At 48.2% G+C, this 72,089-nt stretch overlaps 1 protein-coding gene across 2 annotated transcripts; it reads left to right on the forward strand.

Annotated features, from left to right (window-relative positions):
• Positions 1-10,491: 10,491 nt before the first annotated feature.
• Positions 10,492-51,674, forward strand: LOC137377994 (androgen-induced gene 1 protein-like). 2 transcript variants are annotated; one of them, XM_068048018.1, is made up of 6 exons: positions 10,492-11,117; positions 12,053-12,202; positions 12,294-12,395; positions 12,830-12,945; positions 13,373-13,524; positions 45,629-46,333. In XM_068048018.1, exons 1-6 carry the CDS (start codon positions 10,959-10,961, stop codon positions 46,243-46,245), a joined length of 1,296 nt encoding a protein of 431 aa, XP_067904119.1. In that variant the 5' UTR covers positions 10,492-10,958; the 3' UTR covers positions 46,246-46,333. The 2 variants fall into 2 exon arrangements, with proteins under 2 accessions (XP_067904119.1, XP_067904120.1); XM_068048019.1 differs by lacking the exon at positions 45,629-46,333 and adding an exon at positions 50,526-51,674 and having other exon boundaries at positions 10,553-11,117.
• The last annotated feature ends 20,415 nt before the right edge of the window (positions 51,675-72,089 follow it).

The following is a 72,089-nucleotide window of genomic DNA, read 5'->3' on the forward strand; positions in this document are numbered from 1 at the left end:
TGGCTATGCCGAGAGTAGATAAGTCACCTGGTCCAGATGGCTTGCAACCCACGTTGCTAAAGGAAGTGGGGATGAAAATAATGGAAGGACTTGCCATAGTATTCCAAGCTTACGTAGTTACGGGGGATGTGCCAGAGGATTAGAGAGTGCCAAATTAGTTTTTAGTTTGAGAGATACAAACACTGAAACAGGCCCTTCAGCCCACCGAGTCTGTGCGGACCATCAACCACCCATTTATACTAATCCTACTGTAATTCCATATTCCTACCACATCCCCACCTGTCCCTATATTTCCCTACCACCTACCTATACTAGGGGCAATTGCTAATGGCCAATTTACCTATCAACCTGCAAGTCTTTGGCATGTGGGAGGAAACCGGAGCACCTGGAGGAAACCCACGCAGACACAGGGAGAACTTGCAAACTCCACACAGGCAGTACCCAGAATTGAACCCGGATCGCTGGAGCTGTGAGGCTGTGGGGCTAACCACAGCGCCACTGTGCCTCCCTTGTTCAAGGAAGGGTGTAAGGACGTTCCTACTAACTATAGGCCAGTTAGTTTAACATCGGTGGTGGATAAGGTTTTAGAAACAATAATCAGGGGAAAAAAATTAAAGGCACTTGGAGAGGTTTGAGTTAACTAAGGAGAGGCTGCACAGATTTGTAAAAGGCAGATTGTGTTTGACGGATCTAATTGAATTTTCTGATGAAATAACAGAGAAGTTTGATGAAGGGAATTCCACTGGATGTTGTCCATATGGATTTTAAGAAAACATTTGACAAAGTACCACATTTCTAAACAATTCTTTCATGGGATGTGGGTGTCACTGGCACAGCCAATATTTGTTGCCTATCCCTAGTTTCCCTTCACAATTGAGTGGCTTGCTAGGCCATTTCAGAGGGCAGTTAAGAGTGAACCACATTGCTGTGGGTCTGGAGTCACATGTAGGCTAGACTAGGTAAGGACAGCAGATTTATCTCCCTAAAGGACATGACTGAACCAGATGGGTTTTTCCGACAATCGATAATATTTTCGTGGATACCATTACTGAGCTTCCAATTCAAGATTTTTTTATTAATTGGATTTAAATTCCACCAGCTGCCATGGTGGGATTTGAACCTGTGTCCCCATGGCATTAGCATGTGCCTCTGGATTACTAATCCAGTGACATTATCACCTCATAAAAGGCTGGTTAACAAAATTGAGGCTAATTGAGGGTCAGTGTCAGCTTGAACAAAAAATTGCTTAAGAACAGAAAACACTGAGTTGTGGTAAATGGTTGTTTCTCAGAGTGGAGAATGGTAGACATTGGTGTTCCTCAAGGGTCAGTGCTAGAACAGGTTAATTGGCCATTATAAGTTGCCCCTAGTATAGGTAGGTGGTAGGGAAATATAGGGACAGGTGGGGATGTGGTAGGAATATGGAATTAGTGTAGGATTAGTATAAATGGGTGGTTGATGGTCGGCACAGACTCGGTGTGCCGAAGGGCCTGTTTCAGTGCTGTATCTCCAAACCATTGCTATTTTGATATATAAATAAGTTGGGATGTTGGAACACAGATTAAAATGTCAAAATTTGCTAATGATACCAAATTTGGAGGTGGGGCAAACAGTGAGGATGATAGCAATCGATTGCAACAAGATAGACTAGCAGAATGGCAGACAAGTGGCAGATGGAATTTACTACCGACAAATGTGTTTTTTGGCAGAAGGGATAGGGGGAGGTAATGGCACAGTTTTCAAGAGTGTGCAGGAACAGAGGGACCTGGGGGTGCATGTGCATCGATCTTTGAAGGTAATGGGATATATTGAGAGAGTGGTTAGTAAAGCATGTGGGATCTTGGGATTCATAAATAGAGGCATTGAGTACAATAGCAGGGAAGTTATGCTGAACCATTATAAGATCTGGTTAGGTGCCAACTGGAGTATTGCATCCAGTTCTGGTCACTGCACTTCAGGAAGGATGTGAGGGTCCTTGAGAAGGCAAGGAGGATATTTACCAGAATGATTTCAGGGAAATGGGATTTTAGCTATAAGGTTAGCTTGGAGAAGCTGAGGTTGTTCTCCTTGGAGCAAAGGAGAATGAGGGGAGATTTGATAGAGGTGTAGAAGATTATAAGATCAGCAGAAAATCTGGTAAGCCCGATGATTGGGAGCAATTTAGAATCTAACAAAGGAGGACCAAGAAACTGATAAAGAAGAGAAAAGAGGTTATGAATGCAAGTTATCTAGAAACACAAAGGCAGATCGTAAAAGCTTCTTTAGGTATGTGAAAAGGAAAATATTGGCAAGGACGAATGTGGGTCCATTGCAGGCAGAGATAGGAGAGTTTGTGGTGAAGAATGAGGAAATGGCAGAGAGTCTAAACAATTACTTTGTGTCTGTCTTCACGGAGGAAGACATAGAAAATCTCTCAGAAATACTAGGGAACCAAGGGACTTGTAAAAATGAGAAACTGAAAGAAATTAGTATCAATAAAAAGGTAGTACTCAAAAATTTAGTTGAATTGGGACCAGATGAGCTACATCCCTGAGTATTGAAGGAGGTGGCTATATAGTAGATGCATTGGTGGTTATCTTTCAAAATTCTATAGATTCTGGAAGGATCCTGCAGACTGGAAAGTAGCAAATGTAACCCCACTATTTAAGAAGGAATCAAGAAAGAAAATGGAGAACTGCAGACCTGTTAGTTTGAAGTCAGTAGTAGGGGAAATGTTAGAATCGATTATAAGCAATGTGATAACTAGACACTTAGAAAATAATGATACGATTGGGCAGAGTCAACATGGATTTGTGAAAGGGAAATCATGTTTAACAAACCCGTTGGAGTTTTTTGAGGATGTTACTTGTAGCATAGATAATGGAGAACCAGTGGATGTGGTGTATTTGGATTTTCAGAAGGCTTTTGATAAGGTCCCACACAGGAGGTTAGTAAACAAAATTAGAGCACATGGGACTGGGGGTAATATCGTGGTATGGATTGAGAATTGATTAACAGACAGAAAACAGAGAGTAGAAATAAAGGGGTAATTCACAAGATGGCAGGCTGTGACTAGTGGGGAACTGTTTACAATCTATAAAAATGATTTGGATGTGGGGACCAAATGTAATAGATCCAAATTTACTGATGACACAAAACTATGTACGAAGGTAAGCTGTGAGGAAGATGCAAGGAGGCTTCAAGCAGACTTGGACAAGCTAAGTGAATGTGCAAGAACATGGCAGATGGAATATAATGTGAACAAGTGTGAAGTGATCCATTTTGGTAGAAAAAACAAAAGGCAGCGTATTTCTTAAATGATGAGAGGTTGGGAAGTGTTGATGTCCAAAGAGACCTGGGTGTCCTTGTTCATGAGTCACTAAAAGCTAGTATGCAGGCGCAGCAAGGAATTAGGAAGGCAAATGGAATGTTGACCTTCATTCCAAGGGATTTGAGTACCGGAGTAAAGATGTATTGCTTCAATTGTATAATGCATTGGTGAAACCGCACCTGGAGTATTGTGTACAGTTTTATTCTCCTTATCTAAGGAAGGATATACTTGCCATAGAGGCAGTGCAAAGGATGTTCACCAGACTAATCCCTGGGATGGCGGGATTATCTTATGAGGAGAGTTCGCAGAAACTGGGCTTGTATTCTCTAGAGTTTCAAAGAATGAGAGGTGATCTCATTGAAACTTACAAAATACTTACAGCAGCAGAGCACATTGGGAGAGGAGTTTAAAAAGAGCACGGGAACCACCTGCAGACACACAGCAGCAGAGCACATTGGGAGAGGAGTTTAAAAAGAGCACGGGAACCACCTGCAGACACACAGCAGCAGAGCACATTGGGAGTGAGGAGTTTTGGTAGGGTATATTAATAGTGGCAAGGTAGATTAGTTTTGGTAAGAGCACATCTCCACATCTCCAACAGCACAGCACGCCATCTGAAAGAAAAATCAAGGTATGACATTACAGGGAAGCAGGTAAATGACTGGCTAGGTGAGATATCGGAGCTACAAACAGTGCGAGAGGGGCGAGAGAGCGGTGAGACACAGGGAGCTAGTCAGTGAGTATCTGCTGGGTATTTTCTTACTTTCTTATTCTATTTTTTCTGCTGATTTTTGCTTTTTCTCCAACACTTGAGTCTACTAAGCAGAAGCTAAAATACCAGCAGTCATGGTTACTTGTTTGCTCGTTCCATTAATAACCATTTTATTGTATTTATTCAACTTATGAATTTATTGCAGTAAATAAATAATTCAAGACATGGCAGGGCTGCTGACACCCGTCAAATGTACAGCCTGTGCCATGTGGGGACTCCAGGTCCCTGTCCATGTCCTGGACAACTATATGTGCAGAAAGTGCCACCAAATGCAAAAACTCGAGTGTTGAATCTTGGAAATCGAAGAGCAGCTGGTGTCACTGAAGTGCATTCACGAGGATAAGAATACGTGGACAGCACATTTCAGGAAGTGGTCACCTCGCAGCTTAAGAGAGCACAGACAGACAAGGAGGACAAGGCAGGTAGTTCAGGAGTCTCCGGAGGCCATCTGACTTTCTAACCGGTATTCAGTTCTGAGTACCAATGGCAGAGAGGGTTCCTCTGGAGAGTACAGGAAGAGTCATGACCAGAGCATGGTTCCAGGATGGTATGTTGCCTCCCTGGTGCAAGGGTCATGGATATCACTGAGCAGCTACAGAGCATTCTGGAGGGCGAGGGTACACAGCCAGAGGTCGTGGTCCACATTGATACCAACAATATAGGTAGGAAAAGGGATGAGGTCCTTCAGGCTGAGTTTAAGGCGTTAGGAAAGAGATTAGCAAGCAGGACCTCAAAGGTAATAATCTCCAGATTACTCCCAGGCCACATGCTAGTGAGTATAGAAATAGGAGAATACACCAGATGAATGCGTGGCTGGAGGGATGGTGCAGGAGGGCGGGCTTCAGATTTCTGGGGCATTGGGACTGGTTTTGGGAAAGGTGGGACCTGTACAAGCCGGACAGTCTACTTCCTTGCAGGAAGGTTTGCTGGTGCTGTTGGAGATGGGATTGACAAGAGGATGGGAATCTGAGGGCAGCTTCAGATAGGACAAATTGAGGGCAGGGAACAGGAGGTAGAAAATTAGCAAGTGACTCTGAAAGACAGAAGAGGCAAAGGTTAAAACGTGTACAGCACAGGAATTTGGCAGTGTTAAAAGATATTTATTTAAATGCAAGGAGTGTAGCAAATAAAGCCAATGAGCCGAAGGCACAGACAGACACATTGTAGCATGATATCATTTCTGTAATGGAAACTTAAAGTGTTGCAAGAATGGCAGCTCAACATCCCTGTTTATAGAGTTTGCAGGCAGGATAGAGAGGGGGATAAAAAAATGTGGGGGTATAGCATTATTGGTTGAAGAATCAATTACAGCTTTGAGGAGGGATGGTATGCTAAATGAATCATCAAATGAGGCCATCTGGGTTGAGCTCAGAAATAAAAAAGAGGCAGCCACACTACTAGGAGTGTACTATAGACCCCCAAATAGCGAGAGGGAGATAGAAGAACAAATTTGTAGGCAGATTTCTGAGTGCAAAAATAGGGAGTTGGAGATTTCAGCTAAGCTATTATCAACTAGGATACAAAAGCTGTGAAGGACATAGACGGCACAAAATTCCTGAACTGCATTCAAGAGAACTCTTTTTAGCCAGCACGTAACAAACCCAACGAGAGAGGGCATGTTACGGCAGGTGAGGAGGAGTGTTTCAGGCTTCTCTCTCGCCCTTCCTCTTATTTGACTGTGACAGGGTTTATTCCATTTTTAAAACAGTGGCTGTGATTACCACCAGAGAGAGTTTTACCTTTTCCCTCTAAGGTGATTGCAAAAGACCCAATTAGACAGGTTTTCTTGAGTTTAAACAAGAAAGAGGTAAGTTTATAAAACACTAACTCGATTTAAAAATACGCTACACATTAACACACAAATAGATTTGGTGGTTGGATTAAAGTCCAGAATAAATGGAACTTAAATACACTCTGTAAATCCAGTAGTCCTTTGCTGAAGCTGGAGTCTTGAAGTCCTTGCTGGTCAAAGTGCACTGTGGTTGGCTTGTTTTGTTCAGAGTTTTCCTGAAGGCAGAACTGGTAGTTGATTCTCTTCTGGTTGCTGGCTGTAGCGGTCTGCAGGCTTGAGGCTCCCTCAGTCGCAGACAGTTATGTTCTTGATATTTTCTGGGGAGAAAGAGAGAGAAAGAGAGACAGGGGAGCAGCCGCCATCTTCGCTGCTGTACCCTCGGTTACTGCCTGTCTGCTACCTGTGTCACAAAACTCTAGTTTCTTCAGAGATGAGCAGGCAGTCACATGGTTCTATCAATCCCCTTTGTTTCTAATGATGTTTTTCTGGAATCTTCTAATGAAATTCAAGGTTCTACCCCAGGATGTCCATTCATACTCGGAGGGGGTTGTCTCTATCAAAGTCAATGGGTGGGAATGGCCTTAACATCCGTGCTAATGAAGCCATTCTAGGTAATTCAATCACTTAGAGCAAGCCACCGTCCAAAGAACTGTCACTGACCTCATCTCCTCTGGAGATCTTCCCTCTACAGCTTCCAACCTCATAGTCCCACAACCCCGGACAGCCCGCTTCTACCTCCTTCCCAAAATCCACAAACGGGACTGTCCCGGCAGACCCATTGTGTCAGCCTGCTCCTGTCCCACTGAACTTATTTCTTCCTATCTAGACTCTATCTTTTCTCCGCTGGTCCAGTCTCTTCCCACCTACATCCGTGACTCTTCTGACGCCCTGCGTCATTTTGACAATTTCCAGTTTCCTGGTCCCAACCGCCTCCTCTTCACTATGGACGTCCAATCGCTCTACACCTCCATCCCCCACCAGGATGGTTTGAGGGCTCTCCGCTTCTTCCTGTAACAGAGGCCCAACCAGTCCCCATCCACCACCACCCTCCTCCGCCTGGCTGAACTTGTTCTCACATTGAACAACTTCTCCTTCAACTCCACACACTTCCTTCAAGTAAAAGGTGTCGCTATGGGTACCCGCATGGGTCCTAGTTATGCCTGTCTTTTTGTGGGATATGTCGAGCATTCTTTGTTCCAGTCCTACTCAGGCCCCCTCCCCCAACTCTTTTTCCGGTACATTGATGACTGTATCGGTGCCGTTTCCTGCTCCCGCCCCGAACTAGAAAACTTCATCAACTTTGCTTCCAATTTCCACCCTTCTCTCACCTTTACATGGTCCATCTCTGACACTTCCCTTCCCTTCCTCGACTTCTCTGTCTCCATCTCTGGGAATAGGTTGTCTACCAATATCCATTATCAGCCCACCGACTCCCACAGCTACCTCGACTACACTTCTTCACACCCTACCTCCTGTAAGGACTCCATTCCATTCTCCCAGTTTCTCCATCTCCGACGCATCTGCTCTGATGATGCTACCTTCCATGACGGTGCTTCTGATATGACCTCCTTTTTCCTCAACCGAGGATTTCCCCCCACTGTGGTTGACAGGGCCCTCAACCGTGTCCGACCCATTCCCCGCACCTCTACCCTCACCCCTTCCCCTCCCTCCCAAAACCGTGACAGGGTTCCCCTTGTCCTCACTTTTCATCCCACCAGCCTCCATATCCAAAGGATCATCCTCCGCCATTTTCGCCACCTCCAGCGTGATGCCACTACCAGTCGCATCTTCCCCTCCCTTCCCCTGTCAGCATTCCGAAGGGATCGTTCCCTCCGCGACACCCTGGTCCACTCCTCCATTACCCCCACCACCTCGTCCCCGTCCCAGGGCACCTTCCCCTGCAATCGCAGGAGGTGTAATACCTGCCCATTTACCTCCTCTCTCCTCACTATCCCAGGCCCCAAACACTCCTTTCAGGTGAAGCAGCAATTTACTTGTACTTCTTTCAATGTAGTATACTGTATTCGCTGCTCACAGTGTGGTTGGTCTCCTCTACATTGGGGAGACCAAGCGCAGACTGGGTGACCGCTTTGCGGAACATCTCCGCTCAGTCCGCAAGCAGGACCCTGAGCTTCCGGTTGCTTGCCATTTCAACACTCCCCCCTGCTCTCGTGCCCACATCTCTGTCCTGGGATTGCTGCAGTGTTCCAGTGAACATCAACGCAAGCTCGAGGAACAGCATCTCATTTACCGATTAGGCACACTACAGCCTGCCAGACTGAACATTAAGTTCAATAATTTCAGAGCATGACAGCCCCCCATTTTACTTTTATTTTTAGTTAGTTTTTCTTCCTTTTTTTACATTCTTTTTTACACTTTTTACAATCTATTTTTGCATTTATTTCATTTCATCTTAGTTTGTTCAGTTTGCTTACCCACTGTTTTTTTCAGGTTTGCACTTGCTGCTGTTCAATATTCAGTGTATTTACACCTAATCTGTACTAATGCTTTGTCTTTCAACACACCATTAACATATTGTTTGCCTTTGCTCCATGACCTTTTGGTCAGCTATGTGGCCTGGTCCAATCTGCACCTTCTCCTTTGTTATCTCTTGCCCCACCCCCACCACACTTGCTTATAATCTGTGACTTTTCTAATATTTGACAGTTCCGAAGAAGGGTCACTGACCCGAAACGTTAACTCTGCTTCTCTTTCCACAGATGCTGCCAGACCTGCTGAGTGATTCCAGCATTTCTTGTTTTTATTCCAGATTTCCAGCATCCGCAGTATTTTGCTTTTACTTAGAGCAAGCCATTGTCCTGCCAGGGCTTCTCGTTAGACTTTTTGTTTCCAGTCCCGTCTCCTGCTATTTCAGATGTAAATGGCAGTGGCCATCTTGCCTGCTAGATTTTTGAAAGTTACTTGTAGGGTTTTTTCCCATTAAAATTCTAAGGTAAGTTTCCAACTGATGAAATTAATATTTCCCATTGGCATATAGGGTTTTCCTGACGGACCGCAATTCCAGATTTAGTCATAGGAAATGAAGCTGGGCATGTGGATGAAGTAACAGTGGATGATCATTTTGGAGACAGTGGCCATAATCGTTTGATTTGGCATTATTGTGGAAAAGGACAATGATAGAGCAGGATTTAAAGTTCTAAATTGGGGGAAGGCAAATTTTATGAAGCTAGAGGTGATCTAGCAAAAGTGGACTGGATACAGCTACTTGAAGAAAAATCAATGGCAAACCAGTGGGCGGCATTCAAATGCGAGATTCTACAGGCACAGTGTAGACATGTCCCCACAAAGAAAAAGGGTGGTACTACCCAATCTAGAGCCCCCCTGGTGATCGAGAAACATACAGAATAAGATAAAGCAGAAAAAGAAAGCTGATGACAGTTACAAAAATCTTAATACTTTAGAAAGCCTAGTGGAGTATAGAAAGTGCAGGGGTGAAGTGCAAAAGGAAATTAGGAAAGCAAAGAGAGCACATGAAAAAATATTGGCAGGTAAAATCAAGGAAAACCCAAAGATGTTTTATCAGTACATTAAGAGCAAGAGGATAACTAAGGAAAGTGCACGGCCTATCAGAGATGTACTGGGGAACTTATGTGTGGATGCAGAAGATGTGGTCAGGGTTCTGAATGAGTTTTTTTGTCTCTGTTTTCACAAAAGAGAGGGTTGATGCAGACATTGTAATTAAAGAGTGTGAAACATTAGATATGATAAGCATAATGAGAGGGGAAGTACTAGAGGGTCTGACATCTTGAAAGTGGATAAATCGCCAGGGCCGAATGGATTGCATCCCAGGTTGTTAAAGGAAGCCAGGGAGAAAATAGCGGATGCTCTGAGGATCATCTTCAAATCTCACTAGATACAGGCGAGGTATCAGAGGATTGGAGGTCTGCGAACATGGCATCATTGTTTAAAAATGGTGCGAGGGAAAGGCCAAATAATTATAGGCCAGTCAGTCTGACCTCGATGGTGGGTAAATTGTTAGAATCTGAGGGACAGGATAAACTGCCATTTAGAAAGGCACGGATTAATCAGGGATAGTCAGCATGGATTTGTTAGGGGAAGGTCATGTCTTACTAACTTAATTGAGTTTTTTGAGGAAGTAACAAGAAGGATTGATGAGGCTAGTACAGTGGATGTGATCTACATGGACTTTAGTAAGACATTTGACAAGGTCCCGCAAGGCAGACTGGTCAGTAAAATGAAAGCCCAAGAGATACAGGGGAATGTGGCAGATTGGATCCAGAAGTGGCTCAGTGACAGGAAACAAAGGGAAGTAGTCGACACATGTTTTTGTGAATGGAAATTCATTTCCAGTGGTTTCCACGGGGAATGACCTGGAATTCACTTCCTCTGAGGGGGTGGAATCCCTGATTTCAAAAGGAAATTGGATGGGCACACAAGATAAATAAAATTGCAGAGCTACTGGGATAAAATGGAGAAATAGGACTGACTGAATTGCTCTAGAGGGAGGCAGCATGGACTCAATGGGCCGAAAGGCCTCCCTCTGTCTTGTGACTGTGAATCTGCTACATTTACTGTGGAATGAGGGACTGGCAGCGGGTTAATGATCCTGTGGGTGTCGGTGACCGGGGAGGAACCAGCACCCTTGCCCCTCCATACCTCAGCACGGCAACCAGGGTCTGCAGAGAGGAGGATCAGGCCGTGTGAGAGCCGTGTGGTGCGGCAGCTGACCAGGTGACTCCGCAGGGAACCAAACCCGCCCGGACCCCGATCCCCGGGACACCAACCCGCCCGGACCCCGATCCCCGGGACACCAACCCGCCCGGACCCCGATCCCCGGGACACCAACCCGCCCGGACCCCGATCCCCGGGACACCAACCCGCCCGGACCCCGATCCCCGGGACACCAACCCGCCCGGACCCCGATCCCCGGGACACCAACCCGCCCGGACCCCGATCCCCGGGACACCAACCCGCCCGGACCCCGATCCCCGGGACACCAACCCGCCCGGACCCCGATCCCCGGGACACCAACCCGCCCGGACCCCGATCCTCGGGACACCATCCCCCCTGACCCGGATCCAGTGCTGACCCAGTTCCGCACCATGGCCTCTCGCCGGGTCGCCCTCCTGCTCCTCCATCTCTCTGTCTTCCTCTGGTATCTTTTCGCCGTTTGGCAGAACCTGCTCCTGACCTCGGGCGGGCGGCATCTCGGGACGTCGACATACGGAGGCCGCTGGAAATACCTGACCTTCATCAACATGGTAAAGGTCCAGGGTCCGGTATTGGAGAGACTGGGTGGCCTGGGGTGGGGGAATCCATCAGAGACTGTGTGTGTGGGGGGGGGGGGGGAGAGCGATCCTCAGCTGTGGGCTCAGGGCGAGCTGGCTTTGTCTTGGTTTGACATTTACACAGGTGCTTCCTGTAGGACAGTGATCAGGAGCTCTTTCCCACAGAGCAGCCAGTTTAGTGCAGACTGGAGACTAACCAGGGATTTCATTGACAATAATGTTCCTCCCTGTGACTTGACCACAATGGATAAAGTATTATTTGCAGATGGTTTTTTTGATGGCCTGTTGAAACCACAGGTGCTCGAAAAGTCAGGGACTGGAGGAAGGAAAGAGCAGGTTGTGAAGAGCAGGAGAGTTCTGCCTGGTGTCCTGGCCTATTTGTCCCTCAATCAACACCACAAAAAATAGATTATCTGGTGATTATTATTGTTACATGTGGGGGCTTGCAGTGTTTCCGATATTTAAGAGTGCTTCATTGGCTGTAAGGTGCTTTGGGGTGTCCTGAAGCCATCAAGGGCACTATATAAATGCAACTCCTCCTTTTCTTCAGTGATCAGTTTAAGCAGCAAAGTTTGTGAACCTGCATGTAGCATGTGAGTGAATCTCTAATGAATCATCTGCAACAGGCTGGGTCTGTGAGCTGTGAATGAGAGCCGACAATCTGGGGTGTCCCGGGCTCCCATTCACCCCTCCTCTCCAATCTGTCTGTCTCACTGTATCAAGTTTAGTCCCTCCCACGCCTCCACCCTCACATTCTCCCCCAGATCCTGCAAGTCTACTCCCTCCCTGCCTTGCTCTTCCTCTCTCTAAGCACCCTGCATTTCTGCTCAGTTAGGTTAATATTGGTTGGATCACATGTACAGTGCAGAATGATGGTGAGGATGATCTATCTTATGCTGTCTCTCTAGATCCTGCAAACCAGCTTTTTTGGAGTTTGTGTCCTCACAGATCTCATGTGGCTCCTCCCTCAGCCTGGCAAAAGTGTGCAGCGACTCAGCCGGAAGATCAATGCTTTACAGGACTGGCTCTTCTCGGCTCTCGCCTTCCCCATTGGCTTTGTAAGTATTCACCATCAATACGATTCCACATGGGTTGAATCCAGCCCCCGGGGTCAGGGTCAGTGAGTTCACCCTCTTCTTTCTTTTTCAGTTTGTCGTGGTGAGTTTCTGGCTTATTTATGCTTATGACCGAGAGCTTGTTTACCCAAAGATTCTTGACCAAGTTATCCCGATGTGGTTGAATCATGCCATGGTGAGTACTGAGAGTCTAGAACCCTCACTGACGCTATTGTGGATCACATACACTCCCCTACTTCTGGTTTCTTGCATTCTGGCTGTAATTGGGGAGAGTGTTGCAAGTACCTGGTCTCTGAGCTGCTTGCGCTCTCAGGCTCCACCGCCCCCCCCACCCCCGCCCCGCCAACATGCCTTGCCGGGGCCCCGTGCGCTGTGCCAGGCCTACGCGCTGAGCCTGCCTACACGCCCCGCCCAGCTGCGCCAGCCTGTACCCCCACCATGCTGCGCCCAGGTCCCCTTCACTGTGCCTTGCCTGCCCTTACCTCACTGCGCCCCACCTGGTTCCTCCCCACCGTGCCCCCGTGCCACTCCCAGCAGCCCCCTAGCGCTGCGCCTCCTCCCTGACCTCCTGCATGGACCTTGACACTGGGATCCTGCTCTTCTTTGCAGCACTCACTGGTCCTGGTGCTGCTGATGCTGGAGCTGATCCTGGTGCCACATCACTCCCCCAGTCACAAGGGAGGAATGGTTCTGCTCGTCATCTTCTGCAGTTCCTATTTACTCTGGTGAGTTGCCTTTGGTTTTACTTGTTATGTGTAGAGAAGGTACAACTGACAGCCGCTAACTAGAAACTGGTGCCAGTAGGAAGAGGTCAGGCTCCACACTGTCAGTGTTGATCCAGTCAATGGTCGTGGGCGCCATGAGGTGAGAAGGACAGAGGTGGGCAGGGGCAGGAGTGCAATTGGTCACAGTGTCTCAGATGTGGGGAGTGGATGCAGGGGTTTGACTGAGGAAGTGCCTGTTCTCTCTCTCTCTCTCCGCCTATCTCCCCTCCCCCACCCCAAAATTATGCACACTTGCTCCTCCTGTTTGTAGAAGCAGGTCGAGTACATTTCCTTGTGCAACTAACATGAAGGGTTCTAAGCAGTGAGTGTATAAAGTGCAATGATATTGTTGACATGAGTCTTGCCAATTTTTTCCTTTTCTTTTCAGGGTACTGTGGATTCACCACATCTCAGCAATCTGGGTGTACCCCATTCTGGAGGTACTCAGCCCCATTGCTATGGGGATCTTTCTTACAGCAGCTGTTCTTGTCACCATCTCTCTGTACGTTGTGGGTGAGAAACTTCATCACTGGAGATGGGGTAAGTCAGATTGACCTGAACAGGACATTATAATGACTCAAACCCAGGACAAACTCCGTCTCCACAGACTGACCCGTGCTATCTCAAACCCAGGACAAACTTGGTTCACACGGACTGACAGGTGCAATCTCAATTCCAGGATAAGCTCCGTATACACAGACTGACCCGTGCTATCTCAAACCCAGGACAAACTCCATATACGCAGACTGACCCGTGCTATCTCAAACCCAGGACAAACTCTGTTCATAGACTGACCCGTGTTATCTCAAACCCAGGACAAACTCCATTCACAGACTGACCTGTGCTATCTCAAACCCAGGACAAACTCTGTTCACAGACTGACCCGTGTTATCTCAAACCCAGGAAAAACTCCATTCACAGACTGACCCGTGTTATCTCAAACCCAGGACAAACTTGGTTCACACGGACTGACAGGTGCAATCTCAATTCCAGGATAAGCTCCGTATACACAGACTGACCCGTGCTATCTCAAACCCAGGACAAGCTCCGTATACACAGACTGACCCGTGCTATCCCAAATCCAGGACAAACTTGGTTCACAGACTGACCCGTGCTATCCCAAATCCAGGACAAACTCCGTTCACAGACTGACCCGTGCTATCTCAAACCCAGGACAAACTCCATTCACAGACTGACCTGTGCTATCTCAAACCCAGGACAAACTCTGTTCATAGACTGACCCGTGTTATCTCAAACCCAGGACAAACTCCATTTACAGACTGACCCGTGTTATCTCAAACCCAGGACAAACTCTGTTCACAGACTGACCCGTGTTATCTCAAACCCAGGAAAAACTCCATTCACAGACTGACCCGTGTTATCTCAAACCCAGGACAAACTCTGTTCACAGACTGACCCGTGTTATCCCAAACCCAGGACAAACTCCATTCACAGACTGACCCGTGCTATCTCAAACCCAGGACAAACTCCATTCACAGACTGACCCGTGCTATCTCAAACCCAGGACAAACTCCATTCACAGACTGACCTGTGCTATCCCAAACCCAGGTCAAACTCCATTCACAGACTGACCTGTGCTATCCCAAACCCAGGTCAAACTCCATTCACAGACTGACCTGTGTTATCCCAAACCCAGGACAAACTCCATTCACAGACTGACCCGTGCTATCCCAAACCCAGGACAAACTATGTTCACAGACTGACCCGTGCTATCTCAAACCCAGGCCAAACTCCATTCACAGACTGACCCGTGCTATCTCAAACCCAGGCCAAACTCCATTCACAGACTGACCCGTGCTATCTCAAACCCAGGACAAACTCTGTTCACAGACTGACCCGTGTTATCTCAAACCCAGGACAAACTCCATTCACAGACTGACCCGTGTTATCTCAAACCCAGGACAAACTCTGTTCACAGACTGACCTGTGTTATCTCAAACCCAGGACAAACTCCATTCACAGACTGACCCGTGTTATCCCAAACCCAGGACAAACTCTGTTCACAGACTGACCCGTGCTATCTCAAACCCAGGCCAAACTCCATTCACAGACTGACCCGTGCTATCTCAAACCCAGGACAAACTCTGTTCACAGACTGACCCGTGTTATCTCAAACCCAGGACAAACTCTGTTCACAGACTGACCTGTGTTATCTCAAACCCAGGACAAACTCCATTCACAGACTGACCCGTGTTATCCCAAACCCAGGACAAACTCTGTTCACAGACTGACCCGTGCTATCTCAAACCCAGGCCAAACTCCATTCACAGACTGACCCGTGCTATCTCAAACCCAGGACAAACTCTGTTCACAGACTGACCTGTGTTATCTCAAACCCAGGACAAACTCCATTCTCAGACTGACCCGTGCTATTTCAAACCCTGGACAAACTCTGCTCATAGACTGACCCGTGTTATCTCAAACCCAGGACAAACTCCATTCTCAGACTGACCCGTGCTATTTCAAACCCTGGACAAACTCTGCTCATAGACTGACCCGTGTTATCCCAAACCCAGGACAAACTCTGTTCACAGACTGACCTGTGTTATCTCAAACCCAGGACAAACTCCATTCTCAGACTGACCCGTGCTATTTCAAACCCTGGACAAACTCTGTTCACAGACTGACCTGTGTTATCTCAAACCCAGGACAAACTCCATTCACAGACTGACCCGTGTTATCTCAGACCCAGGAAAAACTCCATTCACAGACTGACCCGTGTTATCTCAAACCCAGGACAAACTCCATTCACAGACTGACCCGTGCTATCTCAAACCCAGGCCAAATTCTGTTCACAGACTGACCCGTGCTATCTCAAACCCAGGACAAAATCTGTTTGCAGACTGACCCGTGTTATCTCAAACCCAGGGCAAACTCCATTCATAGACTGACCCGTGCTATCCCAAACCCAGGACAAACTCCATTCACAGACTGACCCGTGTTATCTCAAACCCAGGACAAACTCCATTCATAGACTGACCCGTGCTATCTCAAACCCAGGACAAATCCATTCACAGACTGACCCGTGCTATCTCAAACCCAGGACAAACTCTGTTCATAGACTGACCTGTGTTATCTCAAACCCAGGACAAACTCCATTCACAGACTGACCTGTGTTATCTCAAACCCAGGACAAATCCATTCACAGACTGACCCGTGCTATCTCAAACCCAGGACAAACTCTGTTCATAGACTGACCCGTGTTATCTCAAACCCAGGACAAACTCCATTCACAGACTGACCCGTGTTATCTCAAACCCAGGACAAACTCCATTCACAGACTGACCTGTGCTATCTCAAACCCAGGACAAACTCTGTTCACAGACTGACCCGTGTTATCTCAAACCCAGGAAAAACTCCATTCACAGACTGACCCGTGTTATCTCAAACCCAGGACAAACTTGGTTCACACGGACTGACAGGTGCAATCTCAATTCCAGGATAAGCTCCGTATACACAGACTGACCCGTGCTATCTCAAACCCAGGACAAACTCCATATACGCAGACTGACCCGTGCTATCTCAAACCCAGGACAAGCTCCGTATACACAGACTGACCCGTGCTATCCCAAATCCAGGACAAACTTGGTTCACAGACTGACCCGTGCTATCCCAAATCCAGGACAAACTCCGTTCACAGACTGACCCGTGCTATCTCAAACCCAGGACAAACTCCATTCACAGACTGACCTGTGCTATCTCAAACCCAGGACAAACTCTGTTCATAGACTGACCCGTGTTATCTCAAACCCAGGACAAACTCCATTTACAGACTGACCCGTGTTATCTCAAACCCAGGACAAACTCTGTTCACAGACTGACCCGTGTTATCTCAAACCCAGGAAAAACTCCATTCACAGACTGACCCGTGTTATCTCAAACCCAGGACAAACTCTGTTCACAGACTGACCCGTGTTATCCCAAACCCAGGACAAACTCCATTCACAGACTGACCCGTGCTATCTCAAACCCAGGACAAACTCCATTCACAGACTGACCCGTGCTATCTCAAACCCAGGACAAACTCCATTCACAGACTGACCTGTGCTATCCCAAACCCAGGTCAAACTCCATTCACAGACTGACCTGTGCTATCCCAAACCCAGGTCAAACTCCATTCACAGACTGACCTGTGTTATCCCAAACCCAGGACAAACTCCATTCACAGACTGACCCGTGCTATCCCAAACCCAGGACAAACTATGTTCACAGACTGACCCGTGCTATCTCAAACCCAGGCCAAACTCCATTCACAGACTGACCCGTGCTATCTCAAACCCAGGCCAAACTCCATTCACAGACTGACCCGTGCTATCTCAAACCCAGGACAAACTCTGTTCACAGACTGACCCGTGTTATCTCAAACCCAGGACAAACTCCATTCACAGACTGACCCGTGTTATCTCAAACCCAGGACAAACTCTGTTCACAGACTGACCTGTGTTATCTCAAACCCAGGACAAACTCCATTCACAGACTGACCCGTGTTATCCCAAACCCAGGACAAACTCTGTTCACAGACTGACCCGTGCTATCTCAAACCCAGGCCAAACTCCATTCACAGACTGACCCGTGCTATCTCAAACCCAGGACAAACTCTGTTCACAGACTGACCCGTGTTATCTCAAACCCAGGACAAACTCTGTTCACAGACTGACCTGTGTTATCTCAAACCCAGGACAAACTCCATTCACAGACTGACCCGTGTTATCCCAAACCCAGGACAAACTCTGTTCACAGACTGACCCGTGCTATCTCAAACCCAGGCCAAACTCCATTCACAGACTGACCCGTGCTATCTCAAACCCAGGCCAAACTCCATTCACAGACTGACCCGTGCTATCTCAAACCCAGGACAAACTCTGTTCACAGACTGACCCGTGTTATCTCAAACCCAGGACAAACTCTGTTCACAGACTGACCTGTGTTATCTCAAACCCAGGACAAACTCCATTCACAGACTGACCCGTGTTATCCCAAACCCAGGACAAACTCTGTTCACAGACTGACCCGTGCTATCTCAAACCCAGGCCAAACTCCATTCACAGACTGACCCGTGCTATCTCAAACCCAGGACAAACTCTGTTCACAGACTGACCTGTGTTATCTCAAACCCAGGACAAACTCCATTCTCAGACTGACCCGTGCTATTTCAAACCCTGGACAAACTCTGCTCATAGACTGACCCGTGTTATCTCAAACCCAGGACAAACTCCATTCTCAGACTGACCCGTGCTATTTCAAACCCTGGACAAACTCTGCTCATAGACTGACCCGTGTTATCCCAAACCCAGGACAAACTCTGTTCACAGACTGACCTGTGTTATCTCAAACCCAGGACAAACTCCATTCTCAGACTGACCCGTGCTATTTCAAACCCTGGACAAACTCTGTTCACAGACTGACCTGTGTTATCTCAAACCCAGGACAAACTCCATTCACAGACTGACCCGTGTTATCTCAGACCCAGGAAAAACTCCATTCACAGACTGACCCGTGTTATCTCAAACCCAGGACAAACTCCATTCACAGACTGACCCGTGCTATCTCAAACCCAGGCCAAATTCTGTTCACAGACTGACCCGTGCTATCTCAAACCCAGGACAAAATCTGTTTGCAGACTGACCCGTGTTATCTCAAACCCAGGGCAAACTCCATTCATAGACTGACCCGTGCTATCCCAAACCCAGGACAAACTCCATTCACAGACTGACCCGTGTTATCTCAAACCCAGGACAAACTCCATTCATAGACTGACCCGTGCTATCTCAAACCCAGGACAAATCCATTCACAGACTGACCCGTGCTATCTCAAACCCAGGACAAACTCTGTTCATAGACTGACCTGTGTTATCTCAAACCCAGGACAAACTCCATTCACAGACTGACCTGTGTTATCTCAAACCCAGGACAAATCCATTCACAGACTGACCCGTGCTATCTCAAACCCAGGACAAACTCTGTTCATAGACTGACCCGTGTTATCTCAAACCCAGGACAAACTCCATTCACAGACTGACCCGTGTTATCTCAAACCCAGGACAAACTCCATTCACAGACTGACCTGTGCTATCTCAAACCCAGGACAAACTCTGTTCACAGACTGACCCGTGTTATCTCAAACCCAGGAAAAACTCCATTCACAGACTGACCCGTGTTATCTCAAACCCAGGACAAACTTGGTTCACACGGACTGACAGGTGCAATCTCAATTCCAGGATAAGCTCCGTATACACAGACTGACCCGTGCTATCTCAAACCCAGGACAAACTCCATATACGCAGACTGACCCGTGCTATCTCAAACCCAGGACAAGCTCCGTATACACAGACTGACCCGTGCTATCCCAAATCCAGGACAAACTTGGTTCACAGACTGACCCGTGCTATCCCAAATCCAGGACAAACTCCGTTCACAGACTGACCCGTGCTATCTCAAACCCAGGACAAACTCCATTCACAGACTGACCTGTGCTATCTCAAACCCAGGACAAACTCTGTTCATAGACTGACCCGTGTTATCTCAAACCCAGGACAAACTCCATTTACAGACTGACCCGTGTTATCTCAAACCCAGGACAAACTCTGTTCACAGACTGACCCGTGTTATCTCAAACCCAGGAAAAACTCCATTCACAGACTGACCCGTGTTATCTCAAACCCAGGACAAACTCTGTTCACAGACTGACCCGTGTTATCCCAAACCCAGGACAAACTCCATTCACAGACTGACCCGTGCTATCTCAAACCCAGGACAAACTCCATTCACAGACTGACCCGTGCTATCTCAAACCCAGGACAAACTCCATTCACAGACTGACCTGTGCTATCCCAAACCCAGGTCAAACTCCATTCACAGACTGACCTGTGCTATCCCAAACCCAGGTCAAACTCCATTCACAGACTGACCTGTGTTATCCCAAACCCAGGACAAACTCCATTCACAGACTGACCCGTGCTATCCCAAACCCAGGACAAACTATGTTCACAGACTGACCCGTGCTATCTCAAACCCAGGCCAAACTCCATTCACAGACTGACCCGTGCTATCTCAAACCCAGGCCAAACTCCATTCACAGACTGACCCGTGCTATCTCAAACCCAGGACAAACTCTGTTCACAGACTGACCCGTGTTATCTCAAACCCAGGACAAACTCCATTCACAGACTGACCCGTGTTATCTCAAACCCAGGACAAACTCTGTTCACAGACTGACCTGTGTTATCTCAAACCCAGGACAAACTCCATTCACAGACTGACCCGTGTTATCCCAAACCCAGGACAAACTCTGTTCACAGACTGACCCGTGCTATCTCAAACCCAGGCCAAACTCCATTCACAGACTGACCCGTGCTATCTCAAACCCAGGACAAACTCTGTTCACAGACTGACCCGTGTTATCTCAAACCCAGGACAAACTCTGTTCACAGACTGACCTGTGTTATCTCAAACCCAGGACAAACTCCATTCACAGACTGACCCGTGTTATCCCAAACCCAGGACAAACTCTGTTCACAGACTGACCCGTGCTATCTCAAACCCAGGCCAAACTCCATTCACAGACTGACCCGTGCTATCTCAAACCCAGGACAAACTCTGTTCACAGACTGACCTGTGTTATCTCAAACCCAGGACAAACTCCATTCTCAGACTGACCCGTGCTATTTCAAACCCTGGACAAACTCTGCTCATAGACTGACCCGTGTTATCTCAAACCCAGGACAAACTCCATTCTCAGACTGACCCGTGCTATTTCAAACCCTGGACAAACTCTGCTCATAGACTGACCCGTGTTATCCCAAACCCAGGACAAACTCTGTTCACAGACTGACCTGTGTTATCTCAAACCCAGGACAAACTCCATTCTCAGACTGACCCGTGCTATTTCAAACCCTGGACAAACTCTGTTCACAGACTGACCTGTGTTATCTCAAACCCAGGACAAACTCCATTCACAGACTGACCCGTGTTATCTCAGACCCAGGAAAAACTCCATTCACAGACTGACCCGTGTTATCTCAAACCCAGGACAAACTCCATTCACAGACTGACCCGTGCTATCTCAAACCCAGGCCAAATTCTGTTCACAGACTGACCCGTGCTATCTCAAACCCAGGACAAAATCTGTTTGCAGACTGACCCGTGTTATCTCAAACCCAGGGCAAACTCCATTCATAGACTGACCCGTGCTATCCCAAACCCAGGACAAACTCCATTCACAGACTGACCCGTGTTATCTCAAACCCAGGACAAACTCCATTCATAGACTGACCCGTGCTATCTCAAACCCAGGACAAATCCATTCACAGACTGACCCGTGCTATCTCAAACCCAGGACAAACTCTGTTCATAGACTGACCCGTGCTATCTCAAACCCAGGACAAACTCTGTTCATAGACTGACCCGTGTTATCTCAAACCCAGGACAAACTCCATTCTCAGACTGACCCGTGCTATCTCAAACCCAGGCCAAACTCCATTCACAGACTGACCCGTGCTATCTCAAACCCAGGACAAACTCTGTTCACAGACTGACCCGTGTTATCTCAAACCCAGGACAAACTCCATTCACAGACTGACCCGTGTTATCTCAAACCCAGGACAAACTCTGTTCACAGACTGACCTGTGTTATCTCAAACCCAGGACAAACTCCATTCACAGACTGACCCGTGTTATCCCAAACCCAGGACAAACTCTGTTCACAGACTGACCCGTGCTATCTCAAACCCAGGCCAAACTCCATTCACAGACTGACCCGTGCTATCTCAAACCCAGGACAAACTCTGTTCACAGACTGACCCGTGTTATCTCAAACCCAGGACAAACTCTGTTCACAGACTGACCTGTGTTATCTCAAACCCAGGACAAACTCCATTCACAGACTGACCCGTGTTATCCCAAACCCAGGACAAACTCTGTTCACAGACTGACCCGTGCTATCTCAAACCCAGGCCAAACTCCATTCACAGACTGACCCGTGCTATCTCAAACCCAGGACAAACTCTGTTCACAGACTGACCTGTGTTATCTCAAACCCAGGACAAACTCCATTCTCAGACTGACCCGTGCTATTTCAAACCCTGGACAAACTCTGCTCATAGACTGACCCGTGTTATCTCAAACCCAGGACAAACTCCATTCTCAGACTGACCCGTGCTATTTCAAACCCTGGACAAACTCTGCTCATAGACTGACCCGTGTTATCCCAAACCCAGGACAAACTCTGTTCACAGACTGACCTGTGTTATCTCAAACCCAGGACAAACTCCATTCTCAGACTGACCCGTGCTATTTCAAACCCTGGACAAACTCTGTTCACAGACTGACCTGTGTTATCTCAAACCCAGGACAAACTCCATTCACAGACTGACCCGTGTTATCTCAGACCCAGGAAAAACTCCATTCACAGACTGACCCGTGTTATCTCAAACCCAGGACAAACTCCATTCACAGACTGACCCGTGCTATCTCAAACCCAGGCCAAATTCTGTTCACAGACTGACCCGTGCTATCTCAAACCCAGGACAAAATCTGTTTGCAGACTGACCCGTGTTATCTCAAACCCAGGGCAAACTCCATTCATAGACTGACCCGTGCTATCCCAAACCCAGGACAAACTCCATTCACAGACTGACCCGTGTTATCTCAAACCCAGGACAAACTCCATTCATAGACTGACCCGTGCTATCTCAAACCCAGGACAAATCCATTCACAGACTGACCCGTGCTATCTCAAACCCAGGACAAACTCTGTTCATAGACTGACCTGTGTTATCTCAAACCCAGGACAAACTCCATTCACAGACTGACCTGTGTTATCTCAAACCCAGGACAAATCCATTCACAGACTGACCCGTGCTATCTCAAACCCAGGACAAACTCTGTTCATAGACTGACCCGTGTTATCTCAAACCCAGGACAAACTCCATTCACAGACTGACCCGTGTTATCTCAAACCCAGGACAAACTCCATTCACAGACTGACCTGTGCTATCTCAAACCCAGGACAAACTCTGTTCACAGACTGACCCGTGTTATCTCAAACCCAGGAAAAACTCCATTCACAGACTGACCCGTGTTATCTCAAACCCAGGACAAACTTGGTTCACACGGACTGACAGGTGCAATCTCAATTCCAGGATAAGCTCCGTATACACAGACTGACCCGTGCTATCTCAAACCCAGGACAAACTCCATATACGCAGACTGACCCGTGCTATCTCAAACCCAGGACAAGCTCCGTATACACAGACTGACCCGTGCTATCCCAAATCCAGGACAAACTTGGTTCACAGACTGACCCGTGCTATCCCAAATCCAGGACAAACTCCGTTCACAGACTGACCCGTGCTATCTCAAACCCAGGACAAACTCCATTCACAGACTGACCTGTGCTATCTCAAACCCAGGACAAACTCTGTTCATAGACTGACCCGTGTTATCTCAAACCCAGGACAAACTCCATTTACAGACTGACCCGTGTTATCTCAAACCCAGGACAAACTCTGTTCACAGACTGACCCGTGTTATCTCAAACCCAGGAAAAACTCCATTCACAGACTGACCCGTGTTATCTCAAACCCAGGACAAACTCTGTTCACAGACTGACCCGTGTTATCCCAAACCCAGGACAAACTCCATTCACAGACTGACCCGTGCTATCTCAAACCCAGGACAAACTCCATTCACAGACTGACCCGTGCTATCTCAAACCCAGGACAAACTCCATTCACAGACTGACCTGTGCTATCCCAAACCCAGGTCAAACTCCATTCACAGACTGACCTGTGCTATCCCAAACCCAGGTCAAACTCCATTCACAGACTGACCTGTGTTATCCCAAACCCAGGACAAACTCCATTCACAGACTGACCCGTGCTATCCCAAACCCAGGACAAACTATGTTCACAGACTGACCCGTGCTATCTCAAACCCAGGCCAAACTCCATTCACAGACTGACCCGTGCTATCTCAAACCCAGGCCAAACTCCATTCACAGACTGACCCGTGCTATCTCAAACCCAGGACAAACTCTGTTCACAGACTGACCCGTGTTATCTCAAACCCAGGACAAACTCCATTCACAGACTGACCCGTGTTATCTCAAACCCAGGACAAACTCTGTTCACAGACTGACCTGTGTTATCTCAAACCCAGGACAAACTCCATTCACAGACTGACCCGTGTTATCCCAAACCCAGGACAAACTCTGTTCACAGACTGACCCGTGCTATCTCAAACCCAGGCCAAACTCCATTCACAGACTGACCCGTGCTATCTCAAACCCAGGACAAACTCTGTTCACAGACTGACCCGTGTTATCTCAAACCCAGGACAAACTCTGTTCACAGACTGACCTGTGTTATCTCAAACCCAGGACAAACTCCATTCACAGACTGACCCGTGTTATCCCAAACCCAGGACAAACTCTGTTCACAGACTGACCCGTGCTATCTCAAACCCAGGCCAAACTCCATTCACAGACTGACCCGTGCTATCTCAAACCCAGGACAAACTCTGTTCACAGACTGACCTGTGTTATCTCAAACCCAGGACAAACTCCATTCTCAGACTGACCCGTGCTATTTCAAACCCTGGACAAACTCTGCTCATAGACTGACCCGTGTTATCTCAAACCCAGGACAAACTCCATTCTCAGACTGACCCGTGCTATTTCAAACCCTGGACAAACTCTGCTCATAGACTGACCCGTGTTATCCCAAACCCAGGACAAACTCTGTTCACAGACTGACCTGTGTTATCTCAAACCCAGGACAAACTCCATTCTCAGACTGACCCGTGCTATTTCAAACCCTGGACAAACTCTGTTCACAGACTGACCTGTGTTATCTCAAACCCAGGACAAACTCCATTCACAGACTGACCCGTGTTATCTCAGACCCAGGAAAAACTCCATTCACAGACTGACCCGTGTTATCTCAAACCCAGGACAAACTCCATTCACAGACTGACCCGTGCTATCTCAAACCCAGGCCAAATTCTGTTCACAGACTGACCCGTGCTATCTCAAACCCAGGACAAAATCTGTTTGCAGACTGACCCGTGTTATCTCAAACCCAGGGCAAACTCCATTCATAGACTGACCCGTGCTATCCCAAACCCAGGACAAACTCCATTCACAGACTGACCCGTGTTATCTCAAACCCAGGACAAACTCCATTCATAGACTGACCCGTGCTATCTCAAACCCAGGACAAATCCATTCACAGACTGACCCGTGCTATCTCAAACCCAGGACAAACTCTGTTCATAGACTGACCCGTGTTATCTCAAACCCAGGACAAACTCCATTCACAGACTGACCTGTGTTATCTCAAACCCAGGACAAATCCATTCACAGACTGACCCGTGCTATCCCAAACCCAGGACAAACTCCATTCACAGACTGACCTGTGTTATCTCAAACCCAGGACAAATCCATTCACAGACTGACCCGTGCTATCTCAAACCCAGGACAAACTCCGTTCACAGACTGACCCGTGTTATCTCAAACCCAGGACAAACTCTGTTCACAGACTGATCCGTGTTATCTCAAACCCAGGACAAACTCCATTCACAGACTGACCTGTGTTATCTCAAACCCAGGACAAACTCCATTCACAGACTGACCTGTTTTATCACAAACCCAGGACAAACTCCATTCACAGACTGACCCGTGCTATCCCAAACCCAGGACAAACTCCATTCACAGACTGACCCGTGCTATCTCAAACCCAGGACAAACTCCATTCACAGACTGACCCGTGTTATCTCAAACCCAGGACAAACTCCATTCACAGACTGACCCGTGTTATCTCAAACCCAGGACAAACTCCATTCACAGACTGACCCGTGTTATCTCAAACCCAGGACAAACTCCATTCACAGACTGACCTGTGGGCCGAATATTGATCCTCCATGATATTAATTTGAAAATGAAACTGTCTTAAGTAACTAAACTGAGTGGAGCTCTCGACCCTTCCCATGTCCCAGCTCGATATCTGTACTGATAAGCTCGTGGATCTCTGTAGGAATATTCTACTGGATCCCTGCACTTGTACTTTAGTAGATCCCTTAGCAATAATGCACTAGTGGATCCCTACACTGAAATGCCACTGGATCTCCAAGTTGATTGTCCAGTGGATCGTGATAACACTGATACTCAGGTCATTCTCTATTCTATGATAGAATAGTGGATCACTGCACACCTGCACTGGTGGATTTCAGTACACTCAGATGTATACACTAAAACAACAGTCGATGTTATCCCAATACCCATTTCCAGGACTGCCAACTGTCTGACTCCCTGACACATCGTCTGACATGAAGTGAAACTTCGTTTCCCTTCATTGTCTCTGTACCTGTCACACTTAAGGATCACATTTTACAAACTGTTTACAAACTTCATCAAACTGTTTAGTCTTGTTATTTAAGATTTAATTTGTGCTCATTAGGGTAAAGGACGTTAGTGCTGGAATTGCAACCAGGGCAATACAGTACAGGTTAGATACAGAGTAAAGCTCCCTCTAAACCAGGATTGTCCAATATATGCCCATGGGCCAGAATCCGGCCCCGCCAAGGGTGAGAAATTTCCACTGAAAATCTGCCATTGGCTTCTTCTGGATTGCCAAAACCTTCTGTGACTGACAACGGCTGCAGCTCCTTTACTGACGTGGTGGAGACGCCTCACAGTACATTTCCCCCTTTACCAAGATAGTGGATACTCTTCAGTACCTGATGTTCTGGTTCCTCTAATAAGATGTCTGCCGGCATTTCCTGCCCTAACTCCCTTCCCAGTGCAACCTTTCCGGCCTTGAGCTTGGGGCCTGGGCCCTGCACTGGCTCTGCTTGAGCACTGACCCGACCTGGGCCTCAGGTCCTGAGCTCTTCATCTCCGCCACTGCCACCAAGGAGATGCCACCTGAAGAGGCGAAAGGGCCCAGGCCTTGCGGGGAGGATGCTGGGTTAACCGAGCCCGGAGAGAGTTTTGGGGGATGGGGGGGGGGGGGGGCACAGAGAGGAGGGGAGTTCACGGGGTTGGGGGTGGGTGCTAGGTGGGGAGAGACACATAGAGACAGAGGGGGCAGGCAGAATGCGAGAGGGGGGCAGAGAGCGCAAATGAGGGGCAGGGCTGCAGAGGGAGGACTGGGGGGAGAGAGGCCGAGGGAGATGGGGAGTTAGAAAGAGGCAGTGAAAGAGAGGCGCAGAACAAGGGGACACTGCGTCAGAATAAGGGGTAGTCCATTTAAGACTGATTTGAGGAGGAATTTGTTTATTCAGAAGGTGTTGAATCTTTTGAATTCTCTACCGAGGAGGGCTGTGGAAGATCAATCACTGAGCACGTTCAAGACAGAAATCGATAGATATCTGGATACGAATTACATCAAGGAATATGGGAAAGTGGCATAGAGGGACAGAGAGAGGAACATAGGAACAGGAGTAGGCCATTCAGCCCGGTGAGCCTGCTGTGCCTTTCAATTCGATCATGGCTGATCATCTACCTCTGCGCCACTTTCCCGTGCTATTCCCATATCCCTTGATGTCATCAGTATCTAGGTATCGATTTCTGTCTTGAACATGTTCAATGATTGAGCTTCTGCAGCCCTCTGCGGTAGAGAATTCCAAAGATCCACCACCCTCTGAGTAAAGAAATTCCTCCTCATCTCAGTCTTAAATTACCTGACCCTTATTCTGAGACTGTGTCCCTTTGTTCTCGACTCACCAGCCAGAGGAAGCATCCTGTCCACATCCAACCTCTCACGCCCTGTAACAATTTTGTAAATTTCAGTGAGCTCACCTCATTCTTTGAAACTCTAGAGAATACAGGCCCAGTTTCTGCAATCTCTCCGTATTAGACAATTCCACCATCCCAGGGATTTGTCTGGTGAACCTCTGTTGCACTGCCTCTATGGCAAGTATATGCTTCCTGAGATAAGGAGAATAAAACTGTACACAATACTCCAGGTGCGGTTTCACCAATGCATTATACAATTGAAGCAATACATCTTTACTCCGGTACTCAAATCCCTTGGAATGAAGGTCAACATTCCATTTGCCTTCCTAATTCCTTGCTGCGCCTGCATACTAGCTTTTAGTGACTCATGAACAAGGACACCCAGGTCTCTTTGGACATCAACACTTCCCAACCTCTCATTATTTAAGAAATACGCTGCCTTTTGTTTTTTCTACCAAAATGGATCACTTCACACTTGTTCACATTATATTCCATCTGCCATGTTCTTGCACATTCACTTAGCCTGTCCAAGTCTGCTTGCATCTTCCTCACAGCTTACCTTCGTACATAGTTTTGTGTCATCAGTAAATTTGGATCTATTACATTTGGTCCCCACATCCAAATCATTTTTATAGATTGTAAACAGTTCCCCACTAGTAACAGCCCGCTATCTTGAGAATTACCCCTTTATTTCTACTCTCTGTTTTCTGTCTGTTAATCAATTCTCAATCCATACCACGATATTACCCCCAGTCCCATGTGCTCTAATTTTGTTAACTAACCTCCTGTGTGGGACCTTATCAAAAGCCTTCTGAAAATCCAAATACACCACATCCACTGGTTCTCCATTATCTATGCTACAAGTAACATCCTCAAAAAACTCCAACGGGTTTGTTAAACATGATTTCCCTTTCACAAATCCATGTTGACTCTGCTCAGTCATATAATTATTTTCTGAGTGTCTAGTTATCACATCCTTTATAATAGATTCTTTCATTTTCCCCAATACTGAAGTCAAACTAACATGTCTGTAGTTCTCCGTTTTCTCTCTCGCTCGTTTCTTAAATAGTGGGGTTACATTTACTACTTTCCAGTCTGCAGGAACCTTCCAGAATCTATAGAATTTTGGAAGTTACCCACCAATGCATCCACTATCTCTCTAGCCACCTCCTTCAATACTGGGATGTAGCTCATCTGGTCCAGGGGATTTACCAACCTTCAATCCATTATTTTTTGAGTACTATCTCTATTCATACAAATTTTTTTCAGTTCCTCATTTCACAAGTCCCTTGGTTTCTGGGAGATTTTCTCTACCTTACTCTGTAAAAACAGACACAAAGTAATTGTTTAGTTTCTCCACCATTTCCCTATTCTCCATTATAAATTCTCTTGTCTCTGTCTGTAATGGACCCACATTTGTCCTTGCTAATCTTTTCCCTTTCCCCTACCTAAAGGAGCTTTTGCACTCCACCTTTGTTTCTCGCTAGCTGGAATTCATGTTCTCTTTTTCCCTTTTTCAGTTTCTTGGTCATCTTTTACCGGATTCTAAATTGCTCCCAATCCTCAGTGTTACCACTTTTTCTGGCAACCTTATGAACCACCTCCTTTGATCTAATGCAGTCTTTAACCTCTTTTGTTAGGCACAGTTGATTCATCTTTCCTGTTGTTTTTTTTGTATCTTAGAGGAATGTATATTTGTTGTAGACTACATAATGCCTCATTAAATACTAGCCATTACCTGTATACTGTCAAATCTTTTAGTGTATTTTCCTAATCCACCATAGCCAACTTGCCCCTCATACCTTCGTAGTTTCCTTTGTTTAGATTTAAGACCCTATTTTCAGAATGAACTATATCACTTACAAACTCTGCAAAATTCCAACGTATTATGGCCACTATTTCCCAAAGGCTCCTTTTACTGCAAGGTTAGTAATTAGTCTTTCTCATTGCATAATATTAAGCCTAAAATAGTCTGATCCCTAGTTGGTTCTTCAACATTCTTTTCTTTTGGGCCTCCTTATCTCGAGAGACAATGGATACGCGCCTGGAGGTGGTCAGTGGTTTGTGAAGCAGCGCCTGGAGTGGCTATAAAGGCCAATTCTGGAGTGACAGGCTCTTCCACAGGTGCTGCAGAGAAATTTGTTTGTCGGGGCTGTTGCACAGTTGGCTCTCCTCTTGCGCCTCTGTCTTTTTTCCTGCCAACTACTAAGTCTCTTCGACTCGCCACAATTTAGCCCTGTCTTTATGGCTGCCCGCCAGCTCTGGCGAATGCTGGCAACTGACTCCCACGACTTGTGATCAATGTCACACGATTTCATGTCGCGTTTGCAGACGTCTTTATAGCGGAGACATGGACGGCCGGTGGGTCTGATACCAGTGGCGAGCTCGCTGTACAATGTGTCTTTGGGGATCCTGCCATCTTCCATGCGGCTCACATGGCCAAGCCATCTCAAGCGCCGCTGACTCAGTAGTGTGTACAAGCTGGGGATGTTGGCCGCTTCAAGGACTTCTGTGTTGGAGATATAGTCCTGCCACCTGATGCCAAGTATTCTCTGAAGGCAGCGAAGATGGAATGAATTGAGACGTCGCTCTTGGCTGGCATACGTTGCCCAGGCCTCGCTGCTGTAGAGCAAGGTACTGAGGACACAGGCCTGATACACTCGGACTTTTGTGTTCCGTGTCAGTGCGCCATTTTCCCACACTCTCTTGGCCAGTCTGGACATAGCAGTGGAAGCCTTACCCATGCGCTTGTTGATTTCTGCATCTAGAGACAGGTTACTGGTGATAGTTGAGCCTAGGTAGGTGAACTCTTGAACCACTTCCAGAGCGTGGTCGCCAATATTGATGGATGGAGCATTTCTGAAGTTCAAGATGGCTCCTGGGCTGGCAGCTCCCCAGTTAGCTCCCTTTCTGTTCAACTCTATCCATGGCCATCTGCTCCCATCCCTAACGTTTTCTCCCCCAATCTGCCCTCTTAAACTGTTTAAATTCCCCTGGCTCTTTAAATCAGTTCATTTTAGCCCTATCTAAAGGCTAACAGTTAGTTTAGTGTTAGGTGGAGTGCAAAAGCTCCTTTAGGTAGGGGAAAGGGAAAAGATTAGCAAGGACAAATGTGGGCCCACTGCCCTCCCCCAGCCACACCTGCTCTTTGTTTTCTCAATGAAATTGATCCGGATGAAACTGACGAGCACAGCTGCCGATACTTTAATCTCCGATCCTGCTGTCTTCACAGTCCAGAGTGTCTGCAGCCACGGCGTGCGGTAAGTCCATTGAGGTGAAGAAGGAGCTGCGGGACCCGAGAGAAGTCCTGAGAAAAGGTGCCCCGAACACCCAAAAAATCCACGAACGGCCCCCCCGGCCGCAACTTCAAAGCGCCCGCGGGAGATGGCTCGGAGAGCATCTGCAGCGCACTGTCGGCAATGCTGCATGCCTTTATTTAAACCACTGCAAAAAAAAAAACCCTTAGCAAATGTAATCACCTCTAAGTCTGCCAAATAATGCTTCACCTCCCGAAGGACGTGGATGAGCTTTCCGGACGTCGATGGTGGGCACTGAGGAAATGGCTTATTACCTGCACCAGCTTTCCCCCCCCCCCCTTTACCCCACCCCGTCCCCTTCCCTGCTCCACCCTCTCAGCTCACAACCCCGTCCCAGCCCGCCCCCCCCTCGCACCATCTTCACCCCGCACCCCCTTCCCCTGCACCCCCACCCCCTCCCTCTACCCCTCCCCCTTGCATCCCCTCCTCCCACCGGCACCATCCTACACCTGTGTAGGGGCCCCAACAACCCCACTGCCTTGTGGGCGTCTCGGGAGAGACCAAGGCTAAGGGAGTAAACCCTAACAGAAAATCCGGAGCGGAACCCCGTAGGCGGTCATGTGTCACCTTTGGCATGTTTCCGGCAGTTCCTGCAGCCATGCTGGTGCCAAACGTCGTGTCCTGCACTCCTTTGGACCCCACCAGAAAGGCCGAGAGGGGGGTTTTGACGACTGGGCAACTCTCAACCTCCATAAATTTGCCCAGGCATGCGCCATGGAGAGGTCACTCCATAGTTGCCTCACAGCGACTAAAACAACACAGAAGGCAGCAGTTATGGGTTATAAGTCCAGATAAATTGGCGTAGAAACTGGGCGCCACGGGTTGCCTTTGTCGGTGGGAGAGGTCATCGCACCTCACTGGACAGCTACCGCCCGCCTCAAACCGGGCAGCCCCCGGTCAATAAGGTTCTGTCCCGCCACAGTCTGCCTGCTTCAATGGGTGCTTGGAGCTCAGGGTCATTGCCCGAAAGGTGGACTGATACACCGCACCAAACAACATGAGTTCTTCAACATACTGCTCCTGAAACCTATCTCATACACATTCCAGGAATTCATTCTCCACAGCACTAGTGCTGTGCTAATTAGGTTTCCCCAATCTATATGTAGGTTGAAGTTGCCCATTACTCTATTACTCATCTTACATGCACCTCCAATTTCCTGATTTATACCGTGCCCAACATTACTGCTACTGTTTAGTCACAGAGACACAGCAGGTGAGGGTGTGATGTACTTGGAGGCTTGGTGCTTGGAATTGAATCTCAGGTGCTGCTGAGTATCTCCCACACTTGAATAGTTTTGAACTTGTGGTGTTTTACAGAATGATGTGTACAGGCAAAAGTTTGCAGTTCGCAGTTCATAGAGTCATAGAATGGTTACAGCACAGAAGGAGGTCACACACGATCCTGACTTGGAACTGTATCACCGTTCCTTCGCTGTCGCTGGGTCAAAATCCTGGAACTAACTTCCTAACAGCACTGTTGGTGTACCTGCACCCCAAGGACTGCAGCGGTTCAAGAAAGCAGCTCACCACCACCTTCTCAAGGGCAGTTAGGGATCGGCAACAAATGCTGGCCTAGCCAGTGACGCTCATGTCCCACGAATGAATAAAACAAAATTCAGCCGTTAATGCTGGATCTCTGCAAGAATAACTTACCTAGTCCCACTCCCCGGCATTTTCCCTCTAACCCTGGAAATTCTTTTGTCTTCAGATAATTGCCCATTTCCCTTTTGAAAGCCACGATTGAATCTGCCTCCACCACAATCTCAGGCTGTGCACTCCAGATCCTAAACACTCACTGAGTTAAAAAAAAGTTTTTCCTTATGTTGCGGTTGCTTATTTTGCTAATTGCCTTAAATCAGTGTCCTCTAGTTCTGGATCCTTCAGCCAGTGGGAACAGTTTCTCCCTATCTACTTGGTCTAGATCCTTCATAATTTTGAGCACCTTTATCAAATCTCTTAGTCTTGTCGAAGGAGAACAGCCCCAGCTTCTCCAATCTATCCACATAACTGAAGTTCCTTATCCCTGGAACCATTCTCGTGAATCTGTTCTGCACCCTCTCTAATGCCTTCACATCCTTCTGAAAGTGTTTCTTTTTATTCGTTCATGGGATGTGGGCGTTGCTGGCCAGGCCAGCATTTATTGCCTGTACCTAAATGTCCTTGAGAAGGTGGTGGTGAGCTGCCTTCTTAAACCGCTGCAGTCCATTTGGGGTAGGTATACCCACAGTACTGTTAGGAAGGGAGTTCCAGGATTTTGACCCAGCGAGAGTGAAGGAACAGCGATATAGTTCCAAGTCAGGATGGTGTGTGACTTGGAGGGGAACTTGCAGGTGCTGGTGTTCCCATGCATCTGCTGCTACTCTCATCAACCCTCTCTTACCTCATCAAAAAAGCTCAAGCAAGTTAGTTAAACATGATTTGCCCTTAACAAATCCAATTTGGCTTTCCTTAATTATGTTCCTTAATCATTTGTCCAAGTGACTATTAATTTTGTCCTGAATTATCGTTTCTAAAAGCTTTCCCACCACTGAGGTTAAACTGACTGGCCTGTAGTTGCTGGGCTTGTCCTTACACCCTTTTAGAACAAGGGTGTAACATTTGCAATTCTCCAGTCCTCTGGCACCATCTCTGTATCTAAGGACCTCTGCAATTTCCTTGGATGCATCTCATCTGGTCCTGGTGACTTATCAACTTTAAGTTCAGCCGGCCTATCTAATATCTCCTCTATCAATTTTTAGCCAATCCAGACCAACTGCTACCTTCTCTTTCACTATGACTTGGAAAGATCCTTTTCCCTGGCAAAGACCCCTCGTGGGACTGTACCCGAACTATCTCCCTTTTAAAAACAGCCCATTGTTCAGTTACAGTTTTGTCTTTTAATTTTTGATTCCAGTTTATTTGGGCCAGATCCATTCTCACTCCATTGAAGTTGGCCCTTCTCCCAATTAATTATTTTTAGTCTGGATTGCTCCTTGTCCTTTTCCATAACGAAACACTATGATAGTATAATCACTGTCCCTTAAACGTTCCCCTACTAACACTTGATGCATTTGACCATATCATTCCCCAGAATCAGATTCAGCAATGCCTCCTTCCTCATTTAGCTGGAAACATACTGATGTAGAAAATTCTCCTGAACACACTTCAGAAACTCCTCGCCTTCTCTGCCCTTTACATTACACGTCCAATATCCAAAATCTAGCTGTCCGAAATAGACATTTTTGAAAATGTTCAGATACAACAACAGTGTACTGTCAATTGACGGTAATTACTTGAATTAAACTTGAAGACTGAAGACACAGCCTTTTATAGTCTTCTTAAAGAGTAATGTTAAGTCAGTGCATCTTAAGTTTAAATTCCTCTTTGTTAATTTCTATCCGATTTGTTTTAAAATTGTGAAATGTTGGCGGTGACTGGGGATCCTCCTCCCTTGCACCCCACCCCACCCCCGCAAGCACCTTCCGCTCCCTGTCTCAGGGCCAGGCTCCAGTCGGCTGGAGACGGTACTCGGGCGGGTGATAAACCGAGGTCCATGGTTATCCTCAGGCTCTGGCTGACCCGGAGAGCAGTCGCTAGCTCCATTTTTCCAAAATCCGGGAAAATCCAAAATCCAACATGGTCTTGGTCCCAATGGTGCTGGATCTCGGATCTCGAACCTGTATTACTATCTCAGCCTATATTAGGATCATTAAAGTCCCCCATTAAAACACCTCTGTGTAATTCCTTTTCAAATTTGTTGCTCTATATTTCCCCACCACTTGGTGGCCTATTGAACACACCCAGCAATGCAATGGTACCCCTATTGTTTCTTAGGTCTAACCAAATAGATTTGGTCCTTGACCCCTCTTGGACATCCTCTCTCTCTCCAGTACTGCAATGTTCTGCTAAGCAGTGTTGCTACCCCTCTTCCTTCCTTCCCTATCTTTCCTGAATACCTTGTATACAGGAATATTTAGTACCCAGTCCTGCCCTTTTTTGAGCCAGGTCTCCATTATCGCCATGACATCATATTTCCACGTGGCTATCTGCACCTGCAGCTCACCAACCTATTTACCACACTCTGTATTAACATACATGCACAATAAACCTAAGTTAGACCTTATTACATTCCCTCTTACTATGACCCTGCCTAATACCTTACTATTTCCTACTCTGTCTCTCCCAAATCTCTGTGCATCTTGGTTTTCCTCTTTAATTTTACCTCCTGGTTCCCACACCCTTGCCAAGTTAGGTTAACCCCTCCCTAACAACACTAGCAAATCATCCCACAAGGACATTGGTCCCAGCTCTGTTTAGGTACAACCCGTCCAGCCTGTACAGGTCCTATCTCCTCTAGAACTGGTCCCAATATCCCAGGAGTCAGGAGCCCTCCCTCCTGCACCATCTCGCCAGTCATGCATTCATCTGTACTATCCTTCTCTTTTTATACCAACTTCCATGTGGCACTGGTAGTAATCCGGAGATGACGTCCTTTGAGGTTCTGCTTGCTAGTTTCTTTCCCAGCTCCCTAAATCTGCCTGCAGGACCTCATCCCTCTTTCTATCTATGTTGGTACCAGAGTGGACCATGACTGCTGGCTATTCACCCTCCCCCCTTGGGATGCTCTGCAACTGCACCGTGACATCCTAGCACTGGTACCAGGGAAGCAACACAGTATCCTGGATTCACTTCTATGGTTACAGAAATTCATTGAGTGGTTTAAACGAAATGTGTGCACAGTAATAGTTCCACTGGTGTCCAGTAGCAGACTGATGGCATGCTCAGGGGCTAGGTACGGGACTGGGGAGGGGGGGGTTCAGGAATTCAGAGAGAGAGAGAGAGACGGGAGTGGGGAGGGTGTCAGTGACTCCATGAGCCAGAGCTCCCATGGCTGAGCTTCTGTGGGGACCCAATGGCGATGGGTGGGCGTTAGGTGTATCCCTGATTATTCAGTGCTTTGTGTGTTCTCTATTCATTTCCGCTATTTGCTCTTGCTGCTCGTTGTGGTGAAGTTATTTTAGTGACGCAGGTTGTGAATTCAGCCTGCTGCCCACATTGAGAGTCAACAGCACATCAGGGCCTGCTGTACACTACTCCAGGATCACCATCAGCAATGCCAGCCAAGGTAATCATATCTGGGATCCCCTCCTCCAGCCTCTCTGACCCACTCCTGCCTCTCCTAGCCTCCCCCCTTCCCCTGCACATCCTGGCCTCCCCCCTCTCCACTCCCCTCCTGACCTCCCCCCTCCTGCACCCTCCCTGTCTCTTCCGTGATTGACCGTTGCACACCCTCCCTCCTGCTCACCCCTAGCACTGTGAGTTTTAGTCTCGCTCTGCCCATTTGATTGGTGTGATCCTGGACTCAACTTTGCGTTTGCTGTGGCTCTGTTTGTACCCTTCTCCTCCCCCCACAACCTGTCAGTATTTATGGAAAGAGAAGCAGAGTTAACGTTTCGGGTCAGTGACCCTTCTTCGGAACCGAAGAAGGGTCACTGACCCGAAACGCTAACTCTGCTTCTCTTTCCACAGATGCTGCCAGACCTGCTGAGTGATTCCAGCATTTCTTGTTTTTATTTCAGATTTCCAGCATCTGCAGTATTTTGCTTTTATTCTGTCAGTATTTATGTTCGACAAGTCTTTGCGAGGCCTGTGTTTATCTATGCAGCTTGGGGGGGAGGGGGTGGTCGCGCTATGCAGGGTGGGGAGGGCGTGAAAGCCCAGGGTATAGAGGTTCGGAGGTGGCTATTCCCAAGCTGTTGAGGTGGGGGGGGGAGAGTGGAGGCTGGGGTGTCCCCGCCAGAGAGTGGGAACCCAGTTGAGGTGAGGGGTTGGGGTTTGAGCAGAGGAGCTGGAATTGCCACAGGGATATTGGCTGAGGACTGGGTCACCTCTAGAATTTTATTTAGAGATACAGCACTGAAACAGGCCCTTCGGCCCACCAAGTCTGTGCCACCCATTTATACTAACCCTACAGTAATCCCATATTCACTACCACCTGCCTACACTAGGGGCAATTCACAATGGCCATATTTACCTATCACCTGCAAGTCTTTGGCAGTGGGAGGAAACCGGAGCACCCGGCGAAAACCCACACGGTCACAGGGAGAACTTGCAAACCTCCACACAGGCAGTACTCAGAATTGAACCCGGGTCCCTGGAGCTGTGAGGTTGCGGTGCTAACCACTGCGCCACTGTGTGAGGAGCCAAATAGTCTGTCACCATCACTGTCTCAGCTTTCAGGGGAAGAAAGACTAATTCAGTGGGTCATCAAGACAGGGCATTCAGTGGTGCTGCTGCCACTTAAACCAACTCCAATAACAGAATCTTCCAGGGAGATCCAGGAGATATTGACAAAACGGAATTTCTTTAGAGAAGCAATTGTGTTGGCAGGGAGTGCGTGGAGTGACGGAGCGATTCACTGACCAAGCAAACTGCTTGGCTCAGTCTGAGGGGGTGAATGGGTGCCTGGGCTCAGTCTGAGGGGGTGAGTGGATGTCTGGGATCATTCTGAGTGTTTGCGGCTCGAAGAGCTTCGGCTCAGAGTCATTAGACTGGAGTCCGAGCTGCAGACATTGCGACACATCAGGGAGGGGGAAAGTTACCTGGACGTTTTGTACCAGGAGGCGGTTACACCCCTTAGGATAGGGTCTTCTGACTTGGTCAGGGACAGGAGAGTATGGCTGCAGCTGAGGCAGGTAAGGGGACTCAGAGTGCAGGAGACTCAGCCTTTGCGATTGTCCAACAGGTTTGAGGTTCTTTCAGCTTGTTTCGATGAGAGTGAGGGCTGCAGGGTGGATGAGCAACCTGACCATGGTACAGGAAGCCATTCAAGTGAAGGGAGAAAAAAGGAATGTAGTGGTAGTAGGGGACAGTATAAGAACACAGTACAGCACAGGAACAGGCCATTCGGCCCTCCAAGCCTATAGTTAGGGGGATTGACACTGTTTTCTGTAGCAAAGAGCGAGAGTCCAGACGGCTGTGTTCCCTGCCATGGTTCGGGACGTCTGCTCAGGACTGGAGAGGAATTTACAGTGGGAGGGGGAGGATCCAGTCATCGTGGTCCATGTAGGTACCAACGACATAGGCAGGACAAGGAAAGAGGTTCTGCATAGTCAGTATGAGGAACTAGGCACCAAATTAAGAAGCAGAACCTCAAAGGTAATAATCTCTGGATTATTACCCGAGCCACATGAAAAGTGGCTGAGGGCAAATAAGATTAGAGAAATTAATGCGTGGCTCAAAGACTGGTTTGATAGAAGTGGGTTCCTCATGGGCACTGGCACCAGTACTGGGGAAAGTGGTGGCTGTACCGTTAGGATGGTCTACACCTGAACCATGCTGGGGTCGATATTCTAGCGAGCCGCATAACTAGGGAAGCAGGGTTTTAAACTGAATAGTGGGGGGAAGGGATCGAATTTGGGAAGATATGGTAAATCAAGGAGTAGAAACAAGGCAAGAGAGAAAGATAAACAGACTGTGACAGGAAAGGACAGAGTGTACAAATCTAAGAGTAAATCAACAGATAAGGCTAGAGGTTATAAAAATAATAAAAGGACAAAACTAAAGGCTCTGTATCTGAATACACCTAGCATTCGAAACAAAACACATGAACTGAGAGTGCAAATAAAAATAAATAAGTACGATCTGATAGCCATTACAGAGACATGGCTGCAGAATGACATAGATTGGGACCTGAATATTGAAGGGTACATGGAATTTAGGAAGGGCAGGAAGCCAGAAAAAGGTGGAGGGGTAGCTTTGTTAATTAATGATTATATTAGTGCAATAGAGAGAGATGACCTAAGTTCAGGAGACCAGGATGTAGAAGCAGTTTGGGTAGAGATGAGAAATCATAAAGGCAAGAAGTCAGTTGTGGGAGTGGTGTACAGGCCACCTAACATTAACCACACTGTGGGATAGGTATAAAAGAAGAAATTAATGGGAGCTTGTCAGAAAGGTACAGCAATAATAATGGGGGATTTTAACCTACATATAGACTGGAAAAACCAGATGGGCAAAGGTAGCCTAGATGAGGGATACATAGAACGTCTTTGGGATAATTTCTTGGAATAGTATATTCTGGAGCCAACCAGAGAGTAGGCTCTACTAGACCTGGTATTGTGCAACGAGATAGGATTAATTCATGACCTCATAGTTAAGGCGCCCCTAGGTAGCAGCAATCATAATATGATTGAATTTTACATTCAGTTTGAGGGAGAGAAGAGTGGGTCCAAAACTAGTATTTTAAACTTAAATAAGGGCAATTATGAGGGCATGAAAGCAGGGCTAGCTAAAGCGTACTGGCAAATCAGGTTAAAGAATAGGTCGATAAAGATGCAGTGGCAGACATTTAAGTGGATATTTGAGAATACACAGAATAGATCCATTTCAACTAGAAAGAAAAATTCCAAGGGTGGGACCTGCCATCCGTGGTTAACTAAAACAGTTAAAGATAGTATTAAACATAAAGAAAAAGCCTATAATTGTGCAAAGATGGGGGGCAGATCAGAAGATTGGACAGAATATAAAAAACTAAAGAATGACTAAAAGATTGATAAGGCAGGTAAAATTAGAGTACAAGAGAAAGCTAACTAGAAATATAAGACAGATAGTAAGAGTTTCTATAGATATTTAAAGAAGAAAAGAGTTAAAGTGCTCGCTGGTCCTGTAGAAAGTGAGTCTGGGGAATTAATAATGGATAATAAGGAGATGGCAGATGAATTGAACAGATATTTTGCATCAGTCTTCACTATTGATACAAGTAACATCCCAGTATTAGCTGTAAGTCAGGAAATGGAAGGGTGGGAGGAACTCAAGAAAATTACAATCACCAGGGAAGTGGTACTGAATAAATTGTTGCAGCTGTGGGCTGACAGGTCCCGGGTCCTGATGGACTTCATCCTCAGGTTTTAAAAGAAGTAGCCAGTGAGGTAGTAGATGCTTTAGTTTTAATTTTCCAAAATTCCCTAGATTCAGGGAAGGTTCCGTTAGATTGGAAAATAGCGAATGTAACCACTTTGTTCAAAAAGGGAGGGAGACAGAAAGCCAGTTACAGGCCAGTTAGCTTAACATCTGTCTTAGGGAAAATGTTAAAAGCTATTATTAAAGACGTTATAGCAGGGCATTTAGAAAAATTTAAGGTAATCAGGCAGAGTCAACATGGTTTTGTGAAAGGAAATCATGTTTAACCAATTTATTGGAGCTCTTTGAGGGAGTTACATGTGCTGTGGGTAAAGGGGAACCGGTGGATGTATTGTACTTAGATTTACAGAAAGCATTTGATAAGGTGCAATATCAAAGGTTATTGCAGAAAATAAAATCTCATGATGTAGGGGGTAACATATCGGCATGGATAGAAGATTGACTAGATAACTGGAAACAGATAACAGGAAACATAAATGGGTCATTTTCTGGTTGGCAAGATGTAACAAGTGTTGTGCCACAGGGATCTGTGCTGGGGCCTCAACTTTTTACAATTTATATAAATGACTTGGATGAAGGGACTGAATGTATGGTTGCTAAGTTTGCTGATGACACAAAGATAGGTAGGAAAATAATTTGTGAAAAGGACATAAGGAGGCTACAAAGGGATATAGATAGGTTAAGTGAGTGGGCAAATGGAGTATAATGTGGGAAAATGTGAAATTGTCCACTTTGGCAGGAAGAATAAAAAAGAAGCATATTATCTAAATGATGAGAGATTGCAGAGCTCTGAGATGCAGAGGGATCTGGGTGTCCTAGTGCATGAATCGCAAATGGTTAGTATGCAGAAACAGCAAGTAATTAGGAAAGCTAATAGAATGTTATTGTTTATCGTGAGGAGAATTGAATACAAAAGTAGGGAGGTTATGCTTCAGCTATTCAGGGCATTGGTGAGACCACATTTGGAGTATTGTGTACAGCACTGGTCTTATTTAAGGAATTATGTAAATGAGTTGGAGGCAGTACAGAGAAGGTTTACCAGACTAATATCTGGAATAGGCGTGTTGCCTTATGAAGAAAGATTGGACAGGCTAGGCTTGTATCCACTGGAATTTAGAAGAGTAAGAGGTGACTTGATTGAAACATATAAGATTCTGAGGAGTCTTGACAGGGTGGATGTTGAAAGGATGTTTCCCCTTGTGGGAGAATCTAGAACTAGGGGTCACTGTTTAAAAATAAGGGGTCGCCCATTTAAGACAGAGATGAGGAGAAATGTTTTCTCTCAGGGTCGTGAGTCTTTGGAATTCTCTTCCTCAAAAGGCGGTGGAAGCAGAGTCTTTGAGTATTTTTAAGGCAGAGGTAGATAGATTCTTGATAAGCAAGGGGGTGAAAGGTTATTGGGGGGAGATTGGAAATGTGGAATAATCAGTTCAGCCATGAACTTATTGAATGGGGAGCAGGCTCGAGTGGCATATTCCTGCTCCTAAATCGTATGTTCATATATGAGTGGGTGTCTGGGCTCAGTCTGAGTGGGTGAGTGGGTGTCTGGGCTCAGTCTGAGTGGGTGAGTGGGTGTCTGGGCTCAGTCTGAGTGGGTGTCTGGGCTCAGGGTGAGAGGGTGTCTGGTCTCAGTCTGAGGGGGTGAGTGGGTGTCTGGGCTCAGTCTGAGAGGGGTGAGTGGGTGTCTGGTCTCAGTCTGAGGGGGTGAGAGAGTGTCTGGGCTCAGTCTGAGGGGGAGAGAGGGTGTCTGGGCTCAATCTGAGAGGGGTGAGTGGGTGTCTGGGCTCAGTCTGAGTGGGTGACAGGGTGTCTGGGCTCAATCTGAGTGTGTGACAGGGTGTCTGGTCTCAGCCTGAGGGGGTGAGTGGGTGTCTGGGCTCAGTCTGAGCGGGTGAGAGGGTGTCTGGCCTCAGTCTGAGTGGATGAGAGGGTGTCTGGGCTCAGTCTGAGTGGGTGAGTGGGTGTCTGGGCTCAGTCTGAGGGGTGTGTGTGGGTGTCTGGGCTCAGTCTGAGTGGGTGAGAGGGTGTCTGGGCTCAGTCTGAGGGGTGTGTGTGGGTGTCTGGGCTCAGTCTGAGGGGGATGTGTGGGTGTCTGGGCTCAGTCTGAGGGGTGTGTGTGGGTGTCTGGGCTCAGTCTGAGGGGGTGTCTGGGCTCAGTCTGAGGGGGTGAGTGGGTGTCTGGGCTCAGTCTGAGTGGATGAGTGGGTGTCTGGGCTCAGTCTGAGGGGGTGAGAGGGTGTCTGGGCTCAGTCTGAGTGGGTGGGAGGGTGTCTGGGCTCAGTCTGAGTGGATGTCTGGGCTCAGTTTGAGGGGGTGAGTGGGTGTCTGGGCTCAGTCTGAGTGGGTGTCTGGGCTCAGTCTGAGTGGGTGTCTGGGCTCAGTCTGAGTGGGTGTCTGGGCTCAGTCTGAGTGGGTGTCTGGGCTCAGTCTGAGTGGGTGTCTGGGCTCAGTCTGAGTGGGTGTCTGGGCTCAGTCTGAGTGGGTGTCTGGGCTCAGTCTGAGTGGGTGTCTGGGCTCAGTCTGAGTGGGTGTCTGGGCTCAGTCTGAGTGGGTGTCTGGGCTCAGTCTGAGTGGGTGTCTGGGCTCAGTCTGAGTGGGTGTCTGGGCTCAGTCTGAGTGGGTGTCTGGGCTCAGTCTGAGTGGGTGTCTGGGCTCAGTCTGAGTGGGTGTCTGGGCTCAGTCTGAGTGGGTGTCTGGGCTCAGTCTGAGTGGGTGTCTGGGCTCAGTCTGAGTGGGTGTCTGGGCTCAGTCTGAGTGGGTGTCTGGGCTCAGTCTGAGTGGGTGTCTGAGCTCAGTCTGAGGGGGTGAGAGGGTGTCTGGGCTCAGTCTGAGTGGGTGGGAGCGTGTCTGGGCTCAGTCTGAGTGGATGTCTGGGCTCAGTTTGAGGGGATGAGTGGGTGTCTGGGCTCAGTCTGAGTGGGTGTCTGGGCTCAGTCTGAGTGGGTGTCTGGGCTCAGTCTGAGTGGGTGTCTGGGCTCAGTCTGAGTGGGTGTCTGGGCTCAGTCTGAGTGTGTGACAGGGTGTCTGGGCTCAGTCTGAGTGTGTGACAGGGTGTCTGGTCTCAGCCTGAGGGGGTGAGTGGGTGTCTGGGCTCAGCCTGAGGGGGTGAGAGGGTGTCTGGACTCAGCCTGAGCGGGTGAGAGGGTGTCTGGGCTCAGTCTGAGGGGTGTGTGTGGGTGTCTGGGCTCAGTCTGAGTGGGTGAGAGGGAGTCTGGGCTCAGTCTGAGGGGTGTGTGTGGGTGTCTGGGCTCAGTCTGAGGGGGATGTGTGGGTGTCTGGGCTCAGTCTGAGGGGGGGTGTGTGGGTGTCTGGGCTCAGTCTGAGGGGGGTGTGTGGGTGTCTGGTCTCAGTCTGGGGGGGGTGTCTGGGCTCAGTCTGAGGGGATGAGTAGGTGTCTGGGCTCAGTCTGAGGGGGTGAGAGGGTGTCTGGGCTCAGTCTGAGTGGGTGGGAGGGTGTCTGGGCTCAGTCTGAGTGGATGTCTGGGCTCAGTTTGAGGGGGTGAGTGCGTGTCTGGGCTCAGTCTGAGTGCGTGTCTGGGCTCAGTCTGAGTGCGTGTCTGGGCTCAGTCTGAGTGCGTGTCTGGGCTCAGTCTGAGTGCGTGTCTGGGCTCAGTCTGAGTGCGTGTCTGGGCTCAGTCTGAGTGCGTGTCTGGGCTCAGTCTGAGTGCGTGTCTGGGCTCAGTCTGAGTGCGTGTCTGGGCTCAGTCTGAGTGCGTGTCTGGGCTCAGTCTGAGTGCGTGTCTGGGCTCAGTCTGAGTGCGTGTCTGGGCTCAGTCTGAGTGCGTGTCTGGGCTCAGTCTGAGTGCGTGTCTGGGCTCAGTCTGAGTGCGTGTCTGGGCTCAGTCTGAGTGCGTGTCTGGGCTCAGTCTGAGTGGATGAGTGGGTGTCTGGGCTCAGTCTGAGTGGGTGGGAGAGTGTCTGGGCTCAGTCTGACTGGATGTCTGGGCTCAGTTTGAGGGGGTGAGTGGGTGTCTGGGCTCAGTCCGAGTGGGTGTCTGGGCTCAGTCCGAGTGGGTGTCTGGGCTCAGTCCGAGTGGGTGTCTGGGCTCAGTCCGAGTGGGTGTCTGGGCTCAGTCCGAGTGGGTGTCTGGGCTCAGTCCGAGTGGGTGTCTGGGCTCAGTCCGAGTGGGTGTCTGGGCTCAGTCCGAGTGGGTGTCTGGGCTCAGTCCGAGTGGGTGTCTGGGCTCAGTCCGAGTGGGTGTCTGGGCTCAGTCCGAGTGGGTGTCTGGCCTCAGTCCGAGTGGGTGTCTGGGCTCAGTCCGAGTGGGTGTCTGGGCTCAGTCCGAGTGGGTGTCTGGGCTCAGTCCGAGTGGGTGTCTGGCCTCAGTCCGAGTGGGTGTCTGGCCTCAGTCCGAGTGGGTGTCTGGCCTCAGTCCGAGGGGGTGAGTGGCCTCAGTCCGAGTGGGTGTCTGGCCTCAGTCCGAGGGGGTGAGTGGGTGTCTGGACTCGGGGTGAGAGAGTGCCTGGGCTCAGTCTGAGGGGGTGAGAAGGTGTCTGGGTTCAGTCTGAGGGGGTGAGAGGGTGTCTGAGCTCAGTCTGAGTAGGCAAGTGGGTGTCTGGGCTCAGTCTGAGGGGGCGAGTGGGTGTCTGAGTTCAGTCTGAGGGGGCGTGTGGGTGTCTGGGCTCAGTCTGGGGGGGTGTCTGGGCTCAGTCTGAGTGGATGAGTGGGTGTCTGGGCTCAGCCTGTGGGGGTGAGAGGGTGTCTGGGCTCAGTCCGAGTGGGTGGGAGGGTGTCTGGGCTCAGTCTGAGTGCGTGTCTGGGCTCAGTCTGAGTGCGTGTCTGGGCTCAGTCTGAGTGCGTGTCTGGGCTCAGTCTGAGTGCGTGTCTGGGCTCAGTCTGAGTGCGTGTCTGGGCTCAGTCTGAGTGCGTGTCTGGGCTCAGTCTGAGTGCGTGTCTGGGCTCAGTCTGAGTGCGTGTCTGGGCGTCTGGGCTCAGTCTGAGGGGGTGAGTGGGTGTCTGGACTCGGGGTGAGAGAGTGTCTGGGCTCAGTCTGAGGGGGTGAGAGGGTGTCTGGGCTCAGTCTGAGTGGGCGTGTGTGTGTCTGGGCTCAGTCTGAGGGGGTGAGAGTGTGTCTGGGTTCAGTCTGAGGGGGTGAGAGTGTGTCTGGGCTAAGTCTGAAGCGGTAAGAGGGTGTCTGGGCTCAGTCTGATTGGGCGAGTGGGTGTCTGGGCTCAGTCTGAGGGGGTGAGAGTGTGTCTGGGTTCAGTCTGAGGGGGTGTGTGTGTGTCTGGGTTCAGTCTGAGGGTGTGTGTGTGTGTCAGGGCTCAGTCTGAGGGGGTGAGTGGGTGTCTGGGTTCAGTCTGAGGGGGTGTGTGGGTGTCTGGGCTCAGTCTGAGGGGGTGAGTGGGTGTCAGTCTGAGAGGGTGAGTGGGTGTCTGGGCTCAGTCTGAGAGGGTGAGTGGGTGTCTGGGTTCAGTCTGAGGGGGTGAGTGGGTGTCTGGGTTCAGTCTGAGGGGGTGAGTGGGTGTCTGGGTTCAGTCTGAGGGGGTGAGTGGGTGTCTGGGTTCAGTCTGAGGGGTGATTGAGTGTCTGGACTCGGGGTGGGAGGGTGTCTGGGTTCAGTCTGAGGGGGTGAATGGGTGTCTGGTCTCAGTCTGGCATTTCACTCAATTTAATCACACTCTGAGCTGCTCCTGCTGTGTATTCTTCAGTGTAATTTTATACCCACAGGGTTCCTGGATCCGCTCGGTGACCCATCTTGTCGCTTCAATCAAGACCAGTCATGTGAGAGGCAGCCAAGCCTGGGCTGTGTGGCTGGGAAGCAGGGAGACGGTGCTCCGCGCATTCCTGTCTCCCCTGACTCTTCCATTCCACCCATCGCACCAAGCCAATCCCAGGCCCTTGGGAATCTGCTGCCGCACCCAGACCCTTTCCAACAGAAACTTCTGGATCTTCAAAATGAGGGTTTCGAACATTTGGCAGGAAAATTGGACCAGATGATACACCTGATGGCAAATATCGCCCAGGGCCTTAACGTGCTGGCCCAGGCCCTAGCCCAGCCTGCCCACCCTGCGATTCCCTCTCCGTCTTCATCTCCCACATCTGTTAGTCCCAGAGAAAACCGGGCCATCCCTGAAAAGAATGAGTCAGCTGGTGTCCCCTCTGGGGAGCTGGAGTTGGGCACTGAAGCTGGAAGAGAAATCAATATTCCTAAAACCACTCGCCTCCCCTTAAAAACTCAGCTGCCCAGCCTCAAACGTGCAGTGAAAATCAACTCTTTGGGTGGGTCAGGGAGTACATGCAGCACCTCATGTGGAACTGAGCCAGGCAGCACAGGATGCCTGTAGGCCCAATTCCCAGCCTCTGATGAGTTAGTTCACCTTATTAAGGCTCACACTAGGGAACTAGGAATTGGCCTCAGCACCGTGGGGTACTTGGTGGGGGGGGGGGGGGGGGGGGGGTGGTTATTTTAGCCAAGGCTGCTGCTTCTAGTTGCTGATACCTCACTTGGGTGAGGACGAGGGTTGCCCAGCATTCTGCAGGAGTGAAAGGTTTATCTCCTGGACATTGCTACAAACAACTCGGGAGCAGCATTGTGGGAATTCAGAATAATGTGCATTGTTTCATTCCTTTAATCATGATAAGAATATTGGAGAGGAGGAGAAAAGTCTGACTGGTTGTGGCAATTGGAGTTGGGAAGGCATGTGTTGAAACCTGCAGGAAAATGTCCATAGCTACTCAAGGGAAGGCATAGTCCTGATGGTGTGATGCTCCGTGTCTGAGATTCCATTCAGGCAGCTGAGGTGAAGCAGAGGGGAGATGTCCGCCCACAACTGTGCCCTGGTACTGCCCCATCATGGGTCAGGGGTTCAGGGAGTCATGGACATGCTCAGAGGTGGGTGTCCAGACATTGTGGCAGCTCCTCTAGTCAGGGAGGGGAATTCCTGGACCTTTATCAGGATTCAAGATTGAAGTCAGCTTAAAAAAAACTTCATTCAACCCACAACATTCCAAAGCAAATTGCTGACCCCTGGATCAGTGACCTTTGATCCTTCACCTCACTGAAAGCTGAAGGCCCAGAACAGAAACCGCTGCAGCTCTCGGTGCCATGGAACCTGCTGGGACTGCAGGATGGCAGCAGGGTGAACCTCTGAGATAGTCCAGAGAGAAACCCCCACACCCCACAGGACTGTACACACGATATGAGGGTCGGTGTGCCCATTGTACCCTCCCCCAGTGCAGAGCTTCTGGGACAGTTGGGCTGCAGTTCAGGAGAATCTGGACTTTGCTCTGGATGTCATTGTGCCACATTTCTGCTTCCCATCCAGCCCGGAATGATGGGTTGTTCGACGTGCAGGTGGGCTCTCTCAATATCCAGGGAGCAAGCTGTGGAGAGAGGAAGCCGAGAAGTTCAACAAGTACTAGTCTAGATATTCAAACCAAAGATAATTAGCCTCAGTTTGTAAGAGATATTTTTGCTGATTGTATCAGGTCTTTACCTGCCATAGGGAACAGTTTGTGCTTTTTAAATTCCTGTAAAGCATCTAAATAAATTCATCAGTCACCCAAAATCCATACAATTTTATTTCAATGCAAAATGTTCTAGCTCACTGTGTAGTGGGTCACTGTTCCAATGCGGGGAGGCGTTCAACATTTGCAGGCTCTGTCTCGGAGTGTGTGCGGGGGTCTCTGTGTCTCGGTGTGTGCGGGGGTCTCTGTGTCTCGGTGCGTGCGGGGATCTCTGTGTCTCGGTGCGTGCGGGGGTCTCTGTGTCTACGAAAGGGAAATCATGCTTGACAAATCTACTAGAATTCTTCGAGGCTGTAACTTGTAGAGTTGATGAGGGGGACCCAGTGGATGTGGTTTATTTGGACTTTCAGAAGGCTTTCGACAAAGTCCCACATAAGAGGTTAGCATGTAAAATTAAAGCGCATGGTATTGGGGATAGTGTATTGCGATGGATAGAAAATTGGTTGGCAGACAGGAAACAAAGAGTAGGAACAAACTGGTCTTTTTCCAAATGGCAGGCAGTGACTAGTGGGGTACTGCAAGGATCGGTGCTAGAACCCCAGCTATTCACAATATATATTAATGATTTAGATGAGGGAACTAAATGTAATATCTCCAAATTTGCAGATGAGACAAAGCTGGGTGGGAGGGTGAGTTGTGAGGAGGATTCAGAGAGGCTTCAGGGTGATTTGGACAAGTTGAGTGAGTGGGCAAATGCATGGCAGATGCAGCATTATGTGGATAAATGTGAGGTTATCCACTTCGGTAGCAAAAACAGGGAGGCAGATTATCTGGCTATAAACAGAGGGGAATATGCAACGAGGCCTGGGGTGTTCTCATACACCAGTCACAAGGTAAGCATGCAGTTGAAACAGGCGGTGAAAAGGGCAAATGGTATGTTGGTCTTCATAACGAGAGGATTTGAGTACAGGAGCAGGGATGTCTTGCTGCAATTATACAGGGCCTTGGTGAGGCCACACCTGGAATATTGTGTGCAGTTTTGGTCTCCTTATCTGAGGAAGGATGTTCTTGCTATAGAGGGAGTGCAGCAAAGGTTTACCAGACTGATTCCTGGGATGGTGGGACTGGCGTATGAGGCGAGATTGAGTCGGTTAGGATTATACTCGCTGGAGTTCAGAAAAGTGCATGGGGATCTCATAGAAACCTATAAAGTTCTAACAGGACTTGACAGGGTAGATGCAGGAAGGATGTTCCCGATGGGGGAGGGGGGGGGCGGGGAGTCCAGAACCAGGGGTCATAGTCTAAGGATACAGGGTAAACCTTTCAGGACTGAGATGAGGAGAAATTTCTTCACCCAGAGTGTGGTGAGCGTGTGGAATTTGCTACCACAGAAACCAGTCGAGTCCAAAACATTGTATGTTTTCAAGAAGGAGTTAGATATAGCTCTTGGGGCGAAAGGGATCAAAGGATATGGGGGGAAAGCAGGAACAGGTTACTGAGTTGGATGATCAGACATGGTCATAATGAATGGCGGAGCAGGCTCGAAGGGCCGAATGGCCTACTCCTGCTCCTAATTTCTATGTTTCTGTGTCTCAGTGTGTGCGGGTACCGCAAAGGTGTGGGCACTCTATCTCCGTACATTTTGTAGCCTCTTTATGATGCAGGAGTTCCCTGCTCCGTCGTATCGCTCCCAGCTCTAGTCTGTTATTGTTGATTTTAAAGATGTTTTCTTTGCTCTGCACTTTAAAATGAATATTTAATGATAAGCTTTGAAAGGTTTCTTCTTGTCCCCAGACTGACCTCGCAGTTTATTTTCTCTGCCCCTCAGTCCAGTTATTCCCTGAGACCGGACCCCTCTGCCCTGAGACTTGCTGCAGCAGTTGTGGCCCTTTGTTCCCAGACAGTGATTTACTTTCAGATGAGAGTTACCCTGTTTCTGATGATGTCCAGATGAGAGATCATTCCTAGTTAGAGACTTCAGTACCAAATCATAATTACAAGGAAGCACTCATATGCCTCACTTTTTGTCACCATTGCCAGTCATCAGTCGCTGGTAATACTTTCCTTTAACACAATAGCGGCAAAAGTATTCGCCCCTGCTGTAAATGACCAATTGTCAGCTCCTGCATTCTGTGTGAATGTAAAGACTGCGGTTTGTGTGTGTCTGTAGAGGCACAATGTTGGGAGTCACTCTAGAGAACACAGCGGTGTATGGCTATAGAGTCAGTGGGTTGATGTGTAGGTCTGTATCCGGCCGGTGCTGTAACTGCCGTGGGAGTATTTGATGGGACCGTGTCGCGGGAGCTTTACTCTTTATCTAACCTGTTTTTTTTTATGGGGTAGGGAGGGAGTTTCCTTGTGTGCTTATTGCTACTGCACAGCTTTGTATCTAACCCGTTTTTTTTTCTTTTTTTTATCTAACCCGTGCTGTACCTGCCCTGGCAGTGTTTGATGGGACAATGTGGAGGGAGCTTTGCTTTGTATCTAACCCGTGCTGCACCTGCCCTGGCAGTGTTTGATGGGACAATGTAGAGGGAGCTTTGCTTTGTATCTAACCCGTGCTGCACCTGCCCTGGCAGTGTTTGATGGGACAATGTAGAGGGAGCTTTGCTTTGTATCTAACCCGTGCTGTACCTGCCCTGGGAGTGTTTGATGGGACAATGTAGAGGGAGCTTTGCTTTGTATCTAACCCGTGCTGCACCTGCCCTGGGAGTGTTTGATGGGACAATGTAGAGGGAGCTTTGCTTTGTATCTAACCCGTGCTGCACCTGCCCTGGGAGTGTTTGATGGGACAATGTAGAGGGAGCTTTGCTTTGTATCTAACCCGTGCTGCACCTGCCCTGGCAGTGTTTGATGGGACAATGTAGAGGGAGCTTTGCTTTGTATCTAACCCGTGCTGCACCTGCCCTGGCAGTGTTTGATGGGACAATGTAGAGGGAGCTTTGCTTTGTATCTAACCCGTGCTGCACCTGCCCTGGCAGTGTTTGATGGGACAGTGTAGAGGGAACCTGACACGTGATTAGATTGCAGACTGTAACTCACCCCCAGGTATCTGTTGTTCTGTGTCTAATCTCATCAGACTCCTCAATTAGATTCCAGCTTGCTTATTGCTTGGAATTTCTGTTGCTCTGACTGCTTTTGCTCTGTCTTATTGCAGGTGCTGTGGATTCCATGAAAAAGTTGAAGTGATCTGCTGACAATTGGGATTTGAATAACGTGGAAATGGCGAGTGTAGAATCGCTGTTGACCCCATGATCAGTTAGTGTCAGGGTTAATTACAGTCGCTTTGGACACAGTGTAAAATATCCCATCTTTCTGTAATATATTTCTGATTAATCTCCAAGATGATGGAGTTCTGTCTCAGAGCTCCCTAGAGCAATAATGTAGACACAGAGTGGCCCGCTCTCGTTAAAACCCCCTTCGTCACTTGGAGGCAGTGGGGATGACAGGAGAAAGATGCACGTGGTGAACCAGAATCAGTGATCGGAGCTTGGTGACTCTGTGACGGTGGAAGGGCTCAGTGACTCTCTGACGGTGGAATGGCTCGGTGACTCTCTGATGGTGGGAGGGCTTGGTCACTCTCTGACAGGGGGCTCAGTGACTGACAGGAGGCTCGGTGACTCTCTGACGGGGGTGGGTGGGGGGAGCTTGTTAACTCTCTGCCGGGAGTCTCTGTGACCCTGACGGGGGTCTCAGTGACTCTGACGGGCAGGAGCTCGGTGACTCTCTGACGGGGGGGCTTGCTGACTCTGACGAGGGTCTCGGTGACTCTCTGACGTGGGTCTCTGTGACTCTGACGTGGGTCTCGGTGACTCTCTGACGGTGGGGGGGGGTGTGGGAAGTCTTGGTGATTCTCTGACAGGATGGGGGTCTCGGTGACTCTCTGACGGGGTGGGGGGGAGGGCGGGCTCAGTGATATCAAAAACCAAAGCCCTAGACCCAACAACTGGTAGCGAGCAGTAAACGACAGGGTGAAGAAAAAGGTAGAAAATGCCAAAAGCAAGGAGGATGTATGGTGCCCTGTTCGCAAAGGCTTTTCTGCATTCTGACCATCCATAACCAACTGACCTCTGACCTTCCTGCAATCTGGCTCATCCATAAGCCAATTACTTGGGGAGAGAGAAGCAGGTGATCTGATCTGGGGACCTCGCACCCTGGCTGCTGACCTGTGACCCTCACACACTGACCCCGATCTGAGGACCTCACACATTGACTGGTGTCCACATTGAGATGCACCCTTTGTAATTTTAATAATGCAAGAAACTATATTGCAGTCTTTGTGATTAAACAGTGATTGGTTACCTCATTGCGGTCTAGAATTCTTTGACTGAGATGGGAAACTGGTCAGTGTAGGTTGTTGGTCCAACTCCACTCATTCTTTGTTCAGACTAGTCATGAGTTGGGCTCAGGATAGTTGGATGTTAGAGACTCCTCACATTGAGTTTAGGGGGTGTGAATTGGATGTCTGACCATTGCCCATTCTATTTCCAATGGATTGGTTCAGTTAAAATCAGGACAGTAGCTTAATTGTCCGGGTGTGGTGAACTGACTGGCTCCATATGAATTGGGAGTTACAAGTTCTGTTAATTCTTCTAACAGTTGAAAGGGAAACATTATGTATTCTGTGCACTTATTCGGTAAAAGGGCCAGTCAGCATCATTTGAAAAATTGCTGCTGTCTCACTGAACCAGTCTAACCAGCACCCTGTCGTGACAGCCAGACAGTGCACCATTTATAGGGAAAGTGCAAGAAATCCAGAGGGATATCCAGGTCTTAGTTCTGTATTTGCTGTCAAGATGTGGGAATACTTACAGGGTAATGTTTATTCATTTATTGCTCATCCCTCATTGCCCTGAGGATATTCGAGTCTCTAGGTCAGTGGGAGAATAAAGGAAGGCCTGTTCATGCAGCAGAGAGTTAGAACCATAGAAAAATTATAGCACAGAAGGAGGCCATTCAGCCCATCATGTCCATGCCGGCCGAAAAAACTAGCCACCCAATCTGATCCCACCTCCCAGCACCTGGTCCATAAGCCTTGCAGGTTACAGCACTTCAGGTGCGTGTCCAGGTACCTTTTAAAAGAATTGAGGGTTTCTGCCTCCACCACCATTCCAGACACCCATCACCCTCCGGGTGAAAATGTTTTCCTCATGTTCCCTCTAATCCTTCTACCAATCACCTTAAATCTGTGCCCCCTGGTAATTGACCTCTCCGCTAGGGGAAACAGGTCTTTCCTGTCTACTCTATCTAGGCCCTTCATAATTTTGTACACCTCAATTAAGTCACCCCTCAGCCTCCTCTGTTCTAAGGAAAACAACCCTAGCCTATCCAATCTTTTTTCATAGCTGCAACTTTCAAACCCTGCAGCATTCTTGTAACTCTCCTCTGTACTCTCTCCAGAGCCTCCCCCGCCCCAATGCCCAGAGGCTGAAGCAGACACTGAGGGTTTCCGACAGGAAGTCAACACAAAATTGTGACACTGCCAAAGATTGAAGCTTGGAGAAACATCATGTGAAGTGAGAATGAAAGTGTGTAACTGCTTTGCCATGTATGGAGAATGTCTTACCCATTGGTCATTCAGGGCAAGGTTACAAATGGTAGCTGGCAGAATGCTCATGTATTCTGGGTCAATACAACATCAAACTGCAACTCAAATCTGCATTTTCCAGACCCTGGCTCCCTATTTACAGTCTGGGAGAGCAAAATGCATTGTCGTTTAGGTATTACAGCCTTGCACACTGCTTTCAAAAAGGTCTTTGATCTGCGTTCCTTGTTCTCATGGTAACCAAGGCCCCTGGCTTATCTCTGGGCAGATTTTGTGCGAGGTCACACGTTGCCTCTGAATGTCCATTTTACACTGCATTAAAGATCATAGTTTTTAAAATTATAGCCGTACTACAAAGTCCAGCATTCCAAACACTAAGTTACAGGCCCGATGAGGAACATAGGAACAGGGTTAGGCCATTCAGCCCCTTGAGCCTGTTCCGCCATTCGGTGAGATCATGGCTGTGACATAACTCCATATACCCACCCTTGCCCCGTATCCCTTAATATCTTTGGTTAACAAAAATCTATCAACCTCAGATTTAAAATTATCTATTGGCCTAGCATCAATTGCCACTTGCAGAAGAGAGTTCCAAACTTCTATTATCATTTGTATGTAGAAGTGTTTCCTAACTTGACTGCTGAAAGGTGTGGCTGTAATTTTTAGACTATGACCCCCTAATCCTTGACTCTAATCAACGGAGATAGTTTCTCTCTATCTACCCTATCTGTTCCCCGTAATATCTTGAAAAACTTTAAGGAAATCACCCCTCAACCATCAAAGTTCAAGGAAATGCAAACATAGTTTGTGTGATCTCTCAGAATTTAACCCTTGATGTCCAGGCATCATTCTGTTAAATCCACTCCCTCCAAGGTCAGTATATCCTTCCTAAGGTGTGCTGCCCAGAAGTGCTCTCAGTACTCCAGCAGTCGGCTAAATAGGGCTTTGGTTAGATTAAGTATGACTTCTATGCTCTTATATTCTAGTTTTCTACAAAGAAAGGCCAGCGTTCAGTTAGCCATTTTGATTATTGTCTGTTCCTGTGCATGACATTTTAATGACCTGGGTACCTGGGGCCTCAAGTCTCTCTGGACCTCTGCTGTGTCTCTATTTTCATCTTTTAGAAAATGTTCTGATGTGTCCTTTTTTGGTTCAAAGTGGGTGACTTCACACTTGGCCTATATTGAAATCCATGTGCCACAGTTTTGTCCATTCACTTAAATCAATCAATATCTCTGTAATTTTAATGCTTCCATCTACACAGCTTGCAGTGCCACCTATGTGTGTCATCAGCAAATTTGGATGTGGCTTTCTATCCCATCATCTAAGTAGTTAATAAATACGGTGAATAGTTGAGGCCCCAACACAGATCCTTGGGGGAAACCATAGTCACATCCTGCCAATTGGAGTAGCTGTCCATTCTCCTTACTCTCTCTTTCCGCCCAGCCGATTTCCTTACCAGACCAAAGCCTCTTCTGAGGGACTTTATTAAATGTCTTCTGGAGTCCATATAAATAACTTTAGTGCCATTATTTTCTTCATTACTGTTATTTTGCTTACATTAATGTTGGTGAGTCCCTGTCGCTGTTCAGTATTATTTTCCTTGCAATGTCCAGCATACTCTCCAACCAACTCTTCCTCTATTGCAAATACTGACACAAAGTAATTATTCAATACAAGAGCAAAATACTGCGATGCAGATGAAAGAAAAATAAATGCTGGAAATATTTAGCAGGTCTGGCAACCTCTGTAGAGAGAGAAACAGAGTTAACATTTCAGGTTTGCAGCCCATCATCAGAACTGGGAGTGCTCAGAGATGTAACAGTTTTTAAGCCAGGCAAAGAAGAACAAATGGGAAGGTCTGTGATAGGGTGGAAGGCAGGCGAGACTAAATGACAAAACAGCAGAAAGAGATGGTAATGGGACAAGTAAAGAAACAAAATGTGTGTCCAGAGGAGATGTAAACAGGAAGGCAGAATCATCAACAACTGCCGTACCAAAAATGTGGGGAGAGGTTGTAATCTGAAATTGTACTCTCTGTTGAGTCTGGAGGGCTGTAAAGTGTCCAATTGAAAGATGAGGTTGGGTTCCTTGCACTTGGAGGAATTCTCTCCATAAACCTCACCACCTCTCCAGTGCTCTCCGCTCCATAAGATACCCCTTAAACTGATTTTGTTTGATAATCACTCTCATGAAGCACTTTGGGAAATTTCACGACATTAAAGGGGCTATATAAAGCAAGTTATTTCTGTTATAGAGAATATAACAGAGGTCAGGTCTGATACTTTTGCAGATGATGAAATAAATTGTCCATGTGGTTGATAATGAAGAAGAAAGCTGTAAACTGCAGGAAGATATCAATGGACTAATTCAGGTGAGCGAAACGTCGACAACTGAAGTTCAACCAGAGAAGTGCATTTGGGGAAAGGCTAACAAGGTAAGGGAATACACAATAAATGGTAGGATACTGAGAAGTGTAGAGGAATTTTGGAATGCATATCCACAGATCCCTGAAGGTTGCTGGACAGGTAGATAAGATGGTCAAGAAGGCTTACAGGATACTTGCCTTTATTAGCTGAGACACAGAATATAAGGGCTGGGAGGTTATGCTGGAACTGTATAAAACACAGCTAGAGTATTGTGTGCAGTTCTGGTCACTATACTAGAGCAAGGATGTGATTGTACTAGAGAGAGTACAGAGAAGATTTACGAGGATATTGCCTGGACTGGAGAAGTTTAACTATTAGGAAAGTTTGGATAGGTTGGTGTTGTTTTCCTTTGAATAGAGGAGGCTGAGGGGAGACCTAATTGAGGTGTATAAAATTATGAGGAGTTTAGATAGAGTGGATAAGACGGCCCTATTCCGCATGGTTGAGAGATCCATAACTAGGAGGCAAAGATTTGGGGTAAGAGGTAGGAGATTTAGAGGGGATTCGAGGGGAAATCTTTTCACCCAGAGGGTGTTGGGTGGCTCTGGAACCCGCCACCTGAAAGCATGCTAGAGGCAGAAACCCTGATCACATTTAAAAAGTACTTGAATATGCACTTGAAGTATCGTACCCTACAAGGTTACAGACCAAGGGCTGGAAAGTGGGATTAGGCTGGATGACTACTTGTCACCCAGCATGGACTCCTGCCATGCTGTAAATTTCTATGATTTCTATGCTGGGAGGGTCAGGCCTGATACTAGGAGGGTTGGGTCTGTTATCGAAAGAGTCGGGCCTCTTGCCAAGGGATTCGGACCAGTTATTGGGAGAGTTGGGCCTGATACTGAGAGAAAACCAAAAAGTGCTGGACATACTCAGCAGGTCTGGCAGCATCTGTGGAGAGAGAAACAAAGTTAATGTTTCAAGTCAGTGACCCTTCATCAGAACTGGCAAAGGTCAGAAATGTAATAGGTTTGAAGCAAATAAAGTGGGGGTGGGGCAAAAGAGAACAAATGGGAAAGCGTTGATAGGACAGAGGGTCACAGAGAATAACTGACAAGGAGGTCATGGGGCAAAGGCAAAGACAAAGGGCGTGTTAATGGTGTGGTGAAATACAAAGTGTTAGCGCAGAGAGGGTGTCAAATGACAAAATAATGAAAGCCCCAGCCAAAAGCACAAACATGAAAAGAAAGAAAAAAAATAGTGGGCAGGCACATGGTAAAAAAAAAGTGTCATGATGAAACAAACTAAAATAAAATTAAATTTAAAAAATACAAAGTAAAACTTAAAAAAAGGTAAAACAAAAGAAAGGAGAGCCAGTCATGCTCTGAAATTATTGAACTCAATGTTCAGTCCGGCAGGCTGTAGCATGCCTAATCGGTAATCGGTTCCTCGAGCTTGCGTTGGTGTTCACTGGAACACTGCAGCAATCCCAGGACAGAGATGTGAGCATGAGAGCGGGGGGGTGGGGGGGTGGAGGGGACGTGTTGAAATGGCAAGCAACCGGAAGCTCGGGGTCATGCTTTCGAACTGAGCGAAGGTGTTCCGCAAAGCAGTTACCCAATCTGTGTTTGGTCTCCCCAATGTAGAGGAGACCGTATTGTGAGCAGCGAATACAGTATACTACATTGAAAGAAGCACAAGTAAATCGCTGCTTCGCCTGAAAGGAGTGTTTGGGGCCTGGGATATTGAGGAGAGAGGAGGCAAAAGGGCAGGTATTACACCTCCTGCGATTGCATGGGAAGGTGCCATGGGGAGGGGATGAGGCGGTGGGGGTAATGGAGGAGTGGACCAGGGTGTTGCGGAGGGAACGATTCCTTCGGAATACTAACGGGAGGGGAGGGGAAGATGTGTTTGGTAGTGGCATCATGTTGGAGATGGCGGAGGATGATCCTTTGGATGTGGAGGCTGGTGGGGTGGAAAGTGAGGACAAGGGGAACTCTATCACAGTTCTGGGAAGGAGGGGAAGGGGTGAGGGCAGAAGTGCGGGAAATGGGCCGGACACGGTTGAGGGCCCTGTGAACCACAGTGGGGGGGAATCCTCAGTTAAGGAAAACGAAAGACATATCAGAAGCGCTGTTGTGGAAGGTAGCATCATCAGAGCAGATGCGTCGGAGACGGAGAAATTGGGAGAATGGAATGGAGTCCTTACAGGAGGCAGGATGTGAAGAAGTGTAGCTGAGGTAGCTGTGGCAGTTGGGCTTATAATGGACATTAGTAGACTTTTTTCTCAAAAATATACTTCATTCATAAAAATCTGTAAAAAAAAAAATGCATTACAAAGCAGTTTAAAACAGCACCAAGTTGACATTCCAAAAAGTGCAAAGGAAATCAGTTTTCTTCAATACAGGAGTGAGTTGCCTCACAACCCTTCCATTCTATTTTACATGCCATGTATATTTTACAGCAAACCCATATTTGGTGTATACAGCCGAGGGGTTTTCCCATGGGTCCAGCCCCTCAGTTCACGTTGGTGGGAAGACCTTACACAGTGGTCTTTCCCCATTGAGCCTTTGCAGCGCCTGCCTCAAGCTTTAGTGCGTCCCTCAGCACGTAGACCTGGACCTTGGAAAGTGCCAGTCTGCAACACTCGGGCATTAGTAGATAACCTATCCCCAGAGATGGAGAAAGAGAGGTCGAGGAAGGGAAGGGAAGTGTTTTGCACCCTCTCCAGTTTCTCTGTATCCTTTTTATAATATGGCAACCAGAACTGTATGCAGTATTTTAAGTGTGGTCTGACCAAGGTTCAATACAAGTTTAGCATAACTTCCCTACTTTTCAGTTCCATCCCTCTGGAAATAAACTCCAGTGCTTGTTTTGCTTTTTTTAATTGCCTTGTTAACCTGTGTCACTACCCTTAGTGATTTGTTTATTTCTTCTCCCAGATCCCTTTGCTCCTCTACCCCATTTAGATTCTTATTTTCGAGGTAATATGCAAACTCCTTATTTTTGTTACTAAAATGTAATACCTCAGACATATCTGTGTTGAAATTCATTTGCCAATTATTTGCCCATTCTGCAGTTTATTAATGTCCTCCTGAAATTTGTTGCAGTGCTCCTCACTAATGACTATCCCCCCTAATTTGGTGTCATCTGCAAATTTAAAAGATATGTTTTTTATTCCAAAGTATAAATCAATCATAAAAATTCTAAACAACAGTGGTCCCAGCACTGATCCCTGTGGAACACCACTTCTCTTCTGCTACTCTGAATAGTTACCATTTACCCCTACTTTCTACTTTCTGTCTTTCAGCCAGCGAGCTATCCAGTTTCTTTTCATTCATGGGATGTGAGTGTTACCGGCTAGGCCAGCATTTATTGCCCATCCTTAACTGCCCTTGAGAAGGTGGTGGTGAGCTGACTTCTTGAATCACTGCAGTCCATGTGGTGTAGGTACACCAACAGTGCGGTTAGGGAGGGAGTTCCAGGATTTTGGCCCAGCAACAGTGAAAAAACGTCGATGTAGATCCAAGTCAGTGTGCGATTTGGAGGGGAACTTGCAGGTGGCCGTTTTCCCCTGCGCCTGCTGCCTTTGTCCTTCTAGATCAGGGCTGTCCAACATAAGGCCCGCAGGCCACAATCCGGCCCACCAAAGGTTCCTATTTGGCCCTCGGTGTAAACTGTACCCGGGGCCGTTCCTCATCCTCACCAGGGCTCCGTAACAGGAGATGGGAAATTTCCCATTGTCTTCTTTCAGACTGGCCTTTTTAAAAACATCACTGTCAGTTTCACAGCTGACAGCTGTTGAAGCAAGAACGCACATACCAACTTGGAATCATAGAAGGTTTAAGGCACAGAAAGAGGCCACTTTGACAGATTCAAGGTTTTCCGACATTGTAGAAATTGATGTCACTGGGGGGCTACAAAAAGATAAGAAATAGGAATAGCAAGTTGGCCGCTCAGTTTATTTTGTGCCTTAAACCTGGGAATTATGGATTCACGTTGAGCTGTTGTTGCATTCCCGGAATCACCTAGTCCTATCATGCCTCTGTATGAGGGCTCTCACCCACTCTCGAGTTTTCCTTCACTTAAAGTAGAGATTTCCTCTGTTCTGCTGCTGTGCTGTTTGTGAGATGATTGTGGGTGATGAGTTTGCCCCTGGTTCACTGTTCTGCTGCTATGCTGTGTTCCCAGCTCCTGGTTCCCCTGTCAGACTTGCTCCCTGTGTATGTTATTAGTGTGGGAAGTCGTGCTCTTTCCCACAGGATCATCAATTCCCTCCAGCTGAACTGCAGCACCAGACATAACATTCCTTTTGAACTTTCAAGTCCTTCCCTTTGATTTCCCTTGTTTAATATTCTTCAATGATCAGGGGCTGACTATGAAATCTCTCACAATGCTTTCCAATGGCTCACTAACACCACTGGCTTCAACATATCCTACAGACCAGAAATCCCTTTCAAATGATCCATGCTTCAGTTTTACAGTCTATGTCCTGAGCACTTACTCTCAGTTTATATAGGGTCAGTGTTACCTCCTGAAGGAATTAATTGTGTCACCTTGGTGAAGCATGACCATTCCTTTTGAATCTACACTGGCCATTTTCTCTTTTGTATCTAGATGTGCGGTAATTTGATCCTTAATTACAGACTTTAAAATTATCCCGATCTCGTAATTGCCCAGATTGCTCTGTATCCCTATTTCTGAACAGGAATACATGGGCTTCTTTCCAATCCTCTGACACACATGCACACTCCATAGAACCCTGAAGTACAATTTCCAGCATGACTGCAATTTCCTCCCTCAGAATTCGAGCATGGATCCTATTGGGTGCTGGTGTTTTGCCTTCCAACAGCTTTAGGTGTCAGCCATGGCTCAGTTGGTAGAACTCCCTCTCGCCTCTGAGTCAGAAGGAATGGATTCGAGAGCCTTGAGCAGTCCAATCAAGTATGGAAGGAGCGCTGCACTGTCGGAGGGCTAGTACTGAGGGAGCACTGCACTGTCAGAGGGCTAGTACTGAGGGAGCGCTGCACTGTCGGAGGGTCAGTACTGAGGGAGCGCTGCACTGTCAGAGGGTCAGTACTGAGGGAGTGCTGCACTGTCGGAGGGTCAGTACTGAGGGAGCGCTGCACTGTCAGAGGGTCAGTACTGAGGGAGCGCTGCACTGTCAGAGGGTCAGTACTGAGGGAGTGCTGCACTGTCGGAGGGTCAGTACTGAGGGAGCGCTGCACTGTCGGAGGGCTAGTACTGAGGGAGTGCTGCACTGTCGGAGGGCTAGTACTGAGGGAGCGCTGCACTGTCGGAGGGCTAGTACTGAGGGAGTGCTGCACTGTCGGAGGGTCAGTACCGAGGGAGTGCTGCACTGTTGGAGGGTCAGTACTGAGGGAGTGCAGCAGTGTCTGAGGGTCAGTACGGAGGGAGCGCTGCAGTGTCGGTGGGTCAGTACTGAGGGACCGCTGCAGTGTCGGAGGGTCAGTACTGAGGGAGTGCTGAAGAGTCGGAGGGTCAGTACTGAGGGAGTGCTGCAGTGTCGGTGGGTCAGTACTGAGGGAGCGCTGCAGTGTCGGAGGGTCAGTACTGAGGGAGTGCTGCAGTGTCGGTGGGTCAGTACTGAGGGAGTGCTGCAGTGTCGGTGGGTCAGTACTGAGGGAGTGCTGAAGAGTCGGTGGGTCAGTACTGAGGGAGTGCTGAAGAGTCGGAGGGTCAGTACTGAGGGAGTGCTGAAGAGTCAGAGGGTCAGTACTGAGGGAGTGCTGCAGTGTCGGAGGGTCAGTACTGAGGGAGTGCTGCAGTGTCGGAGGGTCAGTACTGAGGGAGTGCTGAAGAGTCGGAGGGTCAGTACTGAGGGAGTGCTGCAGTGTCGGAGGGTCAGTACTGAGGGAGTGCTGAAGAGTCGGTCGGTCAGTACTGAGGGAGTGCTGCAGTGTCGGAGGGTCAGTACTGCGGGAGTGCTGCAGTGTCGGAGGGTCAGTACTGAGGGAGTGCTGCAGTGTCGGTGGGTTAGTACTGCGGGAGTGCTGAAGAGTCGGAGGGTCAGTACTGCGGGAGTGCTGCAGTGTCGGTGGGTCAGTACTGCGGGAGTGCTGAAGAGTCGGAGGGTTAGTACTGCGGGAGTGCTGCAGTGTCGGTGGGTCAGTACTGAGGGAGTGCTGCAGAGTCGGTAGGTCTGTACTGAGGGAGTGCTGCAGTGTCGGTGGGTCAGTACTGAGGGAGTGCTGCAGTGTCGGTGGGTCAGTACTGAGGGAGTGCTGCAGTGTCGGAGGGTCAGTACTGAGGGAGTGCTGCAGTGTCGGAGGGTCAGTACTGAGGGAGTGCTGATGAGTCGGTGGGTCAGTACTGAGGGAGTGCTGCAGAGTCGGTGGGTCAGTACTGAGGGAGTGCTGAAGAGTCGGTCGGGCAGTACTGAGGGAGTGCTGAAGAGTCGGAGGGTCAGTACTGAGGGAGTGCTGAAGAGTCGGAGGGTCAGTACTGAGGGAGTGCTGCAGTGTCGGAGGGTCAGTACTGAGGGAGTGCTGAAGAGTCGGAGGGTCAGTACTGAGGGAGTGCTGCAGTGTCGGAGGGTCAGTACTGAGGGAGTGCAGAAGAGTCGGTCGGTCAGTACTGAGGGAGCGCTGCAGTGTCGGAGGGTCAGTACTGAGGGAGTGCTGCACTGTCTGAGGGTCAGTACTGAGGGAGTGCTGCAGTGTCGGTGGGTCAGTACTGAGGGAGTGCTGCAGAGTCGGTGGGTCAGTACTGAGGGAGTGCTGAAGAGTCGGTCGGTCAGTACTGAGGGAGCGCTGCAGTGTCGGAGGGTCAGTACTGAGGGAGTGCTGCAGTGTCGGTGGGTCAGTACTGAGGGAGTGCTGCAGTGTCGGTGGGTCAGTACTGAGGGAGTGCTGCAGTGTCGGTGGGTCAGTACTGACGGAGTGCTGCAGTGTCGGTGGGTCAGTACTGAGGGAGTGCTGCAGTGTCGGTGGGTCAGTACTGAGGGAGTGCTGCAGTGTCGGAGGGTCAGTACTGAGGGAGTGCTGCACTGTCGGAGGGTCAGTACTGAGGGAGTGCTGAAGAGTCGGTCGGTCAGTACTGAGGGAGCGCTGCAGTGTCGGAGGGTCAGTACTGAGGGAGCGCTGCAGTGTCGGAGGGTCAGTACTGAGGGAGTGCTGCAGTGTCGGTGGGTCAGTACTGCGCGAGCGCTGCAGTGTCGGAGGGTCAGTACTGAGGGAGTGCTGCAGTGTCGGAGGGTCAGTACTGCGCGAGCGCTGCAGTGTCGGAGGGTCAGTAATGAGGGAGTGCTGCAGTGTCGGAGGGTCAGTACTGCGCGAGCGCTGCAGTGTCGGAGGGTCAGTACTGCGCGAGCGCTGCAGTGTCGGTGGGTCAGTACTGAGGGAGTGCTGCAGTGTCGGAGGGTCAGTACTGAGGGAGTGCTGCAGTGTCGGTGGGTCAGTACTGAGGGAGTACTGCAGTGTCGGTGGGTCAGTACTGAGGGAGTGCTGCAGTGTCGGAAGGTCAGTACTGAGGGAGTGCTGCAGTGTCGGAGGGTCTGTACTGAGGGAGTGCTGCAGTGTCGGTGGGTCAGTACTGCGGGAGTGCTGCAGTGTCGGAGGGTCAGTACTGCGGGAGTGCTGCAGTGTCGGAGGGTCAGTACTGAGGGAGTACTGCAGTGTCGGAGGGTCAGTACTGAGGGAGCGCTGCAGTGTCGGAGGGTCAGTACTGAGGGAGTACTGCAGTGTCGGTGGGTCAGTACTGAGGGAGTGCTGCAGTGTCGGAAGGTCAGTACTGAGGGAGTGCTGCAGTGTCGGAGGGTCTGTACTGAGGGAGTGCTGCAGTGTCGGTGGGTCAGTACTGCGGGAGTGCTGCAGTGTCGGAGGGTCAGTACTGAGGGAGTGCTGCAGTGTCGGTGGGTTAGTACTGAGGGAGTGCTGCAGAGTCGGAGGGTCAGTACTGCGGGAGTGCTGCAGTGTCGGTGGGTCAGTACTGCGGGAGTGCTGCAGTGTCGGAGGGTCAGTACTGAGGGAGTGCTGCAGTGTCGGAGGGTCTGTACTGAGGGAGTGCTGCAGTGTCGGTGGGTTAGTACTGAGGGAGTGCTGCAGAGTCAGTGGGTCAGTACTGCGGGAGCGCTGCAGTGTCGGTGGGTCAGTACTGAGGGAGTGCTGCAGTGTCGGTGGGTCAGTACTGAGGGAGTGCTGCAGTGTCGGTGGGTCAGTACTGAGGGAGTGCTGCAGTGTCGGTGGGTTAGTACTGAGGGAGTGCTGCAGAGTCGGTGGGTCAGTACTGCGGGAGTGCTGCAGTGTCGGTGGGTCAGTACTGCGGGAGTGCTGCAGTGTCGGTGGGTTAGTACTGAGGGAGCGCTGCAGTGTCGGTGGGTCAGTACTGCGGGAGCGCTGCAGTGTCGGTGGGGTAACTTGAGAAATTGCTGCAGTGCAATATTTAAACAATTTATTAGAATTCTTTGAAGAAGTATTTGTTAAGAGAATCAAAAGTGACATGAGGAAAAACCTTTTCACGCAGCGAGTGGTTAAGATCTGGAATGCACTGCCTGAGAACATGGTGGAGGCAGGTTCAACTGAAGCATTCAAAAGGGAATTAGACAGCTATATGAAACGGAAGAATATGCAGGGTTATGGGGAGAAGGCAGGGGAATGGAACTGAGGGAATTGCTATTTCAGAGAGCTGGTGTGGCCACAATGGGACGAATGGCCTCCTGTGCTGTAACGATTCTGTAACATGCGCTGTGGATAAAGGAGAACCGGTGGATGTACTGTACTTAGATTTCTAGAAGGCATTTGATAACATCAAAGGTTATTGTGGAAAATAAAAACGCATGGTGTAGGGGGTATCATATTGGCAAGGACAGAAGATTAGCTAGCTAACAGGAAACAGAGAGTAGGCATAAATGGATCATTTTCTGGTTGGCAAGATGTCACAAGTGGTGTGCCACAGGGATCTGTGCTGGGACCTCAACTTTTTACAATTTATATAAATTACTTGGGATGAAGGGACTGCAGGTATGGTTGCTAAATTTTCTGATGACAGAAAGGTAGGTAGGAAAGTAAGTTATGAAGAGGACATAAGGAGGGTACAAAGGGATATAGATAGGTTAAGTGAGTGGGCAAAGACCGAGCAACTGGAGTATAATGTGGGAAAATGTGAAATTGTCCACTTTGGCAGGAAGAATAAAAAAGAAGCATATTATCTAAATGGTGAGAGATTGCAGAGCTCTGAAATGCAGAGGGATCTGGGTGTCATAATGCACGAATCACAAAAGATTAGTATGCAGGTACAGCAAATAATTAGGAAAGCTAATAGAATGTTATCGTTTATCGCGAGGGGAATTGAATACAAAAGTAGGTAGCATTGGTGAGACCACATCTGGAGTACTGTGTACAGTATTGGTCTCCTTATTTAAGGAAGGATGTAAATGCATTGGAAGCAGTACAGAGAAGGTTTACTAGACTAATACCTGGAATAGGCGGGTTGCCTTATGAAGAAAGGTTGGACAGGCTAGGCTTGTATCCGCTGGAGTTTAGAAGAGTAGGAGGCGACTTGATGAACAGTGATGCAGTGGTTGGCATTGCAGCCTCACAGCACCAGCGACCTGGGTTCAGTTCTGGGTACTGCTTGTGCAGAGTTTGCAAGTTCCCCCTGTGACCATGTAGGTTTCTGCTGGGTGTTCTGGTTTCCTCCCACAGCCAATGACTTGCAGGTGATAGGTAAATTGGTCATTGTAAATTGCTGTTAGTGTAGGTAGGTGGTGGGAATATGGGATTAATGTAGGAGTAGTGTAAATGGGAAATGGCCAGACTGGCCAAGAGAGTGTGGGAAAATGGCGCACTGACACGGAACACAAAAGTCCGAGTGTATCAGGCCTGTGTCCTCAGTACCTTGCTCTATGGCAGCGAGGCCTGGACAACGTATGTCAGCCAAGAGCGACGTCTCAATTCATTCCATCTTCGCGGCCTCCGGAGAATACACGGCATCAGGTGGCAGGACCGTATCTCCAACACAGAAGTCCTCGAGGCGGCCAACATCTCCAGCTTGTACACACTACTGAGTCAGTGGAGCTTGAGATGGCTTGGTCATGTGAGCCGCATGGAAGATGGCAGGATCCCAAAGACACATTGTCCAGCGAGCTCGCCACTGGTATCAGACCCACCGGCCATCCATGTCTCCGCTTTAAAGACGTCTGCAAACGCGACATGAAATCGTGTGATATTGATCACAAGTCGTGGGAGTCAGTTGCCAGCGTTCGTCAGAGCTGGCGGGCAGCCATAAAGGCGGGGCTAAAGTGTGGCGAGTCGAAGAGACTTAGCAGTTGGCAGGAAAAAAGACAGAGGCGCAAGGGGAGAGCCAACTGTGTAACAGCCCCGACAAACACATTTTTCTGCAGCACCTGTGGAAGAGCCTGTCACTCTAGAATTGGCCTTTATAGCCACTCCAGGCGCTGCTCCACACACCACTGACCAGCTCCAGGCGCTTACCCATTGTCTCTCGAGATAAGGAGGCCAAAGAAGTGTAAATGGGTGGTGGTTGGTCAGCCCAGACTCGGTGGGCTGAAGGGCCTGTTTCAGTGCTGTATCTCTCTATGACTCTATTCTGAGGAGTCTTGACAGGGTGGATGTTGAAAAGATGTTTCCTCTTGTGAAAGAATCTAGAACTCGGGGTCACTGTTTACAAATAAAGGGTCGTTCATTTAAGACAGAGATGAGGAGAAATGTTTTCTCTCAGAGGGTCGTGAGTCTTTGGAATTCTCTTCCTCAAAAGGTGGTGGAAGCAGAGTCTTTGAATATTTTTAAGGCAGAGGTAGATAGATTCTTGATAAGCAAGGGGGTGAAAGGTTATCGGGGGTAGGCAGGAATGTGGAGTTGAGATTACAATCAGATCACCCATGATCCTGTTGAATGGTGAAGCAGACTCGAGGGGCCGAGTGGCCTACGCCTGCTCCTCATTTGTATATTGGATGATCAGTACTGAAGGGGTACTGCCTGTTGGAGGGGCAGTACTGAAGGGGCACTGCCTGTTGGAGGGGCAGTACTGAAGGGGCACTGCCTGTTGGAGGGGCAGTACTGAAGGAGTGCTGCACCTGTCATGGGGCATTATTGAGAGTGCACTGCACTGTTGGCGGGGTAGTACTGAAGGAGTGCTGCACTGTCGGAGAGGCAGTTCTGAGGGACCATTGCTCTGTTGGAGGGGCAGTACCGAGTTATTGTTGCATTGTCAGAGTGGCAGTACTGAGGGAGCACTGCACTGTCAGAGCTGCCCGATTGGAGATGTGACATTAAACCGAGTTCCCTCACAGGTCAATATAAAAATCGTATGACAATATTTGAAGAATAATATGGGGGTTCTTCCTAGTGTCCCGACCAGTATTTAGCCCTCAACCAACATCACTAGTGCACATTGTCTGGTCATTATTATGTCATGTTAGATCTTGTTGTGTGCAAATTGCCTGATGTGTTTTCTACATTCCAACAGTGACTGCACCTCAAAATGTACATCATTGGCTGTAAAATGCTTTGGGACATTCTGATGTACTGAAAGGCACTATATCAATGCAACTCTCATTTTATTAACATCTGAAGATTTTCTCTTATCCATCAAAATACCACTCCTCATAATATCACTCCTCATAATATCACTCCTCATAATATCACTTCTTATAATATCACTTATCATAGTTTATTTTTATTCATTTCATGGGATGTGGGTGTTGCTGGCTAGGTGTTTTTTATTGCCCATCTCTAATTTCCCCTGAGAAGGTGATGGTGAGCTGCCTTCTTGAACAGCTGTAGTCCGTGTGGTGTAGGTACACTCACAGTGCTGTTAGGAAGGGCGTTCTCGGGTTTTGACCCAGCGACAGTGAAGGAGTGGTGATGCAGTTCCAAGTCAGGATGGTGTGTGACTTGGAGGGGAACTTGCAGGTGGTGGTGTTCCCGTGCATCTGCTGCCCTTGTCCTTCTAGGTGGTAGAGGTCAGCGGTTTGGAAGGTGCTGTTGAAAGAGCTTTGGTGAATTGCTGCAGTGCATCTTGTAGATGGTACACACTGCTGCCACTGTGCATCAGTTGTAGGGGGAGTGAATTTTGAAGGCGGTGAATGGGGTGCTTTGACGTGGATGGTGTCGAGCTTCTTGAGTGTTGTTGGAACTGCACTCATCCAGACAAGTGGAGAGTACTAAAAACAAAATACTTCAGATGCTGGAATTCTGAAATAAAACCAAGGAGTGCTGGAAATACTCAGCAGGTCCTTACAACCATACGACCATATGAGTTAGGAGCAGAAGTTGGCCATTCGGCCCCTCGAGCCTGCTCCGCCATTCAATAAGATCATGGCTGATCTGTTTGTGTCTCGAATTCCAGACTCCCATCTACCCCTAATAATGTTTGATTCCCTTGCCTAACAAGAATCTATCTACCTCCGCCTTAAAAATATTCAATGACCCCGCCTCCACCACCTTCTGAAGAAGAGAATTCCAAAGTTGCACAACCCTCAGAGAAAAAAATTTCCCCTCGTCTCTGTCCTAAAAGGGTGACCCCTAATTTTAAAACCATGCCCCCTAGTTCTGGACTCACCCACAAGAGGAAACATCCTCTCCACATCCACCTTGTCAAGACCGTTCAGTGTCTTATATACTTCAATCAAGTCTCCCCTCACTCTTCTAAACTCCAGTGAAAACAAGCCCAGTCTGTTCAACCTTTCCTCATTAGACAACCCACTCATTCCAGGTATCAATCTAGTAAACCTCCTCTGAACCACCTCTGGCAGCATCTGTGGAGAGAGAAGCAAAGTTAACGTTTCAGTTCATCAGAACTGGCAAAGGTTAGAAATGTAATAGGTTTTAAGCAAATAAAGTGGGGGTGGGGCAAAAGATAACAAAAGGGAAGGTGTTGATAGAACAGAGGGTCACAGAGAATAACTGACAAGGAGGTCATGGGGCAAAGGCAAAGACAAAGAGTGTGTTAAAGGTGTGGTGAAATATAAAGTGTTAGTGCAGTTATAGTACTCATCATAGTGTTCCATCACACTGCTGACTTGTGCCTTTTAGATGGTGGACAAGCTTTGGGGAGTCAGGAGGTGAGTTACTCACCGCAGGATTCCCAGCCTCTTACTTTCTGTTGTAGCCACAGCATTTATGTAGCTGGTCTTGTTCAGTTTCTGGTCAATGGTAACCCTCAGAATGTTGATAGTGGGGGATTCAGCGATAGTTATGCCATTGAACATCAAGGGGACATGGTTAAATTTTCCCTTGTTGGAAATGGTCATTGCCTGGCACTTGTGTGGTGTGAATGTTACTTGCCACTTATCAGCCCAAGCCTGAATGTTGTCCAGGTCTTGCTGCATATGGGCACGGATTACTTCAGTATCTGAGGAGTTGCGAATGGTGCTGAACATTGTGCAATCATCAGCGAATATCCCCACTTCTGACCTTATGATTGAAGGAAGGTCATTGATGAAGCAGCTGAAGATGGTTGGGTCTAGGACACTACCCTGAGGAATTCCTGTAGTGATGTCCTGGGATTCGCCTTCAACAACCACAACCATCTTTCTTTGTGCTAGGTACGACTTCAACCAGAGGAGGTTTTCCCCTGATTCCCATTGACTCCAGTTTTGCTAGAGCTCCTTGATGCCATACCCGGTCAAATGCTGCCTTGATGTCAAGGGCAGTCACTCTCACCTCACTTCTTGCTTTCAACATTTTTAGACCAAGGCTGTAATAAGGTCTGGAGCTGACTGGCCCTGTTGGAACCCAAACTGTGCATCGATGAGCAGGTAATTGCTGTTTAAGTGATGCTTGAAAGCACTGTTGACGATCCCTTCCACCACTTTGCTGATGATTAAGAGTAGACTGATGGGGCAGTAATTGGCCAGGTTGGATTTGTCCTGCTTTTTGTGGACAGGACATACCTGGGCAATTTTCCACATTAGAACCAGAGAAAAATTATAGCACAGAATGAGGCTATTCAGCTCGTCATGTCCATGCCAGCCGAAAAACGAACCGCCCAATCTAATCCTACCTTCCAGCACCTGGTCCATAGCCTTGCAGGTTACAGCACTTCAGGTGCATGTCCAGGTACCTTTTAAAAGAATTGAAACATTGCCAGGTAGATGCCAGTGTTGTACCTGTACTGGAAGAAGCTTGGCAAGGGGCATGGCCAGTTCTGGAGCACAAGTCTTCAGTACTATTGCCGGAATGTTGTCAGTATCCAGTGCCTTCAGTCATTTCCAGATATCACATGGTGTGAATCGGATTGGTTCAAGACTGGCATCTGTGATGCTGGGGACCTCAGGAGGAGGTCGAGATGGATCATCCACTCGGCACTTCTGGCTGGAGCTGAAGCGGCATTTAGCCCCGGTATCATTCTGATGAATCTGCACTACTCCCCCTCCAAGGTCAATATACCCTTCCTGAGGTCCAAGGTCAATATACCCTTCCTGAGGTCCAAGGTCAATATACCCTTCCTGAGGTACAATGCCCTGAACTGGATACAGTTACTCCAGATGGGGTCTAACTGGAGCTCTATACAGGGGGAACAAAACTTCCACTCCTTTGCATTCCAGACCCTGAGATAAAGACCAACATTCCATTGGCCTTCTAAATTATTTTTTGTACCTGTCCATTAATCTTTAGTGATCTCTGTACCTGGACCCCTAAATCTCTCTGCTCGTCTACAGTTCCTCACTTCTCACCATTTGGAAAATACTCTGATCTTTCTTTCTTAGGTCCAAACTGGATGATCTCACACAGTCTCACATTGAACTCCATCTGCCACAGTTTTCCCACTCACTTCCATCAATGTCACTTTGTAACTTTCTGCTCCCATCTACACTATTTATTGTGCCATCTAATTTAGTGTCATCAGCAAACATGGATACATGGCTCTCATTTCTTTCATCTAAGTCATTGTTAAATGTTGTGAAAAGTTGAGGCCCCAGTATAGATCCCTGAGGAATATCACTCTTCACATCCTGTCAATTAGAGTACATAACCATTATCCCTAGATGATAAAGACTGTATCATTGAGTTTACCTTCACTGTGGGAACTGAGACAACAAACCAGACGTTTGTTTAGTGACATTAAATAAAGCAATAAATCTGAGCCGGAAAAAGGACCAAACATTTCCTGGAACAAATAAGCTAATCCTAACTGCTGTGTGAAGATTGCTCAGATTACATGGAACTCATTGTCTGATACAGCAGATAGACAGACTGCCCCAGACTGTGGCTGGCCATATGTGAGGGGCTGGCTCATATCAGTTAATCCTTTTCATTATCCACAGCTTCTCTTCTGCTTTATAAGATTTGAGAATTGAGTTTGAAAAGCGAGGGTGCACCAGTGAAGATTTTCTCCCGCATGCTCACTGGACTTCTGTGATGGTGGACATTTATTTATTTAGAGATACAGCACTGAAACAGGCCCTTCAGCCCACCGAGTCTGTGCTGACCAACAATCACCCATTCTTCTAACCCTACAGTAATCCCATATTCCCTACCACCTACCTACACTAGGGGCAATCTTACAACGGCCAATTTACCTATCACCTGCAAGCCTTTGGCTGTGGGAGGAAACCGGAGCACCCGGCGAAAACCCACGCAGTCATGGGGAGAACTTGCAAACTCCACACAGGCAGTACCCAGAATCAAACCCGGGTCCCTGGAGCTGTGAGACTGCGGTGCTAAACACTGTGTCTGGAAGGTGTTGAGGATGAAGGACAGCACGAATCCCAAGTGCATATCATATCAGAATCACAGAATTGTTACAGCACAGAAGGGGGCCATTCGGCCCACCGTGTCTGCACTGGCTCTCTGAATGATCAATTCACCGAATGCCATTCCCTCACCTTCTCCCTGTAACCCTGCACATTCTTCCTTTTCAGATAACAGTCTAATTCCCTTTTGAATGCCTAATTGAACCTGCCTCTACCACACTGTCAGGTAGTACATTCCTGACCTTAACCACTCGCTGTGTGAAAAAGTTTTTCCTCATGTCGCCATTGCTTATGTTGCCAATTACTTTCAATCTGTGCCCTCTCGTTCTTGATCCTTTCACAAGTGGAAACAGTTTCTCCCAATCAAAAGAGGAGTGCATCAGAGATGTGTCCCCAAAACTGTTCAACCTGTACACTGAAACTATCTTCAGAGACATAGAACATTTACCAAGTTGCAATATTGGTGGGTTGAACATTAACAACTTGAGATACACTGATGACACTGCACTGATGGCAGAGTCAGAAGAGGCTGTACAGGAAATTGTAAACAAAGTGAATGTAAGGAATGTGGAAGATGGATTCAGAATGATTGTGAAGAAAACCAAGACAATGGTTATAAGCAGAGACCTAAACCCGCAAGTGAAAATTGAAGTAAATGGACAAGTCCTGGAACAAGTGTAAAGGTTGATATACCTTGGGCAGCTTATCACAGATGATGGAAGATCTGACTGTGAGATCCTAAAGAGAATTGAGATAGCCAAGACCAACTTTGTCAGAATGAAGGACTTGTTAACATCAAAGAAACTGACCCTGAATCTTAGGAAAATGATTGCTGAGATGTTACGTGTTGTTATCTATGTTATATGTCTCGGAAACATGGACAACAAATAAAGAGACAATTGATAAGCTGAATGCATTCAAGATGTGGACGTATCAGAGGATGTTTTGCATATCTTACACAGACAGAAAGACTAATGAGGAAGTGCTGGAAATGGCTGGAGAAAAGAGGAAATTAGTGCGTAACATCAAAGAGAGAAAGATACAATACTTCAGGCACATCATTAGAGCAGAAGGTAGACAGAGAATTATTGGAAGGAAAGATCAATGGAAAATGTAGGAGAGGGAAGC

This window comes from Heterodontus francisci, chromosome 16 (genome assembly GCF_036365525.1).
Source record: "Heterodontus francisci isolate sHetFra1 chromosome 16, sHetFra1.hap1, whole genome shotgun sequence".
In the NCBI taxonomy this organism is placed as follows: Eukaryota; Metazoa; Chordata; class Chondrichthyes; order Heterodontiformes; family Heterodontidae; genus Heterodontus; species Heterodontus francisci.

Coding starts and splice junctions, on each gene's coding strand:
- LOC137377994 (XM_068048018.1), top strand. CDS start 10,959: ATGGCCTCTCGCCGGGTCGCCCTCCTGCTCCTCCATCTCTCTGTCTTC. Junction 12,203..12,293: donor TCGCCTTCCCCATTGGCTTT/GTAAGTATTCAC, acceptor TTTCTTTTTCAG/TTTGTCGTGGTGAGTTTCTG. Junction 12,946..13,372: donor TGCAGTTCCTATTTACTCTG/GTGAGTTGCCTT, acceptor TTTTCTTTTCAG/GGTACTGTGGATTCACCACA.